General features: G+C 45.3%; 2 protein-coding genes across 2 annotated transcripts; both read left to right on the top strand.

Annotated features, from left to right (window-relative positions):
• Positions 1-38814: 38814 nt before the first annotated feature.
• On the top strand, positions 38815-43226 carry LOC123427363 (vacuolar-processing enzyme beta-isozyme 1-like). The gene is made up of 9 exons (XM_045111387.1): positions 38815-39459; positions 40121-40285; positions 40468-40624; positions 40749-40834; positions 40939-41138; positions 41712-41760; positions 41825-42031; positions 42472-42678; positions 42821-43226. The coding sequence occupies exons 1-9, from the start codon at positions 39217-39219 to the stop codon at positions 43001-43003; spliced, it is 1497 nt and encodes a 498-aa protein (XP_044967322.1). The 5' UTR covers positions 38815-39216; the 3' UTR covers positions 43004-43226.
• Positions 43227-44820: 1594 nt separating this feature from the next.
• LOC123427364 (vacuolar-processing enzyme beta-isozyme 1-like) lies at positions 44821-49386 on the top strand. Its single transcript, XM_045111388.1, has 8 exons — positions 44821-45088; positions 45200-45364; positions 47325-47481; positions 47568-47653; positions 47761-47960; positions 48061-48301; positions 48409-48615; positions 48725-49386. Exons 1-8 carry the CDS (start codon positions 44873-44875, stop codon positions 48905-48907), a joined length of 1455 nt encoding a protein of 484 aa, XP_044967323.1. The 5' UTR covers positions 44821-44872; the 3' UTR covers positions 48908-49386.
• The last annotated feature ends 22703 nt before the right edge of the window (positions 49387-72089 follow it).

The following is a 72089-nucleotide window of genomic DNA, read 5'->3' as shown; positions in this document are numbered from 1 at the left end:
CTACTCCAATCCTACTTGGAGTAGGATTCCACCTTCCCACTTGGAAACTCTTTCCACCTTGTGTTTTTTCCTTCTCAAACCTTATGGGCCTTAGTGGGAACTTATTCCAGCCCACTAGGGGCTGGTTTATCTCTTCCCATAGCCCATGAGACCCCTTGGGGCGTGACACCCCTCCCGATGGTCCCCGGCACCCCTCCCGGCACTCCCGGTACACTACCGATGAGCCCGAAACTTTTCCGGTAATGCACGAAAACCTTCCGGTAACCAAATGAGGTCATCCTATATATCAATCTTCGTTTCCGGACCATTCCGGAAACCCTCGTGACGTCCGTGATCTCATCCGGGACTCCGAACAACATTCGGTAACCAACCATATAACTCAAATACGCATAAAACAACGTCGAACCTTAAGTGTGCAGACCCTGCGGGTTCGAGAACTATGTAGACATGACCCGAGAGACTCCTCGGTAAATATCCAATAGCGGGACCTGGATGCCCATATTGGATCCTACATATTCTACGAAGATCTTATCGTTTGAACCTCAGTGCCAAGGATTCATATAATCCCGTATGTCATTCCCTGTGTCCTTCGGTATGTTACTTGCCCGAGATTCGATCGTTAGTATCCGCATACCTATTTCAATCTCGTTTACCGGCAAGTCTCTTTACTCGTTCCGTAATACAAGATCCCGCAACTTACATTAAGTTACAATGCTTGCAAGGCTTGTGTGTGATGTTGTATTACCGAGTGGGCCCCGAGATACCTCTCCGTCACACGGAGTGACAAATCCCAGTCTTGATCCACACTAACTCAACGAACACCTTCGGAGATACCTGTAGAGCATCTTTATAGTCACCCAGTTACGTTGCGACGTTTGATACACACAAAGTATTCCTCCGGTGTTAGTAAGTTATATGATCTCATGGTCATAGGAATAAATACTTGACACGCAGAAAACAGTAGCAACAAAATGACACGATCAACATGCTACGTCTATTAGTTTGGGTCTAGTCCATCACATGATTCTCCTAATGATGTGATCCCGTTATCAAGTGACAACACTTGCCTATGGCCAGGAAACCTTGACCATCTTTGATCAACGAGCTAGTCAACTACAGGCTTACTAGGGACAGTGTTTTGTCTATGTATCCACACAAGTATTGTGTTTCCAATCAATACAATTATAGCATGGATAATAAACGATTATCATGAACTAAGAAATATAATAATAACTAATTTATTATTGCCTCTAGGGCATATTTCCAACAGTCTCCCACTTGCACTAGAGTCAATAATCTAGTTCACATCACCATGCGATTCCAACGAATCCAACACCCATATAGTTATGGGGTCTGATCACGTCTTGCTCGTGAGAGAGGTTTTAGTCAACGGTTCTGAAACTTTCAGATCCGTGCGTTCTTTACAAATCTTTATGTCATCTTATAGATGCTGCTACTACGTGCTATTCGGAAATGCTCCAAATATCTACTCTACTATACGAATCCGTTACACTACTCATAGTTATTAGGATTAGTGTCAAAGCTTGCATTGACGTAACCCTTTACGACAAACTCTTTAACCACCTCCATAATCGAGAAAAATTCCTTAGTCCATTAGTTACTAAGGATAAATTTCGACCGCTGCTAGTGATTCAATCATGGATCACTCTCTATACCTCTCAACATACTTTGAGTCAAGGCACACATCAGGTGCGGTACACAGCATGGCATACTTTAGATTTCTACGGCTAAGGCATAGAAGACGACCTTCGTCTATTCTCTTTATTCTGCCGTGGTCGGTTTTTGAGTCTTACTCAAATTCACACCTCACAACGCAACCAAGAACTCCTTCTTTGCTGGTCTATTTTGAACTCTTTCAAAAACTTGTCAAGGCATGCATCTTGTTGAAACTTCTATTAAGCGCTTTCGATCTATCTCCATAGATCTTTGATGCTCAACGTTCAAGTAGCGTAATCCAGGTACTCCTTTGAAAACTTCTTTCAAATAACCTTGTATGCTTTACAGAAATTCTACATTACTTCTGATCCACAATATGTCAACCACATATACCTATCAGAAATTCTACAGTGCTCCCACTCACTTCTTTGGAAATACAAGTTTCTCATAAACCTTGTACATACCCAAAATCTTTGATCATCTCATCAAAGTGCTTATTCCAACTCCGAGATGCTTGCACCAGTCCATTGAAGGATCACTGGAGCTTGCATACTTGCTAGCATCTTTAGGATCGACAAAAACTTCTGGTTGTATCACATACAATGTTTGCTCAAGGAAACCGTCGAGGAAACAATGTTTTGACATCCTACGTGCAATATTTCATAAATAATGCATCAACAACTAACATAATTCTAACAGACCTTTAGCATCGCTACGAGTGAGAAAGTCTCATCATAGTCAACTGTTTGATCTTGTCGAAAACATCTTTGCGACAAGTCGAGCTTTTTCTTAATAGTGACTTATCACCATCATCGTCTGTTTTCCTTTAAAGATCCATCTTTACTCAATAGTCCTATGACCATCAAGTAATTCTTCCAAAGTCTACACTTTGTTTTCATACATGGATCCTCTCTCGGATTTCATGGCTTCCAGCCATTTGTCGGAATCTGGGCCCACCATCGCTTTCTCCATAACTCGTAGGTTCATTGTTGCTCAACAACATGACATCCAAGACAGGGTTACCGTACTACTCTCCAGCAGTACGCGACCTTGTCGACCTATGAGGTTTGTAGTAACTTGATTCGAAGCTCAATGATCACCATCATCATCTTCCACTTCAATTGGTGTAGGCGCCACAGGAACAACTTCCTGCGCCCTGCTACACACTGGTTGAAGTGATGGTTCAATAACCTCATCAAGTTCTACTACCCTCCCACTCAATTCTTTCGAGAGAAACCTTTCCTCGAGAAAGGATCCGTTTCTAGAAACAAACACTTTGCTTTCGGATCTGAGATAGGAGATGTACCCAACTGTTTTGGATACCCTATGAAGAAGCATTTATCCGCTTTGGGTTCGAGCTTATCAGACTGAAACTTTTTCACATAAGTGTCGAAACCCCAAACTTTCAGGAAACGACAGTTTAGATTTCTCTAAACCTCAGTCTATACTGTGTCATCTCAACGGAAATACGCGGTGCCCTATTTAAAGTGAGTGCGGTTGTCTCTAATGCAAAACCCATAAACGATAGTGGTAATTCGATAAGAGACATCATAGTATGCACCATACCAAATAGTGCGTGGCTATGACGTTCAGACACATCATCACACTATGATGTTCCAGGTGGCATGAACTGCGAAACAATTTCCACATTGTCTTAACTGCGTACCAAAAACCCGTAACTCAGATTTTCATTTCCATGATCATATCGTAGACAGTTTATCCTCTTGTTACGATGAACTTCACTCTGAAACGGAATTGAACTTTTCAACATTTCAGACTTGTGATTCATTAAGTAAATACTCCTGTATCTACTCAAATCGTCAGTGAAGTAAGAACATAATGATATCCACTGCGTGCCTCAGCACCCATTGGACTGCATACATCAAAATGTATCACTTCCAACAAGTTACTATCTTATTTCATCTCAATGAAAACAAGGCCTTGCTCATGTGGTATGATTTGCATGTCACTAGTGATTCGAAATCAGGTGAGTACAAAGATCCATCAGCATGGAGCCTCTTCATGCAATTTATACTAACATGACTCAAGCGGCAGTGCCACAAGTAAGTGGTACTATCATCATTAACTCGTATCTTTTGGCACCAATATCATGAACATGTGTAACACTACGATCGAGATTCAATAAACCATTGAAGGTGAATATTCAAGAAAATAGAGTAACCATTATTCTCCTTAAATGAATAATCGTATTGCAATAAACACGATACAATCATGTTCATGCTTAACGCAAGCACCAAATAACAATTATTTAGGTTTAACACCAATCCCGATGGTAGAGGGAGCGTGCGACGTTTGATCATATCAACCTTGGAAACACTTCCAACACGTATCGTCACCTCGCCTTTAGCTAGTCTCCGTTTATGCCGTAGCTTTCATTTCGTGTTACTAATCACTTAGCAACCGAACCGGTATCCAATACCCTCATGCTACTAGGAGTACTAGTAAAGTACACATCAACATCATGTATATCAAATACACTTCTTTCGACTTTTGCCAGCCTTCTTATCTACCAAGTATCTAGAGTTGCTCCGCCTCAGTGACTGTTCCCCTCATTACAGAAGCACTTAGTCTCGGGTTTGGGTTTAATCTTGGGTCTCTTCATTAGTGCAGCAACTGTTTTGCCGTTTCACGAAGTATCCCTTCTAGCCCTTGCCTCTCTTGAAACTTAGTGGTTTTACAAACCATCAACTATTGACGCTCCTTCTTGATTTCTACTTTCGCAGTGTCAAACATCACGAATCGCTCAAGGATCATTGTATCTATCCTTGATATGTTATAGTTCATCACGAAGCTCTCACAGCTTGGTGGCAGTGACTTTTGGAGAACCATCACTATGTCATCTGGAAGATTAACTCCCACTTGATTCAAGTGTTTGTCGTACTCAGACAATCTGAGCACACGCTCAACGATTGAGCTTTTCTCATTTACTTTGTGGACAAAGAATCTTGTTGGAGGTCTCGTACCTCTTAACAAGGGCACAAGCATGAAATCACAATTTCATCTCTTTAGAACATCACTTATGTTCCGTGACGTTTCAAAACGTCTTCGGCGCCTTGCTTCTGAGCCATTAAGTATTTTGCACTGAACTATCATGTAGTCATCAGAAACGTGTATGTCGGATGTTCACAGCATCCACAGACGACGCTCGAGGTGCAGCACACCAAGTGGTGCATTAAGGACATAAGCCTTCTGCGCAGCAACGAGGACAATCCTCTGCAAAGTTTGCTACTATCAACTTTCAACTAAATTTTCTCTAGGAACATATAAAAACAGTAGAGCTATAGCGCAAGCTACATCGTAATTCGCAAAGACCATTAGACTATGTTCATGACAATTAGTTCAATTAATCATATTACTTAAGAACTCCCACTCAAAAAGTACATCTCTCTAGTCATTTGAGTGGTACATGATCCAAATCCACTATCTCAAGTCCGATCATCACGTGAGTCGAGAATAGTTTCAGTGGTAAGCATCTCTATGCTAATCATATCAACTATACGATTCATGCTCGACCTTTCGGTCTCATGTGTTCCGAGGCCATGTCTGCACATGCTAGGCTCGTCAAGCTTAACCCGAGTGTTCTGCGTGTGCAACTGTTTTGCACCCGTTGTATGTGAACGTTGAGTCTATCACACCCGATCATCACGTGGTGTCTCGAAACGAAGAACTGTCGCAACGGTGCACAGTCGGGGAGAACACAATTTCGTCTTGAAATTTTAGTGAGAGATCACCTCATAATGCTACCGTCGTTCTAAGCAAAATAAGGTGCATAAAAGGATTAACATCACATGCAATTCATAAGTGACATGATATGGCCATCATCACGTGCTTCTTGATCTCCATCACCAAAGCACCGGCACGATCTTCTTGTCACCGGCGCCACACCATGATCATCCATCAACGTGTTGCCATCGGGGTTGTCGTGCTACTTATGCTATTACTACTAAAGCTACATCCTAGCAAAATAGTAAACGCATCTGCAAGCACAAACGTTAGTATAAAGACAACCCTATGGCTCCTGCCGGTTGCCGTACCATCGACGTGCAAGTCGATATTTCTATTACAACATGATCATCTCATACATCCAATATATCACATCACATCGTTGGCCATATCACATCACAATCATACCCTGCAAAAACAAGTTAGACGTCCTCTAATTTTGTTGTTGCATGTTTTACGTGGTGACCGAGGGTATCTAGTAGGATCGCATCTTACTTACGCAAACACCACAACGGAGATATATGAGTTGCTATTTAACCTCATCCAAGGACCTCCTCGGTCAAATCCGATTCAACTAAAGTTGGAGAAACAGTCACTTGCCAGTCATCTTTGAGCAAAGGGGGTTACTCGTAACGATGAAACCAGTCTCTCGTAAGCGTACGAGTAATGTCGGTCCAAGCCGCTTCAATCCAACAATACCGCGGAATCAAGAAAAGACTAAGGAGGGCAGCGAAACGCACATCACCGCCCACAAAAACTTTTGTGTTCTACTCGAGAAGACATCTACGCATGAACCTAGCTCATGATGCCACTGTTGGGTAACGTCGCATGGGAAACAAAAATTTTCCTACGCGCACGAAGACCTATCATGGTGATGTCCATCTACGAGAGGGGATGAGTGATCTACGTACCCTTGTAGATCGTACAGCAGAAGCGTTAGAGAACGCGGTTGATGTAGTGGAACGTCCTCACGTCCCTCGATCCGCCCCGCGAACAATCCCGCGATCAGTCCCACGATCTAGTACCGAACGGACGGCACCTCCGCGTTCAGCACACGTACAGCTCGACGATGATCTCGGCCTTCTTGATCCAGCAAGAGAGACGGAGAGGTAGAAGAGTTCTCCGGCAGCATGACGGCGCTCCGGAGGTTGGTGATGATCTTGTCTCAGCAGGGCTCCGCCCGAGCTCCGCAGAAACGCGATCTAGAGGAAAAACTATGGAGGTATGTGGTCGGGCAGCCGTGAGAAAGTCGTCTCAAATCAGCCCTAAAACCTCCGTATATATAGGTGGGAGGGAGGGGAGGAGGCAGCCTCAAAACCTAAAGGTTTGGCCGAAATTGGAGGTGGAGGAGTCCTACTCCAATCCTACTTGGAGTAGGATTCCACCTTCCCACTTGGAAACTCTTTCCACCTTGTGTTTTTTCCTTCTCAAACCTTATGGGCCTTAGTGGGAACTTATTCCAGCCCACTAGGGGCTGGTTTATCTCTTCCCATAGCCCATGAGACCCCTTGGGGCGTGACACCCCTCCCGATGGTCCCCGGCACCCCTCCCGGCACTCCCGGTACACTACCGATGAGCCCGAAACTTTTCCGGTAATGCACGAAAACCTTCCGGTAACCAAATGAGGTCATCCTATATATCAATCTTCGTTTCCGGACCATTCCGGAAACCCTCGTGACGTCCGTGATCTCATCCGGGACTCCGAACAACATTCGGTAACCAACCATATAACTCAAATACGCATAAAACAACGTCGAACCTTAAGTGTGCAGACCCTGCGGGTTCGAGAACTATGTAGACATGACCCGAGAGACTCCTCGGTCAATATCCAATAGCGGGACCTGGATGCCCATATTGGATCCTACATATTCTACGAAGATCTTATCGTTTGAACCTCAGTGCCAAGGATTCATATAATCCCGTATGTCATTCCCTTTGTCCTTCGGTATGTTACTTGCCCGAGATTCGATCGTTAGTATCCGCATACCTATTTCAATCTCGTTTACCGGCAAGTCTCTTTACTCGTTCCGTAATACAAGATCCCGCAACTTACATTAAGTTACAATGCTTGCAAGGCTTGTGTGTGATGTTGTATTACCGAGTGGGCCCCGAGATACCTCTCCGTCACACGGAGTGACAAATCCCAGTCTTGATCCACACTAACTCAACGAACACCTTCGGAGATACCTGTAGAGCATCTTTATAGTCACCCAGTTACGTTGCGACGTTTGATACACACAAAGTATTCCTCCGGTGTTAGTAAGTTATATGATCTCATGGTCATAGGAATAAATACTTGACACGCAGAAAACAGTAGCAACAAAATGACACGATCAACATGCTACGTCTATTAGTTTGGGTCTAGTCCATCACATGATTCTCCTAATGATGTGATCCCGTTATCAAGTGACAACACTTGCCTATGGCCAGGAAACCTTGACCATCTTTGATCAACGAGCTAGTCAACTAGAGGCTTACTAGGGACAGTGTTTTGTCTATGTATCCACACAAGTATTGTGTTTCCAATCAATACAATTATAGCATGGATAATAAACGATTATCATGAACTAAGAAATATAATAATAACTAATTTATTATTGCCTCTAGGGCATATTTCCAACAAAAACAGCCGTTGGGGTCACTTAAGTCTGATAGTGGTCGGACATCCGGCAGTTCTCGGATGTCCGGACGTCCACAAGGAGTCGGACGTCCGAGGGATGTGTATATATCTGGAACCACTGTGTAGTTGAACATGAACCAGACGTCCGGAGGAAGCCGGAAGTCCGAGTTATTCGACTCAAATATCTCTGGTGCAAGGTTCCGGATTTCCGAAGGAGGTCGGACGTCCGGCCCTCGGACGACAGGAGGAGGCCGGAAGTCCGAGTTATTTGACTCAACTTTCTCTGGTGCAAGGTTCCGGATTTCCGAAGGAGGTCGGACGTCCGGCCCTCGGACGACAGGAGGAGACCGGAAGTCTGAGTTATTTGACTCAACTTTCTCTGGTATAGGGTTCCGGATTTCCGAAGGAGGTCGGACGTCCGGCCCTCGGACGTCCGGAGGAAGCCGGCTGTCCGAGGCATTGGTTCTGTTTTGAGATAAAAGTAAAACAGTGGAGATGTGGTATGAGCGGAAAAGTAGAGATGTAGTATAAGCAAGTTCATCGCAAAACCTGTGATCCCCTCTTAATAGTGCGGGATCCCTATACTCAAGAATAGTAAATTTAAAGGATAGGCTACATCATCTTTTCTCAATCCCGAGCCTTCTTGACATATAAGTCCCGATCTTCTTAGACCACCTTGGCACATAATTCTCAATCTAATAAAAGTACTTGACATCCTGAGATACAATCAACAAATAAGATTAGTTTTCTATGTATGTGTTGTCATTAACACCAAAACTCAATTAAGGGCATGACTGCACTTTCAATCTCCCCCTTTTTGGTAGTTGATGACAACATATACATAGCTCTCAAAAGATTTAACATGCATTTTAGCTTTGGAGAGGTTTAGTACGGAGCTCCCCCTTAGTATGTGCATGGTAAAATATCGGAGCTCCCCTTTAATGTGTGTATCGAAAATATCATGTGACTTAGTAAAGATAATAGATCATCATATGAAGTAATGGAGCAAAACACAATAGCATACGATGATATCATAGTAATCCATAGTGCATCACAGTTGTTTATCCATTACATTACACAAACATGCAAATTGAGACTAAATCTCCAAAGACTAAAACTAGGATACATTACTCCCCCTTTGGCACCAAGTACCAAAAAGGGAGGCACCAACACATCAACCATGCTCAGAGATCATCAGCAGCATCATCATCATCATCCTCATCGTCAGGCAAGCCACTGCCACCAGCCTCGTCAAGAAAATCAGCCCACTCAGGACCAGATGGGAAGCCAAAGTCGGAAGGAGGAGCAGCAGGGAGGGCCTCATCGTCACTCACATCAAGAGCGCCCGAGTCTCTCAGACGAGCCTTGAGGGCATTCTTGGAGGAGACGAGGCGAGAAACCACATCGTGAGTTTGACCGCACTGGAAATAGAAGGCCTTCATCATAGCAGAATGTGCCTTGCCAATGAATTTGGCAAAGCGACCGAGAGGAGCTGAGCTGGATGAAGGGGTTGCTGACCGGGCAGCAGTGCGGCGAGTGGAGGTGGTGGATGGAGTTTTCTTGGGAGCATAGTTATCCGCCATGTGAGCGGGAATGACCCACTTGTGATGCGTGTGAGTGGTAGCAACAGTGAATTCAGCAACATGGTGAATAAAAGCCTGGATGAAGGGGGCATGAGGGAAGGCTCGCTTGTATTGAAGACTAGCGAGCCGAATCTCATGCCATAGAAAGTGAGGCACATTAATCTTGCGCTTGGGGAACTCGTGTAAATGTGACATGATGTCAATACAGTAGCCGCTGCAGGATCCCCTATCACCCATCTTGGGATAGATGGTGCGGATAAGACACTGAAAAATTATAAAGTAGGAAGAGCGCCAGATGGATACTTGGTTAAGATCCTTCATCCGTTCGTCTGCATCAAGTTAAGGAAGTGGTTTGAGGAGAAACCCACACGCCTCAATGGGCTTATGTGCATGGTTAGGATCATTCTTATGGATTTTGAAGCCGAAGTCGGGGAAACCGAGTGCGGCAACAAACTCATCATAAGAGGCTGTGAACTGAACATCAGAAGTCATCCAGCTAACAGTGTTGTTTGAGCCAAAGAAACATGTGGCATAAAATTGATGAATAGCAGCACCATTAAAATCGCACCGAAAAGCAAAGGGGGCACGAGCCCCGATGACTCAATGAGCTCAATGGCACCCGGGTATTTCGCCGGGTGCGTGCGAATATGCTCAAGATCAATATAGTGACGGACAGAGAGACCCTTAGGAACAATGACAGTAGTAAAGATGTCCGCTTGGACGTTTGTGCGGAAACGTGAGTCCATAGAGTCACGTACAACAGAAAATTGGTCAACATCACGGTGGAATGTGAAGTAGGAAGACTTAGGAACCGTGGTGAAGTCCTTGACTTCACGACCTAAGGTAGGAGGAGGTTCAAGAGAGATGCGACGAGCTTCACCTTTGGGCTGTTCAGGAGGAGGCGGTGGCATGTATGGGCGCCTGCGAGTCCCAGGCTTCGGCATAGTCTTCCAAACGGCGGGCTGTTCAGCACGTTCCTCAGCTGCAAGCTCATCCTCGAAGTCAGACCCATCAGACGAGGAGTGGAGCTGTTGAGGAGGACGTCGGGCGACCCGTTTGAAGGGACAACGTGGTCCATCGGAGTCATCCGACCCCGTGCGAGGAGGGACACGAGCGGATGAGCCAATAGAGTTCTTCCGGGCAGTGCGCTTAATCTTGGGCATGATGGAACAAGGCCTATAGAATTGGAAACCCAGTGGGGAACGGTCACGGTCAAACCACATGAACGAACACATGAATCTTGTGAGAAAGGGGAACCAATCGCGGATGAGACCAAGAGGATACCTGCAGATCGAGAGAGGAGAGGAAAGGGAGGATGGATCCCGCGGAGGAGATCAGCCAGATCGCGGGGCAGGGCCCCCGGTGGCGGCGCGGTCGAGCTCCTCTGGCGCTGGAGGCGGCGGCTGTGGTGGCGGCTGGGAGAAAAGGAGGCGCGTGGGGGCTAGGGCAAGGCCCAGCCCGCGCCCCTCTATTTATAGAGTTTCCGATGTGTCGGACGTCCGATGGGCGTCAGACGTCCGAGGGGCGTCAGACATCCGGAGTGTGTTTAGCCGTCGGACGACCGACATCTGCCGGACGTCCGGAGTGTGTTTAGCCATCGGACGTCCGAGGCTCGTCGGACGACCGAGAGAGAGGTAAGCAGAGGCAAATTCTGGAATTTGGATGATGAGGTGATTTGACATGGTTGATCACAAGGGACACCCAACACAGTTGCCTACAAGAATTATATATACTACTTGGGGAAAGTAGTTGATTTATGCATATTGTAGGGTGAAAACACAAAATTATGACGTGAGTCCTAGTGACTCCCCCTAAATGTATGCCGACATCAAGACAAGAACATAATGTGAGTGTGTGCATGTATACAGGATTTCAAGTTATGTTATCAAGCTCCAAGATACCAAGTTCACGCCTAAGTTGACAGAATCTTGCTACGTTAAGTGGCTTGGTGAAAATGTCAGCGAGCTGCATGTCGGTACCCACATGGGCAATATCAATGTCACCCTTTTGCACATGGTCTCTCAAGAAATGATACCTAATATCAATATGTTTTGTGCGAGGGTGATCAATGGGGTTCTCGGAGATTTTTATGGCACTTTCATTATCACAGAGAAGAGGCACATGTCGATACGTGATGCCATAATCCTTTAGGGTTTGCCTCATCCATAGCAGTTGGGTTGCACAGCTTGCGGCTGCAATATATTCGGCCTCGGCCGTGGAGAGAGAAACACAATTCTGCTTTTTCGAGGACTAGCTTACCAAGGAGCGTCCAAGAAACTGACATGCACCGGAAGTGGATTTCCGTCCCACTTTGTCACCGGCCCAATCCGCATCGGAGTACCCAATAAGATCGAACTTTGCATCCTTAGGGTACCATAGGCCTAACTTTGGGGGTGTGAACAAGGTATCTAAGAATATGCTTAACCGCCGTATGATGGCTTTCCCTAGGGTAAGCTTGAAATCTAGCACATATGCCTACACTTAACATGATGTCCGGTCTAGATGCGCAAAGATAAAGTAACGAACCAATCATAGAGCGGTAAGTAGATGGGTCAAAAGGAATACCGTTGGTGTCTTCATTTAGAACGACATCTGTGGCCATGGGTGTCTTCATTGGTTTAGCATTTGTCATATCAAATTTTTCAAGAATGTCCTTGAGGTACTTAGTTTGAGACAAGAAAATTCCTTCTTGAAATTGTTGTATTTGAAACCCAAGAAAGTACTTCAAGTCCGTGTTGAGTGACATCTCAAAGGTCTTGGTCATGGAGGCCACAGACTTCTTGCATAAATGGATGTTAGGAGAACCAAAAATGATGTCATCTATATAGATTTGGCATAAGATCAAATCACCATTTTCCCTCTTGGTAAAAAGAGTGGGATCGATCACCCCTACCACAAAGCCATCATCGAGTAAGAACTTCTTAAGATGATCGTACCAAGCATGAGGTGCTTGTTTGAGGCCATACAGAGCCTTGTGAAGTTTGTACACATGGTCTTTGTGGTGGGGGTCAACAAACCCAGGTGGTTGTGATACATATACCTCTTCTTGTAGAGGACCGTTAAGAAAAACACTTTTCACATCCATTTGATGCAAAGTAAAACCATTGAAAGCAGCATAGGCCAATAGAATGCGAATGGATTCAAGACGAGCAACAGGGGCGAAAGTCTCACCAAAGTCCAAACCTTCAACTTGGGAGTACCCCTGTGCTACTAACCTTGCCTTGTTGCGGAGGACAATCCCATTCTCATCTTCCTTGTTCTTGAAGATCCATTTAGTTCCAATGACACTGTGTTCCTCAGTTGGTCGTTCTACCAATGACCATACTTCGTTGAGTGTAAAACTGTTTAACTCTTCTTGCATAGCAAGGAGCTAGTCATTGTCACACAATGCATCCTGAACCCTGTGTGGCACAGTACTAGAGACAAACGAAAAGTGAGCACAAAAGTTTGTTAATTGTTTACGAGTCACTCTACCTTCCGACACGCCGGTGAGGATTTGATCAATATCAACACGACCGGCCACACGTGGCATGATGGAGGTCAGGGTTTCACGAGGTTCGACTTCGTTTCCATCATCAACGTCCTCAACATAAGGATCATTAACGTGCGGTGGAAGATATTCCTCCTCGCGTTGCACCTGTTGAGGTTCATCATCAACCATATCCATACTTTGGTCTAGCTCTTGAAGATCAACTTGTTCTTGAGTGTGATCAGGGTGAGAGACATGTTCTCCCACATGATCCTCAACAACTGGCATGATATGTGTGCTAGTATCTTGTGGAGGTACGGGCAGTGAACTGTCTTGAGGATGAGAAATACTCTCATCATCTTCATCATCATCATGGGGTCTTTGTTCCATGGGAAGAAGTGCACCTACACCCATGTTCAAGATATCTTGCGAGGAATCTTCTTCACCTGCATCACTAAGATCAACTTGCTCCCCATGGGAGCGGTTAAATTCATCAAACGTCACATCACAGGTTTCTATAACGCATCCAGTGGATTTGTTGTAGACTCTGTAGGCGTGAGAGTTTGATCCATAGCCAACAAAAATCCCTTCAATTGTTTTGGATTGAAATTTTCCTAACCGTTCCCGTTTGTTGAGGATGAAACACTTGCATCCAAATACACGAAAGTACTTAACATTGGGCTTGTTCCCGGTTAGGAGCTCATATGGAGTCTTCTCCAATATTGATCGAAGGAAGAGCCGGTTTGATGCATGACATGCTGTATTGACAGCCTCAGCCCAAAAACTATGTGGTGACTTGTATTCGTCTATCATTGTCACGCCCAAGATGCGACCATATCCTCAATTTGGCACGAGGCCTCGTCAGGGATAGAAGCGCATCTCGTCGTGTCGCAAGAATGGACATCGTTACAAGTACATGTACTGAAAAGAAGAGATATATAATAGAATTGGCTTACACTCACCACAAGCTACATCAGAGTCACATCAGTACATTACGTAAACATCAAGAGTAAGAGCAGGATCCGACTACGGACGAAGACAAACGACAACAGAAGAACGACGTCCATCCTTGCTATCTCAGGCTACCGGCCTGGAACCCATCCTAGATCGATGAAGAAGAAGAAGAAGAAGCAACTCCAAATGTACAATCAACGCGCTCCGTCGAGTAACCTTTACCTGGACCTGCAACTGGTGTTGTAGTAATCTGTGAGCCATAGGGGACTCAACAATCTCATTTCCAAAGGTATCAAGAGTAGCAAAGCTTAATGGGTGAGGCATGGTTAAGTGGTGAGGTTGCAGCAGCGGCTAAGCATATATTTGGTGGCTAAACTTAGGAGTACAGGAAATAAGAGGGGGAAGATCTACGCATAGCGGACGTGAACTACGGATGATCAAATGAATGATCCTGAACATCTACCTACGTCAGACATAACCCCACCGTGTTCTCGATCGGAGAAGGAACTCACGAAAGAGACAGTCACGGTTATGCACACAGTTGGCATATTTTAATTAAGTTAACTTCAAGTTATCTATAACAGTGTTAAACAAAGTTTCCATGTTGCCACATAACCGCGGGCACGGCTTTTCGAAAGATTTAACCCTGCAGGGGTGCTCCAACTAGTCCATCACAAATTACCACAAGCCGCATAGAAATCCTCGATCACGACACTCGCGATCTCGTCGGATTACTTAGTGGAAAACCTCAGCTCTGAGATTACCCAAAGCATCACCGGAATCCCGATGCACAAGATATCTCGTCAAAGGTAAAACTAATCCAGCAAGGCCGCCCGACGTGTCGACGATCCCGATAGGAGCCGCGTATCTCGTTCTCAGGACACGACGGATGGAACTAGCTACGGGTGCCAAACCTTGAGTTTCCCCGTGGTGGCCCCGCAGGCAGACCGTTTGGGACCAACACCATCAGCACTGGCCCCCCTGTTTATCTAAAATTACTCCTCGGGTTCATGACGCCCTATGCATTTCAGTGTTAACAGAATTATTATGTTGGGCAAATGTAGAACCAATGTTGGGCCTTGCCAGACCAGCTTTAATCTAAAACGAATTATCAAGGGGGTCCCCATAACAACCCCGATCGTGTTAGGAGCGCTCGTTTATGGAACATAACACCGGTAGCCGAAACTAAGGGGGCAAAGGTGGAACAAAACACCAGGCTAGAAAGGCCGAACCTTCCACCTTTTACCAAGTATATAGGTGCATTAAATTAAATAGCATTTAATATGGTGATAAGACAAGGAACCCATGTTATCACATGGAAACATCTGCACCTGCAACTAGCAACGCTAACAACATGGATAAGCAAGCGGTAACATAGCCAATCAGTGGTTTGCTAGGTTGAACAGGTTGAAGGTAATCATGGCATTGTTGAGAGGCTGATATTTAACATGTGGTAGGCAACGAGACATAAACGATAGAAGCGAAAGAACTAGGATGGCAATGATAGTAATGGTATCTAGGGAAATGGTCATCTTGCCTGAGATCCCGCTTGGAAGAAGAACATCTCCGAGAAGCAGGCGAACCAACGTAGTCGAACGGGTCCTCACATTCCGACACGCTTGCGGAACTCTATCGAGACGGAGCAAACCGGAAACAAACATCAACACAAATATTCACCACACGATGCACAACATGATGCATAACCTACAATGATGCGTGATCAGTTCAATGATGCAAGGGATGGCATGGCAATTCAGCCCACACAAACTCTACACATTAAGTGAAGCTCGATATGCAACGGGTTGCATATCGATGAAACTCCACGTTTAATTATTTAATTCACTCGCGATTATTTACTCGCCAATATTAAATTGTAGTTAACATGGCAAGGGTGAAGCGACGGTCCTACATGGCATCCTAGACGGTTAACACGCGGAGCATAGAACGGAGCTACGGCACAAGAGGCATGCAACACACGATATATGCCATGAATGCGTCATGCATGCAAGTTCATCATCACGGGCAAGGAGAGAAAGAAACACATGTCGCCACGGCGAGCGAGAGGGAACCATGGCGGCAAGACGGAAACGAAGCCACAACAACGTTCCTATCCCGATAACTCGTCGAGATATCGTGCCAACGAATAGGGCGCGCGTGCGGAAACGCTAAATAAAGATGGGGTGATCCCGCTACCGGGTTCCCATGTGTCGGGGCACAACATAAGAGGGACAACGTGCAGCGGGCAACATATAGGCGCAAACATACAATCGACTCATACATCACATTCGTTCGTTACACGACACGTCTCATCGGTATACCTTTGAAGCATGCGATTCGAAGCGGATCGGTTCGTAGCGGACGTCGTGGAAGTCGGCGAGCTGGCGAGCGGCGCAGGAGCTAGCGGCTGCGGGGAGGGGCGTTGGAGGCGGCTCGTGACGAGGGGGGGGACTGGCGGCGGGGCAGGAGACGCGGGCACGGGATGGCGAGAGGGGATCGGCGAGGGAACGACGCGGAGGAGGAGATGATGGCGCTCGGGGGGGGGGGAGAACGGGGATGGGTCGAGGGGACGAGGGGAGCGGTTCGCTAGGGCAGGGGGAGCTAGGCCTTGGCCTGCTCAGCTGGGCTCCCCCCTTATTGTTTTTTTTAAAAACCTTTTTAAATCAGACAATTTTAAACAAAGAAAGCTCTTAACAAAAATAAAATAAAATAAAGGCTTTTGACTCCTTTGAAAAAAATATTCCCAACTATAAGAAATAGTTGGGCATTTTTAAAAGAAATAAAATAAAACCTTTGAAGAATTAAAATTAAAACCCGTTTACTAAAGAATAAAAATCAAACCCCTTTTGAAGAATTAAATAAAACCTATTTATTTAAAGAATAGAATAAAAGCCCTTTAAAAGAGAAAAGAAAATGAGAGGGCTTTAAAGATAACACACAAGGAGAAACAAAATAAAAACCCAAGGGTTGCCCCCACATTTAATAAAAGGAGTTTTAAAAGAAGACGATTTTTAAAAGGGGTTAAAACGGAACTTTTGCACAACCCCAAAACAAAATCAAAGAGAAGAGAGGAGGGGTGTGGTTCGCGGTGCAAGAGGGTTTAGCGGTGGCTCTCACACACCCTCTCTCAACACTCCAACAAAACAACGCCACTCACAAGGCACTAACACCCAACAACACGGCAACAAGCAACACCGACAAAACAGAGTTGACATGATGCCATTGTAGTGCCCCAGATGTAAACCTTGCCATATTCGGAACCTATTGCATGTGGGTCCACCTTGTCAGAGATATGATGATATCATTTGTGCTATGAGTTCTTGTGATGTCCCTTGTATTTTTCCTTCCTTCCCATGCATGCATGCATAGCATATCATGGTATGCCTTGTCTTGTGTTGTGATTATATGATCTTAGCATTTCATGTGGTGTGGTGATCTGGTGGTTAGCTACTTTGTGATGTTGTGTATGTGTTGGGGTGCTCTATGACTTCATGTGATGCTAGTTCTATATGTAGTGGCCTTGTCATGTTTGCAAACCTCCCTCTCTCTTTTATTTCTCAAGCAACATTTACTTGTCCCATCCTTGATTCAAAAATGCCCATGTTTTAGAATGTTTTGTGGTGGATATGAAGGTGTGGAGTTGCTGTTTTAAAAGGGGGTTTTAAAAGGTGCAAAATAATTACAAAACAGCCCACACATTGCTGTTTTGTAAATATTCATTTGCCCCTAATATTCTTTTGCATTTTATTCAAATAGGTTAGATTTTTCCAAGCACAGGGGCAATTTTGTTGTGTTTTTATCCCGAGTAGTTTTCCTTGTGTTTTTCTTTCCTTCCCTGTTCTTTTCTGTAAATAGGAAGGCCAGGGAGTATGTGTCTCTCTTATTTGTCGCCACCCTGGGGGCTTGCTCCTACTTGGCTGGCCCACTTCCTTTCTCTCGCGTAGCAGGGCCCGTTCCCCCTCTCGTTCTTCCACCTGACGCCGTCTACACCCTCTCCCTCTGCTTCTTTCCGTCAGTGCCGAGAGAGAGCGGTAACGCTGTGCACAAACGTCGAGGTCCCCCCCATATAACGTGGTGTCCGTGCCTCCCCCCTCGGCCTAGGGTCCCTCTCCATCCCTCCTGCCGCCGCCACCTCTCTTCTCCCCATCTCCATCTCAACTTCTTCCTCCCTCCTCTGGTAAGTTCTGTAGATAGACCAGAGAAGGTGCCCGCGTCTACCCCGCCGTCATCGTCGTCTCCAACGCCGTCCGCCATGTCCAGGAGCTCAGGCCTCGACCCCGCGCTCCATTCCCATCATCGGTAGGGTCGGGAAGCGACCACACCGACGAGCTCGACCTCGTCAATGGCGCGCCCGCGGTGCTCCTTCCCCTGCTTCGGTTCTGCAGATCAGGGCGTCCTCGTCGCCTCCGGCCGGGCCCTCTTCTCCGATCGGCTTCTCCCTTCCTTCCAAGGTGAGGCTGCAACCTCCCCTTCCTTCTCCTCCTCGGCTCCGTCTAGAAGCACCGTGGTGCTTGCCGTGGTTCTCTGTCGTTGTAGATCGGTAGCAGGGGTGTGTTGTGGTGCAGAAGTTGGTAGATGTACGTGTATGTTGGGTGCTCGGTGAAGTAGTGGAACTAGAGGTGCAGGCAAAGTAGCAGGCGTGTAGCAACAGCAGGCGTCGGCCTCCCTGTCGCGCAGCAGCAACAGAGAAGTGCACCGTCGCCTCCCTATCGCCGGCGTGCGTGTGTGTGCAGAGTAGACTGAAGGCACGGGTTTTCTTGCTACAGTTCCCCTAGCTAGCAGACTTCGATTCGTAGCGCAGTGGTTGGAGTATCGTGGTTGTTCTCAAGAGGTGCAGGGTTCGACTCCCCTCGACGCACTCCCTTTTATTTTGTGTTTTTAGGCATAGTAACATCTGTAGCGCAACAGGAGGTTTAACCTGTTCTGTGCCCCTCCCTCTGTCAAAACGATGACAGTAGGAGAGTGGTAGCGTGTGTGTGGTAGAACCAGGAGGTGGTGGGTTTGATCCCAGGAGCCCTGTTGTTATTTTATTTTATTTCTTTCTTTTATTTTCTGTTTTCCCTTTATGTTGAATCTACCTGTTGTGCCTAATCCAATAGGTATTAAAGTGGCAGTTTATGTTTCTTTTTGCCTTCTATAGAATTATTGGCAGGAGGATGAAATGTGTGTGTGTGTGTTGTGCACACACTTGTATGGATGGAGTGTGTGTGTATGTGTTACATGATATGTGTTGGTATCCTTTTGTTTTGCTAGTGCATGTAGTTGCATGAGCTTGTATAGTCTTGTGCTTGCAAGCATAGTGGAGTGTACATGTGTGTGTGTGTGTACATACACATGAAGCTAGCCACATGTGTGTGTGTGAGTGTGGTGATGCCACCCTAGTAGGTGATGATATGTAGGTGGCTTGTGATCTTTGCTTGTGTGACTAGCTAGATGGCAGTAGGTATGTGCATGTGTGTGTGAGTGATGCACACACATGAGGTGTTGCTAGTGTAAGTGTGCAAGTGAGTGTAGCCTTACTTTCTTTTGCTTGATAGTTTCCCTTATGTTGTTCTTGGAGTCTTAAAGCTTATGATGAGTTTGTGGTGTGATGTGTAGGTGGTAGAACATCCCCATGTGCAAGTTGTGCACCTCCTCATGTTAATATGAGAGAGGGCATGATGATGGTGTGTGTGGGTGATCTAGTGGTAGAAGTGGTTTTGAAGTTGATGTGCATGACACAAACATGGGGTTCAAACCCCCATGTCACTTTGTCATTGTGCACATGAGCTCAACCATGTAGTAGTTGATATAGTGAAACTACATGAGATGATGCACTATTCACTAGGCATGGTTTGAAGTAGTTTCCTCTTCCTTAATTTGTGGTCACTTGTTCCAAGTAAGTGCCCACATATTATATATGATTTTGGGGTAGAATCTCCCAAGGAATCCAGTGGTGAATAACAACAGGGCTCTAACAAAGGGTAGAGCCCTGTTGTTATTTTATTTTATTTATTTCTTTTATTTTCTGTTTTCCCTTTATGTTGAATCTACCCTTTGTGCCTAATCCAAAAGGTATTAAAGTGGCAGTTTATGTTCCTTTTTGCCTGCTATAGAATTATTGGCAGGAGGATGAAATGTGTGTGTGTGTGTGTTGTGCACACACTTGTATGAATGGAGTGTGTGTGTATGTGTTACATGATATGTGTTGGTATCCTTTTGTTTTGCTAGTGCATGTAGTTGCATGAGCTTGTATAGTCTTGTGCTTGCAAGCATAGTGGAGTGTGCATGTGTGTGTGTGTGTTTACATACACATGAAGCTAGCCACATGTGTGTGTGTGTGAGTGTGGTGATGCCACCCTAGTAGGTGATGATATGTAGGTGGGTTGTGATCTTTGCTTGTGTGACTAGCTAGATGGCAGTAGGTATGTGCATGTGTGTGTGAGTGATGCACACACATGAGGTGTTGCTAGTGTAAGTGTGCAAGTGAGTGTAGCCTTACTTTCTTTTGCTTGATAGTTTCCGTTATGTTTTTCTTGGAGTCTTAGAGCTTATGATGAGTTTGTGGTGTGATGTGTAGGTGGTAGAACATCCCCATGTGCAAGTTGTGCACCTCCTCATGTTAATATGAGAGAGGGCATGATGATGGTGTGTGTGGGTGATCTAGTGGTAGAAGTGGTTTTGAAGTTGATGTGCATGACACAAACATGGGGTTCAAACCCCCATGTCACTTTGTCATTGTGCACATGAGCTCAACCATGTAGTAGTTGATATAGTGAAACTACATGAGATGATGCACTATTCACTAGGCATGGTTTGAAGTAGTTTCCTCTTCCTTAATTTGTGGTCACTTGTTCCAAGTAAGTGCCCACATATTATATATGATTTTGGGGTATAATCTCCCAAGGAATCCAGTGGTGAAGTTAGTTTTGCCATTAGGATACTTTCTGGAGTTGACATATTCAAATGTGTTGCAAGTTTGCTCTTTGTTTCCATGGAATAGGTTGAGCCCAAGGGCATGAGCTTTTGTGTGGTAGTAGTAGGGGTTTTGCTCTAAACCATAGTGATGTCATTTAATTCTTGGTGATACTTGTGTGCAAGTTATGCCTAGACAAAGTGGGCATGTGGCTGAAAAATTCCAGCTTAGTGAAATCTGGAATTTCACCAAGTCTGAGAATCTGGAAACATTTTCTTCTCCTGTAGATGAGGTTGTGCTGGTCATTGTGTTGTGATCTAGCCTTAGTTCAGTGCTAGGAATTTGGACCTGATATGTTTTTGAAGCTTCCTGTTAAATTTCATCCCAGTTGGAGTCCTGTAGGTTATGTTTTGGCTTCTGTCAAAAAGCTTCAGAACAAAGACAGAAAGTCAGGTGCAGGAATTTTCACTAAGTCCCTGAGATCTGATGGTTTTGGGAAAGTTTGCAGCCTTGTGTCTTTCTGTGTTTAATTCCTTTTGGTGTGATTCTTGCTTGTGCTTGCGGTATTCTTGGTTGGCTACAGCCACATATATTATTTGTCATATTTGGAAGGCTGTAGCTATGTTGCATGTAGGTCACAAAGTGCTAAGATGCAGATTATGGCAGATTATGTAGTTTTGTCATATTGATGACTGTGAGTGCTTAGTTGTTGTTGTGGTGTTCTTCCTTGCTCCAATCCATTCATGTTGGGTTGTTATATGTCTTGGCAACCTGGGAATACCAGATTTGTGCCATTTGAGTGTGTGGTGTAGATTTTGACACGTAGGGCTTCATATCTTGTTTCGTTGATTCCCGTTGATCCGTAGCTCCGATTGTATTGTTCTTTATATGGTTTTGCATCATTTTCTCAATACGCATCTGATCATGTCATTCTCATGCATGTCAAAATATCTTAGGGTACAGTTCTGTCCAGAAACTTGTAGTAGCTTCTCTTGCTTGTGCTAGTGATAGAAATAGTGATGCATGCTCATTTTCCATCTCATGCATCATGCGCTTGTTGCATCTTGAGGTGATGTTGTTCATTGGATGTTATTATTATGTTGGGTAGCACCGGGATCGGAGAACGTGTACGTGGATTCGGGAGAGTACGTGCAGGACGAACAAGAACCATTCCAAGCTGAGGATATCACAGGCAAGATGATATGACCTTGATTCCATCTCTAGACTTGTTATGCTAGTTTGCGATTCCATGTCATATTGCTCGCTGCCTACCACTGAATTAAATCGCCTCCTGATATGCCATGAACCCATACACTGATCCTTCTCCTAGCAAACTTGAATGGCTACGTAGGCTTTGCTCAGCTACTAACTAATGTTAGCGTTGCTAGATGCAGGTGCTTTGACTCATGTGGTAACATGAGCTTGATATCATTATCTTAAATTCTGTTATTTAATTAATGCACCTATATACTTGGTAAATGACGGAAGGCCTAGCCTTTTGCCGGGTGCTTTGTTCCGTTATTGCCGCCATAGTTACCGGCTACCGGTGTTTGATTCCATATTGATCGCTCCTAACACGTTCGGGGTTGTTATGGGGACCCCCTTGATAAATCGCGTAGCGCTAAGGCTTGTCCGACAGGACCCAACATTGGTGTTAATTTGCTAATCACTTAATAATAAACTGCATAGGGAATAGCTACCCCGAGGATTTTAATCAACAACTCGGGCCAGTGCTCCTCATGAGTGTTGGTCCAACCCTAAGCAGCTTATTACGCTCCCCGGGGCAACTCGGGGTGTTTTGGCGTGGTAACCATCGCTCATCCGACGTGTCCTGAGACTGAGATACGCGGCTCTTATCAGGGTCGTCGACACGTCGGGAGGTCCTGCTAGTCTCGCCTTACCTTAGCGGTATATCTTGCGTATAGGAATCGCAGTGAAGCTTTGGTTTCCCCCAGAGTTGAGGTTTTCCTCTAAGGAATCCGACGAGATCACGAGATTCGTGATAGAGGATTACTTTGCGGCCCGTGTACGTTTGTGATGGACTAGTTGGAGCACCCCTGCAGGGTTTAATCTTTCGGAAAGCCGTGCCCGCAGTTATGTGGCAACTTGGAATATTTTGTTAACATCCGGTATTAGATAACTCAAACATAAGCTAATAAAATTGCCAACTGTGTGCGTAACTGTGACTGTCCCCCCGAGGATCTCTCTTCGATCGAGAACACGGTGGGGTTATGAATGCCGTAGGTAGGTGTTCAGGATCACTTAGTGATCAAGTAATCACGTCCGCTAGAATAGACCACCTTCATAAAAGATTTACATAACTTAGCCACTGAATCAAGCTTAGGCTGCTGCAACCTTAAACACTTCACCTTACCCTACCTAATAACTTGACTAGTTCTGGCACCAAGGTCTTAGATTGCTGAGTCCCCGTGGCTCACGGATTCCTCCAAAATCCCAACAGGTTCAGGTACCCCAGAGACAGATGATCACGACGACACTCAGCTGGCGTGGCAGTACGACGAGGAGACAGACCGCCTTTACGTGAACTATCCAGAAGATTGAGGCGTGGTCGTGATCGTGGGCCTGCAGGCAGGGTAGCATAGCATTTCTATGTTTTGTAGTCCGTAGTGGAACTACCTTGGTTGTATGTGTGTTGTACTCTGAGATATTTATGAGAAGGCAATTGAATCCCTAATTGTCTATCTTTATTATTATGTATGTGCTGTGTTACCCGTTTGCGAGACGCTTAGATGCACTCCTTTCCAATTCGGGGCCTCGATCCCCAGATCGGAAAGGACTGCATCTTGGTCGTTACAGCCATGATGCGCAAGATGAATGCAACAAACAAAATATCACACGACGGAAATGGAAATAACAGGGGAATCTTCTGGGGCGTCGGCATCGGGCTGTCACAACTCTCCTACACTACAAGAGGATCTCGCCCCGAGATCCAAGAATGAAAGGGGGGAGAGGATGAGAAAGCACAAGAGGTAAAACTAGTCGCTTCTTTGACAAACGAGTGACACCAACAATCCTTGAAGGTTGGAAAGAGATGAAGACTGACATGAGAAAGAAGCAAGAATTCACGGAAAATTTCGACAGCACTTCGGTAGGAAAATGGGACAAAAAAATTCGATAAGAAGAGATAATTAGACAATATTCATAACAAACAACTAAATAGAACAAGGGAACACCATGATCTTGGTAGAACACATAATAGACCCAAAAGAGCAACAACACAATGCCTCTGGAACAATAGAATAGGAACTAGCTCATACGGAAGAAGAGAATGAAGAGAGAATGACAACTACTAACTCCAATGAACTTGGCAAGCATACTTGCAAGAAGAATTGTACGGAGTTGTTGGATAAACAACAACGAAAAGAACACGATAGTAGTGGGCTTATGGAAACCTTTCAAACTAATGAAGTGACAACCAGCCACTAACAGAAACAAGGATTGATTGGGAGAAACAAGATATGAGCAATTTCTTACACCAAGAGGATACATTGAGAACTTGAATTAATGACAAGCACCATGATAGCAACAATCCATAGGAAAAGCTTTAGGTGAAATCCAAGCCAATATAACTCAAAGAAGAAATCATGGGTTGAAAATATCTCATGATCATAGAATTGGTGGGTTTAATTATCTCATACTTGAAAGGAAAAACTCTTCAAAACTCCTACACTAACAAGAATGCTATAATACCACCTCAAAGAATAAAGGAAGAATAATTGCGCATATAAATGCAAGAGAAAGGATACTTGAGGTTCTCCAACAAGAATCTTGAAGAAGACTTGAGAATGAATTGAAACCTTGATGAACCACCATGAAGGACCACCGTATACAAATGAATGATGCAAAGATATGAAGGTAGAAAGAATAAGATTATGAGCTTGCCAAGATTTAGATGAAGCCTCACAGAGAGATACCTAAAAGAACTTGGAACTCCGGAAAAGAAAGATAAGCACTTGAGAAAAGAATTGAAACAATGAGCCACTCCGGACGAAGAATTCAGATTACTATGAACAAGAATAAGAATTATGGTATGCTTATCCTTCATCAAATTTAATTGATGACAAGCAACGGATTTAGCATACCACTTAATCTTCTAGAAATGATTTAGGAGAGATAAGAACCACCTGAAGCATAAATGAAGGAAGCACCGGTAAGAATTCCAATTGAATGGAAAAACCAAGAATTAATGGAGATACAAGAGAATGAAGAGATCATTATCCACCTGAGAGGAAAAATTTAAACAAGACACCAGAATAATTGAGAGACGAACGAAGAGACAACAATTGAGAAGAATTGAGGATGAAAGCTGAAAGCTGAGAACAAAGAATCTTCTGAAATGATGGCCTTCGGAGGATCGAGAATGAAACAACTCAGAAATGCACCGGATAGCAAGAAAGGGATTACTCATGATTGAAAACAACTGAAGATGATAACACAAAGCTAAAATGATGAATATCCAAGAGGATGGACCAAGATTTGAGAGAAACACTCCTTCGGTCTTGAAAGAAGAGAATGACGAGAAGAACACCACCAAGAATTACTGAGACACTCCGGAATAAAGAAGAATGAAAGGTTTAGCCAAATATGAGAATTAATTCCAGTTGATCTTTGAGAAGGGATATGACTGATGAAATTCATACTTACGTCATAGCTGAACAGAATTAATGATCTCCGGAAAGATTACAAGAGCTATATAAGATCCTGGGAAAAACCTGTGGGTTATGGGCCCACTTAAAGAAACCACCGTTGAAAAGATTTCTAGAAAGATTGATATAGCACCGGTACAAATGAAGACTAGATGAGGTTCGCACCTCGAAATAATTAAAAGGATTGGAAACAAGAGCCTCTGAGAAAACTTCAGCACTCCGGATGGAATAGAGAGAAATGACAATAAGAAGACCGATGAGAATTTCCAACATGGGAAAAATTACAAGGATGAATAGGATACAATCAACACGGATAATTAAATTAAATTCACCGGAAAAGATGACAGAATGAATAAAGATGAACACGAAGCTCCTGATAAACTTCACAATGAATCACCGGATACGAGAGAAAAGAAAAGATAACGGAAGCAAAAAAGAAAACTCTGGATGAAGATTGAATCAGAGGAGAAAAGGGTGGGAGGGTGGGGAAAAACAAAGACAACTTGGGACAGATGAGATAAACTCCGGAATAAAATGAGAGAATGATCTTACGAATCTGGAGAGGATAGATTTCACTTGAAGAGAAGCACACTGGTTGAAAAGAATTGACACCACAACTCCGGTTGACAGAAATTGAAAAGACAAGTTGATTGAACAAAAGAATTTGCATTCTCACATGAACATGAGAACACTGCTTAGAAAAGATCTGAAATCACCACTTGACATCGAAGCAACGCGAATTACCATATTCCAACAAAACAAAGGAAGCGGCTTATGAAACAAGCCAGAACAAACTCATGAGAATGATTTCGTCCGATATTTTCGTGGACAGGATTGCACGGGCTCGAACCTTAAAGTAGCCATCAAGTGCAAGGCAGTGCACCCGACATACGAAGCGTCCCCGAGTCGTAGCAAGCTACAAGGACTCTTTAAGACACAACGTGTACCGCTGTAAGTCGACCGTCAACAAACGAATCCACTAGATATCGAACCCCAACCTAACATCATGCATTTCTTGGAAGATTGTCCTATAAGTAACTACTTGAATACCCACCTAAGAATTCCCGAAATTTCTGGTCATGCAATCTGGTACACGGATACAAGGAGTAATATCACACAACTCCTATACTAACCCGTCACCTGTATCACATCCGTCAACACACAACCAGAATCTCGGACCTTCATCTACAACAGACCCTCGTGATCACAACGATACAAAGTATGGCAGTACTCCCGAACAATCTGCACCAGTACTCGGGACATCGGGGTTATCTCGCCACTACTAGTATTGAAGAAATTACGAACATCCTTCGTTCTGAGATACTAAGAAATCTGAATGATAACGATGTGCTCAAGAATCCCCTGGAGCTCAACTCCCCTGAAACTCAAAGCAGATAGGAGGCACCAAGACAGAACTCTGTCACATCGGCATCATATAGATTCCAAAAATATCCGCGTGATCCTAAAAAAAATTTGAGTGAGAAAAGGAGTAGAATTAAATAATTACGTCAAGATTCCTCACCAGAGCATAGAAGAGGAGAAAAAAGAATCCTACTCTCCGATATATAATTAGACTCAAAGCAGTTTTTCACTAGACTCGACTCGGCCAAGTTCGATCAATCAAGGGGGCTCCTAGGTCGGTACTGCTCTGATACCAACTTGTCGCGCCCAAGATGCGACCCTATCCTCAATTTGGCACGGGGCCTCGTCAGGGATAGAAGCGCATCTCGTCGTGTCGCAAGAATGGATATCGTTACAAGTACATGTACTGAAAAGAAGAGATATATAATAGAATTGGCTTACACTCGCCACAAGCTACATCAGAGTCACATCAGTACATTAAATAAACATCAAGAGTAAGAGCAGGATCCGACTACGGACGAAAACAAACAACAAAAGAAGAACGACGTCCATCCTCGCAATCCCAGGCTGCCGGCCTGGAACCCATCCTAGATCGATGATGAAGAAGAAGAAGCAACTCCAAATGTACAATCAACGCGCTTGCGTCGAGTAACCTTTACCTGGACCTGCAACTGGTGTTGTAGTAATCTGTGAGCCACAGGGGACTCAGCAATCTCATTTCCAAAGGTATCAAGACTAGCACAGCTTAATGGGTGAGGCATGGTTAAGTGGTGAGGTTGCAGCAGCGGCTAAGCATATATTTGGTGGCTAAACTTACGAGTACATGAAATAACAGGGGGAAGATCTACGCATAGCGGACGTGAACTACGGATGATCAAATGAATGATCCTGAACATCTACCTACGTCAGACATAACCCCACCGTGTTCTCGATCGGAGAAGGAACTCACGAAAGAGACAGTCACGGTTACGCACATAGTTGGCATATTTTAATTAAGTTAACTTCAAGTTATCTATAACCAGTGTTAAACAAAGTTTTCATGTTGCAACATAACCGCGGGCACGGCTTTCCGAAAGATTTAACCCTGCAGGGGTGCTCCAACTAGTCCATCACAAATTACCACAAGCCGCATAGAAATCCTCGATCAGGATTCCTTAGTGGAAAACCTCAACTGTGAGATTACCCAAAGCATCACCGGAATCCCGATGCACAAGATATCTCGTCAAAGGTAAAACTAATCCAGCAAGGCCGCCCGACGTGTGGACGATCCCGATAGGAGCCGCGTATCTCGTTCTCAGGACACGACGGATGGAACTAGCTACGGGTGCCAAACCTCGAGTTTCCCCGTGGTGGCCCCGCAGGCTGACAGTTTGGGACCAACACCATCAGCATTGGCCCCCCTGTTTATGTAAAATTACTCCTCGGGTTCATGATGCCCTATGCATTTCAGTGTTAACAGAATTATTATGTTGGGCAAATGTAGAACCAATGTTGGGCCTTGCCAGACCAGCTTTAATCTAAAACGAATTATCAAGGGGGTCCCCATAACAACCCCGATCGTGTTAGGAGCGCTCGTTTATGGAACATAACACCGGTAGGCGAAACTAAGGAGGCAAAGGTGGAACAAAACACCAGGCTAGAAAGGCCGAGCCTTCCACCTTTTACCAAGTATATAGGTGCATTAAATTAAATAGCATTTAATATGGTGATAAGACAAGGAACCCATGTTATCACATGGAAACATCTGCACCTGCAACTAGCAACGCTAACAACATGGATAAGCAAGCGGTAACATAGCCAATCAGTGGTTTGCTAGGTCGAACAGGTTGAAGGTAATCATGGCATTGTTGAGAGGCTGATATTTAACATGTGGTAGGCAACGAGACATAAACGATAGAAGCGAAAGAACTAGCATGGCAATGATAGTAATGGTATCTGGGGAAATGGTCATCTTGCCTGAGATCCCGCTCGGAAGAAGAACATCTCCGAGAAGCAGGCGAACCAACGTAGTCGAACGGGTCCTCACATTCCGACACGCTTGCGGAACTCTATCGAGACGGAGCAAACCGGAAACAAACATCAACACAAATATTCACCACACGATGCACAACATGATGCATAACCTACAATGATGCGTGATCAGTTCAATGATGCAAGGGATGGCATGGCAATTCACCTCACACAAACTCTACACATTAAGTGAAGCTCGATATGCAACGGGTTGCATATCGACAAAACTCCACGTTTAATTATTTAATTCACTCGCGACTATTTACTCGCCAATATTAAATTGTAGTTAACATGGCAAGGGTGAAGCGACGGTCCTACATGGCATCCTAGACGGTTAACACGCGGAGCATAGAACGGAGCTACGGCACAAGAGGCATGCAACACACGATATATGCCATGAATGCGTCATGTATGCAAGTTCATCATCACGGGCAAGGAGAGAAAGAAACACATGTCGCCACGGCGAGCGAGAGGGAACCATGGCGGCAAGACGGAAACGAAGCCATGGCAACGTTCCTATCCCGATAACTCGTCGAGATATCGTGCCAACGAATAGGGCGCGCGTGCGGAAACGCTAAATAAAGATGGGGTGATCCCGCTATCGGGTTCCCATGTGTCGGGGCACAACATAAGAGGGACAACGTGCAACGGGCAACATATAGGCACAAACATACAATCAACTCATACATCACATTCGTTCATTACACGACACGTCTCATCGGTATACCTTTGAAGCGTGCGATTCGAAGCAGATCGGTTCGTAGCGGACGTCGTGGAAGTCGTGGAAGTAGTTGTCATCGTGGTACACGGTCTCGTCGACGGTAGTCGTTCGCTCGGCGTTGTGGTTCACGGTCTTCACATCGGTAGTCGATCACGTCTCCGTCGATGTTCGAGGTTCGTCGAGGATGTCGTGGTTCCCGACGAACTTTTCGGTGACTCGCGGCGGGCGGGGATGGTGCACGCGGCGAAGACAAACAGCAGCACAAGCAACAAACAGCTAGCAAGCAGCAGCAAAATCTACCTAGCAACAACTAGCATCAACAAGCAACCTACATCTACTAGCAAAGCGGCACTAGCACTAGCAAGCACGGCAGCAGTGGCTACCACCTAGCAGGCAAGCAAGCAACAGCATACAGCAAAATTACCAGCATCCTAGCAACTACATGCATCGAATCAGGCTTGCTGCAGCAACTAGCCACCTTCATCACGGTGCACAACAACAGCAACATAAGCCAGCAACTTCAGGCAGCAGCTGGCTGGCAGTAGCGACAGCAACAAAACGGCGACAACCACATCAACTGTGGGTAGCGGCAGCAGCATGCATGAGGAGGCCGGGGCCTGGAGGGACTTGGCATGGGGCTGGTGCGGGAAGGCGAGCTCGGTCCGGCGACCAGGAGGCCGGCGAGGCGGAGCTCGGCGCGCACGGGCGCTGTTGGCAGCGGGCAGCTCCTGAGGAGGAACGACGAGGTGGAGTAGCAGGGCAACCGGTGGCCAGGCGATCATGGCGGCAGGGAGACGAGCGAGCCGGACGGCGGCGCTGCAGGGCGAGCCTACGACGAGCACGACAGCCTGGAGGCTAGCGGCGCGGGGCAGGAACTAGCACGGCGATGCGGCGAAAGGAGAGGACGGCTCGGGCGGCGACCAAGGGCGAGCACGGGGCGACCATGGCGAGGGCGAGGGCGAGCCGGCGAGCGGCGCAGGAGCTAGCGGCTGCGGGGAGGGGCGTTGGAGGCGGCTCGTGACGAGGGGGGGGGGACTGGCGGCGGGGCAGGAGACGCGGGCACGAGATGGCGAGAGGGGATCGGCGAGGGAACGACGCGGAGGAGGAGATGATGGCGCTCGGGGGGGGGGGGGGGGAGAACGGGGATGGATCGAGGGGACGAGGGGAGCGGTTCGCTAGGGCAGGGGGAGCTAGGCCTTGGCCTGCTCAGCTGGGCTCCCCCCTTATTGTTTTTTTTAAAAACCTTTTTAAATCACAATTTTAAACAAAGAAAGCTCTTAACAAAAATAAAATAAAATAAAGGCTTTTGACTCCTTTGAAAAAAATATTCCCAACTATAAGAAATAGTTGGGCATTTTTAAAAGAAATAAAATAAAACCTTTGAAGAATTAAAATTAAAACCCGTTTAATAAAGAATAAAAATCAAACCCCTTTTGAAGAATTAAATAAAACCTATTTATTTAAAGAATAAAATAAAAGCCCTTTAAAAGAGAAAAGAAAATGAGAGGGTTTTAAAGATAACACACAAGGAGAAACAAAATACAAACCCAAGGGTTGCCCCCACATTTAATAAAAGGAGTTTTAAAAGAAGACGGTTTTTAAAAGGGGTTAAAACGGAACTTTTACACAACCCCAAAACAAAATCAAAGTTAAGAGAGGAGGGGAGTGGTTCGCGGTGCAACAGGGTTTAGCGGCGGCCCTCACACACCCTCTCTCAACACTCCAACAAAACAACGCCACTCACAAGGCACTAACACCCAACAACACGGCAACAAGCAACACCGACAAAACAGAGTTGACATGATGCCATGATGCGCAAGATGAATGCAACAAACAAAATATCACACGACGGAAACGGAAATAACATGGGAATCTTCTGGGGCGTCGGCATCGGGCTGTCACAATCATGGACCTTGCCATTTCCACAAGTGTTCGGTTTTTCCTCTCTGCTACACCATTTTGCTGAGGGGTGTAAGGTGCGGAGTACTGATGTTCAATTCCCTCATCACTAAGAAATTCTTCTAGGGTGTAATTCTTGAACTCGGAGCCATTATCACTTCTTATTGCCTTGATGTCCTTGTCAAACTTCCGCTGGACTTGTTTGGCAAAATCAATGAAGGTGATCTTCGTCTCGTCCTTGGACTTGAGAAAGAATACCCATGTGTATCTTGAGTAATCATCAACAATGACTAGGCCATACTTTTTCCCACCAAGACTTGCCCATGAAGGAGACCCAAACAGATCCACATGAAGGAGCTCTAACGGCCTTGAAGTGGATACAATATTTCTTGGGTGGGTGTTTTGATTGATGTTGCTTCCCAGCTATGCATGCACTGCACACACGATCTTTCTTAAAAGATACATTGGTTAGTCCAAGGATGTGATTGTTGTTTAAGAGATTTTGAAGATTTCTCATGCCGACATGGGCGAGCCGGCGATGCCACAACCATCCCATGTCAGCCTTGGCCATCAGACAAGTTGTATGGAAGGTGCTCTCTTTCGAGAAATCAACCGTGTAAAGGTTGCCATCCAACTCTCCAACAAAGGCCACTTCGAGAGTGTCTCTCTTAAAGACTTTCACATCCGTTAGTCCGAATAGTGTGTCATAACCAACGGAAGCCAATTGGCGAACTGAAAGTAAATGATATTGAAGAGATTGGACAAGCATGACATTTGCAAAGAGACATGTCATTAGTGATTGCCACATTGCACAACCCAATTACCTGCCCTTTCGACCCTCCACCGAATACAATGCTCATGTATGGTCGAATGGCTTGCATGAAGTCATAGAGCAAGTTACTATCTCCGGTCATATGATTGGTGCATCCACTATCGATCACCCATTTGACTCCTCCGGAGAAAACAACCTGTAACGAATTAAGACTTGGTTTGAGGTGCCCGTTTCGTCATGGGGCCTCTCACATTAGTTACAAGAGTCTTAGGGACCCAAATAGCATAAAACCGGAATGCATTACGGGGACCAACGAATTTAGCATAAACCTCTCCTTCCTTTGATTTGCGAAGCACATAGGATGGAGGCATGAATTCCGTTGTCTTGTTGAGAGTGGGCAAACCCCTAGTGGCCAACCCACTCACAACCTTACCTTTCTCCTTGCGTCCCTCTCGTACAAATATTTCTTTAAGCGGGGTGGTGCACTTGAGAGGAGATACACTTTCTTGGCGGTGCTTGGATTGAACCCAAGCCCTTCCTTGGCAAAGACTTCATTGTGTTGACTTAAGATCTCATTGAGAGTCTTTTGTCCTTGTGCACATGTCATGAGACCTCTATCTAGCTGTGCCTTTAGCGAACAGTTTTCCTCAAGGATAGATGCCAGTTCACTACTAGAGTTAGGAGTGCAGGTATCAACATTAATAATAGGTGGGGAGTAAGCCTTAGCTAGAGTGTCAAGCTAAGTAACCTTGAGTGCCTCAAAGCTCTTTGTAAGAACAATGAGTTTCTCTTCCTTGTCCTTGAGAGACAAGGATAGGCGCTCACAGTCCTTAGAAAGAGAAGCATGCGAATTCACAAGTCGTTTTTTATCATTTAATAACTCTTTGCACACAGATTCAACCTTTTTCAAGGAGGCAAGATCGTTAGCATGTTTATCAAGGTTTTCACCAACTTTTGAGCATAATGCATCATTTTGTGCTTCCTCATACATGACTTTCTGCCCAAGGATTTCATTTCTTTCCTTCTCCTCAGTGATGAGGGTTTCGAGTTCCTTGATGGTATTGGTGTGCTTACTCACCATTTCCATAAGTATGCGAAACATAGTGAGCTTCTTTCCTTTAAGAGAGCACATAAATTTGTTTATTTTGGCAAACATAGGATGATCTAAGTCATTGTCCTCATAGTGATCTTCAGCATCAAGGTACTCATCAGATGAGGTAGAAGCTAGACTGAAAGAGTTTAACCGTGGAGTTACCTTAACCTTATCATGGGAGCTTTGGTCTTCCTCATCTTCTATGGCAGTCTTTGTCATCAAACACTTGTGGGCGTTGCCCCTGTAGTCTTTCATATAGTTGTAGTGAACAACATCACCACTTTTGTTGACTAGCCTCAAGGTGTTTTGTGTATCCTGAGCTACTCCGGCAACCCCACCAACGTCTTCTGGATCTGATTCTTCTTGTGCAACCATTGCTCTTCCATCTATTCTCTTGAGCTTGGAGTTCATAGGGTTTGGCAATTTGTTCTTTACAAAGGTCTTCGAAAACCTTGGTTTATCTTCTCTCTTCTCATAAGGGCAGTCATTGGAGAAGTGGTTGGTTTCCTCACAGTTATAACATTTCCTTACTTTCTTCTTTGGGAATCTTCCCTTGAATTTTCCTGCACTGAACTTCTTTACAAAGAGAGCAATGTCCTCATAAGATGGGCTTTCATCAGAGTCAACATCATCACCATCTTCGCAGTCATCATCACCCTCTTCTTCTTCACTTTCTTCTTCGTCACATTCATGCTTGGCTTTCAAAGCAAGATTGATCTTTGATGTTGAAGTGCCATGCATGGCAAGGTGCTTTGTTGCATTTGCCTTTGACTCTTCAAATAATTGGAAAGTGGATATGATGTCATCTGGAGTCATTTCTTTGAACCCATGGTGCTGCCTCATGTCCCATACCATTTGATGGTGGTACGGAGCAAGAGCATCAAGTAACTTGTCCACGAGAAATCTCTTGGTCAGGTTGAAACCATCTTGCGTCTTGTCACAGTCACAGGATTCAATGTCTGCGGCGAGAGTCATGAGCCGTTCTAGCAGTTGCTTGGGAGATTCACCCTTTTCCATACAGAAATTCTGCAATTGCCCCTTGGCAATTTCATATTGAGCAAGCCGAAGAGTGGAGGTACCGGTCTTGGTCCTTATAATGCTATCCCACAGTTCCTTGGCGCTTGTGATGTGAATGTAAGGTCTCTGTTGCTTGTCATTCATTCCTTTTCTTATGCACATGATCGCAGTGTCGTTGAGATGCTTGTCATAAGTTTCTCTGGGAGTGAGGCACCTTGGATCTACAGGATTGTAGCCATGCTCGAGGATGTCCAACATCTCATCATTGGCGTACCTAAGATGATCCTGCATACCAACTCTCCACAAAGCAAAATTGGAATTGTCATCAAGCAAAGGAGGATTTCCTCCAGGATTGTACTTAGGTTTCTCAACTTGAGATCTAGCATAGAGCCATGGAACACTGGTTTGGTTATTGCCTGGAGGTTGTTGGCCAAATGAAGGACCATGCACATTTTGCCTTGAGGCCCTCGGGGACGTGGCTGTCCTCGTGGTTAATGATGCCAGTCTTATTTGGACCAAGGCCTCAAGAGAAGCATCATGCTCCTCTTTTTGCTTGGCAAGGGCCCGTTCCAGGTCCTCAGAGGTGAAGGACCTGACTTCCGTGGAAGTCCCGTCCCTCTCCACTGGAGCTACAGTAATGGGAGTCCCGTCCATCTCGCTCTAGGGCGGTTAAGCCACAAGAATAGAGCACGAGGCTCTGATACCAATTGAAAAGGATCGAGATGGACCTAGAGGGGGGGGGGGGTGAATAGGTACAGTTCCAAATTTTAATAGTTACTTAGCAATTTTAGGCAAAGGTGCGGAATATAAGCGTGAGCCTAATAATTGCAATGACAAGGAGTAAGCTATTTAGAGTAAAGTAAGGCAACCGGTAAACAATAATCAAATGCAAGTGCGTAATAAGGATTAACACAAGTAGAGAGTTAGGGTTAGGGATAACCGAAACTCCAAGAGAGACGAGGATGTATCCCGGTGTTCACTTCCTTGGAGGGAATCTACGTCACCGTTAGAGGGGCGGATGTTACCACGAAGGCACACCAACGCCACGAAGGCTCACCCTATTCTCCCTTTGAGACAACTCCACGAAGGCGTTTCTCAACCACTAGTGGTAAGCCTTGAGGTGGCTTCCAAACCTTCACAAACTTTCCGGGGGTAATCACAATGGTTTGATTCCTCTCCGAAGACTCCTACCGCCTAGGAGTCTCCAACCTCCAAGAGTAACAAGATCACGGGAATTGCTCAAAACTTGCTCAAATCACAAATCACTTTGGTGGAGAGGAGGAGAAGGAGACAATCTATCTTTTGATTGGAACAACACTCAAAGGGGCTCACAAATGCTCTTGGGATCTAATATTGGGTGTAGGCAAGAGTGAGTGAGGAGAAAGGTGTTCTTGTAAGTGTTCTAGCTGTGTTGAACACCCTCTCACGAAGTGGGAGGGGGGTATATATAGTGGGGAGAGTAAAACAGCCGTTAGGGTCACTTAAGTCTGACAGTGGTCGGACATCCGACAGTTCTCGGATGTCCGGACGTCCACAAGGAGTCGGACGTCCGACAGGGGTCGGTCGTCCGAGGGATGTGTATATATCTGGAACCACTGTGTAGTTGAACATGAACCAAACGTCCGGAGGAAGCCGGAAGTCCGAGTTATTCGACTCAAATATCTCTGGTGCAAGGTTCCGGATTTCCGAAGGAGGTCGGACGTCCGGCCCTCGGACGACAGGAGGAGGCCGGAAGTCCGAGTTATTTGACTCAACTTTCTCTCGTGCAAGGTTCCGGATTTCTGAAGGAGGTCGGACGTCCGGCCCTCGGACGACAGGAGGAGGCCGGAAGTCCGAGTTATTTGACTCAACTTTCTCTGGTATAGGGTTCCGGATTTCCGAAGGAGGTCGGACGTCCGGCCCTCGGACGTCCGAGGCATTGGTTCTGTTTTGAGATAAAAGTAAAACAGTGGAGATGTGGTATGAGCGGAAAAGTAGAGATGTAGTATGAGCAAGTTCATCGCAAAACCTGTGATCCCCTCTTAATAGTGCGGGATCCCTATACTCAAGAATAGTAAATTTAAAGGATAGGCTACATCATCTTTTCTCAATCCCGAGCTTTCTTGACATATAAGTCCCGATCTTCTCAGACCACCTTGGCACATAATTCTCAATCTAATAAAAGTACTTGCCATCCTGAGATACACTCAACAAATAAGATTAGTTTCCTATGTATGTGTTGTCATTAACACCAAAAATCGATTAAGGGCATGACTGCACTTTCACCGGGTTAGTAGCGGCAATAGCTCCCAACAACCTAGGTAATCGATTGTATGCTTGCTCCCAATCACCATACAACATCTTGAATGCGGATTGCTTCGCTTTCCATGCCTTCACGTATTTCACCTTGTAGTGAAAGAGGGCTTTCACAACATCTTGTATGCTTTTTTATGCTCATTGTAGGAAGAGATGAGATGGAGTTGGCAACCTTGTAAGCGATGAACTCGGAGGTGAGTTGTCTATGGTTTTGGGACGAAAGCTTGCCATCAACCCTCTTGCCTCGGCACAGGTGAGGCATACAACTCACTGTCTTCCATCCGGGCCCTCCTTTCCATGGTCTTGCACGGACAATCCATGGACATCCTGAATCCTCACATGCAACCGTGTAACACAGCTTCATGTTCGAATGAACAACTTTGTGTGGACGATAATGCGTAACTGAATATTCATCCAACCACATCTTCAGTTCCAGAAATGTTTCGAACTTTGACCCCGACAAAATAATATTCTTTCCATGTTTGTCCCGGTGAGAAGTTGGCCTAACTCCAAACAATATGCTTTCGCCTCCGTGAACCACGGCTTCATCCGTAAGACTAAGATCCTCGGACAATGGTGTTCGGTGATCCCGCCCTAATACCTTCGTGAAAGCTTCAGCCTCCTTTGCCGTGAACCCTTCCTCATCAACTTCTTCATCAGGACTGTCATCATCCTACTCTGATGCATAGCCACGTGAGTACGGAATTGAATGGTCCATTGTCTCTTGCAAATTATATTTGTCCAAACCACCAATGTTGTTGTCATGGAGAACAAGATCATAATTCTCATCATCATCATGCTCATTATTCTCATCTATAAATGGTTCATGTTGGATCTTTGAATTCCGGGTCAATATTGTCCTCGATTGTTGGGTAAAAAGAGGTTTAATGTTGGCCTCTTCGTTGATCCGTTGAGGACTAGCATCAACAATCGGAGAGGCAACCCGGTTCAAATCCAAGTGCAAGTTATGATCATTTTTTATGACAAATAACTCTAGAGCCTTGTCTAGTGATTCGGCCACCGTATCTTTGTATGCAAGCCAGCGTTGCTCGGAGTTGGCACACATGGTCTTCCAACGAATGTGCATTCCAAATCTCACATTATGCCTACCATCAAACTCAACAACATCACTTGGGTCCATCCAATTCAAATCTTTCGGACTTATTCCAACAACTCGGCATAGCTAGGACAACAACCAAACACCATGTCAAGCTCATCCAGGTCCGGATCAATATTGCCTTTTAAAAAGGCATCCTTGTCCACATGATGAACATAAACACATGTTCTTCCTATCCCTAAACAACACAACATACAATATTTTGTATAAGCAATCATCCAAATACTACAAAATCTGCATAATCAAAAGAAAACGTAATCCTAACATCCAAACAACCCTAATCCTAACCCCATACATACCCCTTATCCTAACACACAAACAAGTGCAACAATATCAAACACATCCCAAATTTCATGAAGAACTAGGGTTTGCTCACATTTGCAAAAAAGTGAGCAAATGAGTTTTTTTATGGGAGGGAGGGGTTCGAGGAGATTACCTTACGGGAGGGATAGGGGACGAAATGACCGGACCAAACCTTCAGATCTCCTTGATTTGGAGAGAGATTTAAGGAAGGGGGAGAGGGGGACTCGAAGGATCTGTTCTGGTGATGGAGGTGAATGTGGAGGGGGATGGGGGAGGGCCGGCCCATGGTTGGATAAATGGCAGTGTGGCGCCTAAGCGCTCGACGCCACACAATTGTAAGTGCAACACATGCGGCTAAGGCGCCACACTCGTGGGGGTGGGTTGGGGTCGGACACCAGCATGGTCGGGGGTGTGGCGCCTACGGTTAAGGCGTCACACAGTTCGGTACCTATCTTTTGCCCATGTTTGCCCTCCCATTTGATCAATAGATCAAATTTTTGCGCCAATAGATCAAATTTGTGGATTTTGCCCATGTTTGCCCTCCCATCACTTTAGTAGACACAGTTCGGTAGCTATCTTTTGCTAAGAAAAGGAAAAACTGCCCGTTTGCCCGAGAAGAAACAATAGCGTGGGAAGCTCTACACCCCCTTCCTCCTACCAGTCCGCTAACCCAATCCACGACGCTAACCGCCACCGCGGCCGCCGGGTGCGACGCCGTGCTCGGTCACGGCCGAAATCGGGTAGGAAACCACGGCGCCCTTTCAGCGAGCCCAGGCGTGCATCTCGAAGCCAAAAAACGGGAAATCCGCCCACGCCACGCAAATCCGACGGACCACGGGGGCGCTACCGCGGGAGCGAACTGCCGCCTCGTCGGCGTCGGCGTCACGTTTCGCGGGGCGACGACCCGCTCACCTCGCGCACCACGTGTCCGCGGCATGCGGCTATAAGGCGCGGGCCCAGTCGCCGCCGGCACGACCACGCCTTACTCTCTGCTTTCTCTGTCTCTCTCTAGCACGCGCACATGAACTCGAGGGTGGCGATGCGTGCGTGGTGGGTTTGTGGATTCCTCCCGCTGCTGGCGGTGGCCGCGGATCGGGCGAAGGCGAGCTGGGAGCCGCTGATTCGGCTGCCGACCGACAAGGGTGCTGCTGCCCCTGCCCCTGCCCCTGCCCCTGCCTCTGCCGCGCCGGTGGCGGAGGAAGGGGTGACCAAGTGGGCCGTGCTCGTTGCCGGCTCCTCCGGCTACGGGAACTACCGGCACCAGGTGAGACTCCCTCGGTGGCCTCGGATGCGAGTAGCGGTGTTATCGTCTAGGGCGACTGCGAACTGAAATGTTGGTACAACTTTTGGTCAACTTTCCCTTTCCTGTGGGAGGTTCCACGCCATTCTTTGCTCTCTTCTTTTACCAAGTACTCTCTCTGTCCATAAATATATGATGTTCGAAGTTTTTTCTGAATCAGATGTGCTCCCTCCTTCTATAGTCTAGTGAAATTATGGAACTCAGGGAGTATATAGACAAGTTTTACTGTGTTTGTTCACTCATTTCAGTCCATATAGTCCATTCCATACTGAAATATCCAAAACATCTTATATTTATGAACGGAGGAAGTATATACTAGGACTAGTTACTTGCTCTGTTGGAAAGCCCCAGCCACTAGCTCAGCCCACTACAATAGAGATTAGTAGTTTAAGTACTCTGATCAGATGTTTCCGTGCTTCTTGTCTAAGTGCATACATTTGATTGGAACATAAATTTAGTCCGGCTGAGCGCCATTAGCCAATAAATTTATTTTTGTATGTTATGATGGTCATAATAACTCAATGCCGCTCGTTTATCAGTAGTTTGTCGAAGTACTACCACTGAACAATTCTTTGAGTTCTTTGCTCAACGATTGTTTGTGGTGTTGTTGATGCACGACGTACAGGCCGATGTGTGTCATGCCTACCAGATCCTGAGGCAGGGGGGCCTCAAGGAGGAGAACATTGTGGTGTTTATGTTCGATGATATCGCCAAAAACCACCTCAATCCAAGGCCTGGAGTCATCATCAACCATCCTAAAGGCGAAGATGTTTACGCCGGTGTTCCCAAGGTATCATTACCTGGCTGTGTTCCCTTTAATTCAGACAAGAACTCTAATTTCACACCTTCAAGTAGATTGCACTTTTTAATAGGAGATGGATTGCTAGCTTCAGTGTTGTTTTTTGATGTACAAAGGCGTACTATTGTGTACTTGTGTTCCTACAAGACTGACCAACTTAATCTGCATTACAGGACTACACTGGTGGCCAGGTCACCGCTAAAAACTTCTTTGCAGTTCTATTGGGGAACAAAACCGCGGTTACTGGAGGGAGTGGGAAGGTGATAAACAGCAAACCAAAGGACCACATCTTCATCTATTACGCGGATCATGGGGGTCCTGGTGTTCTTGGTGCATACTCCCACATGAACGTTGTTTAACTTTAATGGAAAGGGGACTAGCCCGGTACAATAATTAACATTGTTGTTTAGCTGATTTGTTTTGTATAAATTAGCTAACCGTAGAAAGTTTGTAGGTATGCCTAACACCCCGTATCTTTATGCCGGCGACTTCATCAGAGTGTTGCGAGAAAAGCATGCTTCCAAAAGCTATTCGAAAATGGTATGTATCCTTTCTTCTCATTTTCCCTTGAGATGAAATGTATATTTTTAATCTGATACAGTATACTTGCAGTCTTGTCCCTAATTAGAATTGCAATTTGGCAGATTATATATGTTGAAGCATGTGAAAGTGGCAGTATATTTGAGGGTTTATTGCCAGAAGATCTTAATATTTATGTTACAACGGCATCGAATGCCGTCGAAAATAGTTGGGGAGCATACTGCCCTGGGATGAAATCATCACCTCCTACTGAATATGATACCTGTATAGGAGACATCTACAGTGTTTCTTGGATGGAAGACAGGTACACGTCAACTGTAAAATATTATGCTTGACACCTGATCTGTTTTCTAACATCTCATAAACCTGCATGATTTTAAAATTTGTCTAAAGGTATGTCTACAGGGCTTTATATATTTTTTAATTAGCTGTATGATATGCGTTAGCAATACTTGGTATGGTTATGTTTGGATTATTGCTCAATGCTCATGTTGAGACCTGTTTTTTCATTGTTAACCCTAAAAGTTTGTATCTGTAATCTGATATTCAGAGCCAGGGCAAATAAATTCTTACTTCATCACTCACTACAAGACACACTTAAGTATTCTTTGATGGTCAATAATGTCTCATCACACTAGAAGGCACCACATAAGTGTGTGTTGTTGCGATCATTGGCTACCTGACTAACACATAAACAATTCATAACTCGCACTGCACCCGTAAACGGTAGTAACAAAGATGCACGAATACATAAAGAAGATGACTTAATAGGCTTGGCCGCTCGGGAAGTAGTATCAGCTGCTAGAGCATTTTTGTTGTATCAGTTATTTATAACCATGGCGCTTGCGTTTCTGAACTGTCCGATCCTACTTTGCAGTGAAACTCACAATCTAAAGAAGGAAACACTCAAGCAGCAGTACGAGGTGGTAAGTCTCGAGTACACTTTCTTCATAGTGGTTAGTGGCATCTAGTCACTGTTTTCTTGGGCAGGTTAAATCGAGAACATCAAAATCAAAGGAATTCGATAAGGGTTCTCATGTCATGGAGTATGGTGATAAGACATTCAAGGATGAGAAGCTTTTCCATTATCAAGGTTTCAATCCTGCAAATTCCAACGTTGCAAACAGGCTGCTTTTGCCCGACCTGGAGGGTGCAATCAATCAACGAGATGCTGACATTCTTTTCATGTGGAAGAGGGTAAATTCCAGTTGTTTCTTCAGTCCAGTTAGCCTCAATCATTTCCCATCTAGTTCATCTTCTCTGTTATTAGCTATTACCTTATTTGCTAATTCATCCTTAGCATAAATACGTTTGCTTCAGAGTAACTTTAACATTGTCCAATCAGAGTAACACCTATGTGGAGTCTTTGGTCGGGTTTAACTAGAAGCCTCAAAAGAGATGATAGGATTGTAACCTTAGGCTTCTAAATACAAATGCAGCTTCATGGTGCTGAGAAGATATGGCAACAATACTCTCAAACTATAGCATACAATTTGAAAGGGCTTGAGCTCATACACTCACTTTCAGCTTAAGCTCATGTCCTCTCATGACAGGCCCAAGTTTTGTGCCTCAATTTTTATAGCCAGTGTTTTGTTTTGCCAACTTTATCTGCTAATAATGTATCTTATCACTCCCAGTATGAGAAGTTAAATGGGGGGTCGGAAGAGAAGCTGGGGGTTCTCAGGGAGATCAAAGAAACTGTGGCACACAGGAAGCACCTCGACAGCAGTATTGATTTCATCGGGAAGCTTGTCTTTGGATTTGAAAACGGGCCTTCAGTGCTTGAGGCTGCTAGAAGCTCTGGTCAACCATTAGTCGACGATTGGGATTGTCTAAAGAGGATGGTGAGTGTAACAGTTTCTTACTACTTAAATTCCATAAATATGCAACACATGGAGGTTCTGCTGTTGCTCGGCTTTACCATTTGCACTACCTCGCTCTTTCTGTTTCCGGTTGAACTTACCGTGTACTGATGCCAACTGTCAGGTGCGAGTTTTCGAATCCCAATGTGGATCACTTACTCAGTATGGCATGAAACACATGAGAGCATTTGCAAACATATGCAACAATGGCGTCTCTGAGGCCCAAATGAGGGAGGCAAGCATCAGTGCTTGCGGCGGTTATAACTTGGCCAAGTGGAGCCCACTGGATCTAGGGCACAGTGCCTGATCCGCTGCACTGCAGTACATGGGAACAAATAGAAAATGCTCCAGAGGTTCCTAGACCTCATATGGTGTACATACATGCACTAATTTACAAGAAACCACCCAACAATGCGCCCCGTGTGGCGTTGGGTTAATCAGTAGTTTGTGGTCGTGCCTTTGTAAGTTTCACTGCAATCAATTGAAAGGCAAATACTCCTAATTAACAAAAGTGTGTGTGTTTTCCTTTAGCTCCAGTGGTTCTAGCTTGGACACTTGCAGCATCACTTACAATTTGGCTGCAACCTTTGCTTGAGCAGCTGTGACTTCATCCACCTCTTACTCTTTCTCTTGAGAATCCACAATGTTTGGTGGCCTCTTCCTATGAGCTCTTGGCTTGGGAGGTGGCTTAGAAGTTAAGACCTCCCCTTTCCTTGTTGGTGCTTTTTCAACAACTGGATTCTTACTTACTACTCCCTCCGTTCCTATATATAAGTCTTTTTAGAGATTTCACTGTAGACTACATAAGAAACAAAATAAATGAATCTACACTCTAAAATATCTCTATATACATTCGTGTGCAGTTCGTAGTGAAATCTCTAGAAAGACTTTTATTTAGGAACGGAGGGAGTATGTGGAACACTTGGAGCGTAGGTCAACCTTTTTGGTAGGTCTTAATTTTAATTTTCTTTCTAATTTTTCTTCTACTTGGAAAAGGTTGTTTAAACTATCCAAGATTAAATATAAGGTGTGTGTAGATTTTTTAGAATTTTTCAAATTTTGCTGGAAACTTTTTTTGGCCCAATTTGGATTTTTTTCTTCTAGTTTTATTTTCTATGGGCCAGATTATCGAGACTTTCCATGTAAAATTGACCCAAAATGGCTCTGGGTTTGAATTTTTCGTTCTAACTTTTCTTGTACTTCAAAAAAGTCGTCCAAACTATCGAAGATTGAATATAAGGTGGGTGTGGATTTTTGAGAAGTTTTACAATTTTTTCTTGATTTTTTTTTGGCTCAGTCTTGACCCAAATGGCTCTGAATATGGATTTTCGTTCAAGTTTATGTTTTCTACTAGGCCAGATTGACAAAAAAGTGTACAACTTCTTATTTTTATTTTTTGAAAAAAAATCTGGAAAATTTCAATTTTTGGGAAGAAATTGACCCAAAGTGGCTCTAAATTTATTTCTTGGTTCCACTTGGAAAAAGTTTGGAAGACCACCTCAACAGGCACTGCCCCGTAGCTATATCAAGAAGCAGTACCGTGGGAAGACCACCTGCTACAAATTTGGAGCCTCGCCGAGCAAGGCGTAGGCGTCCGAGCCTCTCCTTTCCCCTTCCGTTGTGCCATGGATGCAGCTGGGAGTCTGCGTAAACCACGAAGCGCTGTCGCCGGCTAATTCATGGTGCTAACCTCCATCGCCGGTGCCGAGTGCGTCATCGTGAGTTGAGTTGATCACGCTTCTCTGTCCTCCTCCTTCCAAGTTCCATCATTTGCAGAAGCTGCACAGCGAAGAAACAATAGCGTACGAGAGGGTCTACACTCTACACTCTACACCCCTCTTCCATCTTCCTTTCCTCTTATCATTGTCCGATAATTCATGACGCTAACCGCCACCGCCGGCGCCGAGTGCGACCTGCGACGTCGTGCTTGGTCGCCGCCCAAATCACGGCACTTAGCAAGTTTTGGCGGGCATTTTGAAGCCAAAGATGGATAATTGTGCAGGCCACGCAAGTCCCACTACGGATACTGAGGTGCCTGCGCCACGCTACGATCACACTTCAATCCCTGGCTCCCTGCACGCCGCCGCGGCTATAAAATGAGGCGTTACCCCCCACCGGAACGATCACACCTCACTACTCTCTGCCTTCTCTTCCTCTAGCACTCTAGCACACGCACATGAACTCGAGGGTGGCGATGGCTGCGTGGTGGCTTTGTGGGTTCCTCCCACTCCTGGCGGTGGCCGCGGCCGCCGGGGAGCCGCTGATCTGGCTGCCGGCGGAGAATGGGCATGCCCCTGCCCCTGCGCCTGGCCCGTCAGCGCCGGCTGAAGAGGTGACGAAGTGGGCCGTGCTCGTCGCCGGCTCCTCCGGCTACGAGAACTATCGGCACCAGGTGAGACTCCTCAATGCAGCTCGTACTATATGAAAATTTTGGTAACGTTAACGTGTGCTTTGCTCAACGATTGTTTGTTGCGGTGCTGTTGATGCACGGCACGAAGTACAGGCCGATGTGTGCCACGCGTACCAGATCCTGAAGAAGGGAGGCCTCAAGGATGAGAACATTGTGGTGTTCATGTACGATGATATCGCCAACAGCCCTGACAACCCAAGGCCTGGAATCGTCATCAACCATCCCAAAGGCAAAGATGTTTACCATGGTGTTCCCAAGGTACGTATTAATTATTGGGTTTGCCTACGTCTCAGTCGACTGAGATTTGGCAAAGTCTCAGTCGGCTGACGTGTCATGCATGTCGCCCTTCGCTCTGTTTCGCTGAATCAGTAATAGTAGAAAGTAATATCGTTAGTTCGTAATTTCTTCATGTTGGGCTGGATCGGTAGTTTCTTTTTTTTTTTCTTGCTATAAGGCCTCATCAAGCCCTTCGCTCATGGGCTAGCACAATCAGCTTCTTTTTATTTGGCAGATCAATTTTACAACCTTCACTTTCGATCCATTTTCCTGCTTTCCTCATTTTTTTTATTTCTTCTTACATTTAAAAATTATTTTGTACTATTAATATAAAATGAAAATTGACAAAAAATATCATACATGCACCAGTTGCATCCATGTTGTACCCTTTGCTGTTGATGGTAGGTTGCGACACATGTAGTTGCAACTCTAGTGTTGGACATGCAATTTCTCCCCCTCCAGTTGCACTCCGAGTGTACCCTTGCACTTGTAGGCGGGTTGCAACACATGATGTTGCAACTCTAGTGGTGGGCATGCAGTTGGCTCCCTCACCGTCCAGTTGCAGTCACATTATACCCCTTGTAGTTGAAGGTGAGTTGTGACATGTGCAGTTGCAACTCTAGTGATGGATATGCAACTAGACCCCTCACCCTCGAGTTGCAGTCGCGTTGTGTCCCTTGCAGTTGCAGGTGGGTTATGACATATGTAGTTGCAACTCTAGTGGTGGACATGCAACTGACCCCTCTCCCTCTAGTTGCAGTCGTGTTGTACCCATTGAGTTGCAAGTGGGTTGCGACATGTGTGGTTGCAACTCCAGTGGTGGACATGCAACTGGCCGACGTCCCTCCTCCTCTAGTTGCTTCCGCGTTTTACCCTTTACGGTTGCAGGCAGGTTGTGATGCGTGCAGTTGCAATTCTAGTGGTGGACATGCAATTGGTCGACATCCCCCTCCAGTTGCACGCGGATTGCAATGCGTGCAGTTGCAACTCTTGTCGTGAGCACCTAGTCAACACCCCCTCCAATTGCAATCGCATTGTATCCCTTGCGATTGCAGGCGAGTTGCGACACATGCATTTGCATCTCCGATGGTGGACATGCAACTAGGCAACATCCATCCCCTCTAGTTGCAGTCACGTTGTACCCCTTGTAGTTGCAGGCATATTACGACATATGCAATTACAACTCTAGTGGTGGACATGCAAATAGACAAGCATGCCTCCCACCTCAAGTTACAGTCACGTTGTACTCCTTGTAGTTAGAGACAAACTATGACACATGTAACTATATGTTGCTTTATGGACACTCACACAACTCACGTTACTACAATGAAAAGGACCTTCAAAAAAACATACAATGAAAGCTAGTGCAATATAAATATATATGTGAATAATAAAAAAGAAAAAAGAACAAATTATTTAAAAATTTAAAATAGAAAATAAAAGAAGAAACAACATATAACTAAATAAATAAATGAGGAAAACACAAAATACACGAAGAAGAGAGGAAAAAGGGGGGAATCAAACATATACAAAAGGACTAGATGAAAAATGAAAATCAGACAGAAAAAATGGCAGACCAACAAACAAATAAAAAACACAGACATACAATGAAACAGGCTCCAGCCACTGAGCAGCCCACAACGGCAAGCAAGAAAAAAGAAGACAAAACAAAGCAGCCCAAATAGGATCTCGTCATACAGTGGATGTTCACAAAACACCATCAGTGCATGTCGTAAAGTAGCAAAAGAAAATCTAATAGTACGCCGGTCGACTGAGACTTCACTAAAACTCAGTCGACTGAGTTTTAGCGCTTCCGTTAATTATTACCTTACTGGCTGAGCTGTGTTCCCCTTAATTCAAATATATAAGAGATGGATTGGGAGCTTCAAATAGAGTTTGTATTCCTATAGAAGACTGATGATCAGCTTAACATGCATTGCAGGACTACACCGGTGACCAGGTCACTGCTAAGAACTTCTACTCGGTTCTCTTGGGGAACAAAACTGCGGTTACCGGAGGGAGTAGGAAGGTGGTGAACAGCAAACCAAATGATCACATCTTCATCTACTACACGGATCATGGGGCTGCTGGTTTACTTTGTACATGCATAATCCCACATAAACGGCCTTGTAGTTCAGCTGATTTGCTTTGTACTATAACTAAGCTAACCTTATCAAGCTTGTAGGTATGCCCAACCCACCAGATGTTTATGCTGACGACTTCATCAAAGTGTTACGGCAAAAGCATGCTTCCAAAAGCTATTCGAAAATGGCAAGTATCCTTTCTTTTCTTTTTCGCTTAAAATTATTATTTTTGATCTGAAACAGTATGTATGCTTTGAGTCCCATCTCTAAGAGAATTACTACAATAATTGGCAGATCATATATGTTGAAGCGTGTGAAAGTGGCAGCATCTTTGAGGGTTTGATGCCACAAGATCATAATATTTATGTTACAACGGCAGCAAATGCGCAAGAAAATAGCTGGGCAGCATACTGCCCTACTATGGAAATTCCACCTCCTCCTGAATATGATACCTGTTTAGGTGATGCATACAGTGTTTCTTGGATGGAAGACAGGTAATGAGCATCATCTGTATATGTACAACTTCGTGTCAGTTATCTACAACCGTGATGCTTGCTTGCTATTCTAAACCATTTGATCCTACTTAATTTGCAGTGAAACTCAAGATCTAAAGAAGGAAAGCATCAAGCAGCAGTACGAGGTGGTTAAAGAGAGAACGGCACCCCTCTCTCATGTCATGGAGTATGGTGACAAGACATTCAAGGAGGACATGCTTTTCCTCTTTCAAGGTTTCGATCCTGCAAAGTCAAGCATCAGAAACAGGCCGCTGCCTATGCCCAGCCTCAAGGGTGCAATCAATCAACGAGATGCCGATATTCTCTTCATGTGGAGGAAGGTAACAGAAATCCCGGTTATTTCTTGTCTAGTTTATCTTCACTGTTACTAAATTTCATGTGTTTGATTTGCCAACTGTGTCTTGATAATGTATCTTGTTGCTTTCAGTATGAGAAGTTAAATGGGGGGTCGGAAGAGAAGCAGAGGGCTCTCAGGGAGATCAAAGAAACTGTGCTACACAGGAAGCATCTGGACAGCAGTATCGATTTCATCGGGAAGCTTGTCTTTGGAATGGACAAGGGGCCTTCGATGCTCGAGGCTGCTAGAGGCTCTGGCCAGCCACTGGTAGACGATTGGGATTGTCTGAAGAGGATGGTGAGTGTAACAGTTTCTTACTCAAACCCCATTAACACATGCAACACCCTGCTGCACTCTTTCTGTTTCTGGTTGAACTTACTCTGCTAAACTTGATGCCAACTGTCAGGTTCGAGTGTTCGAGTCCCAGTGCGGATCACTCACTCAGTACGGCATGAGGCACATGAGGGCGTTCGCAAACATCTGCAACAATGGCGTCTCCGAGGCCGAGATGAAGGAGGCGAGCATCAGCGCTTGCGACGGCTACGACATGGGGAAGTGGAACCCTCTGGTTCTAGGGCACAGCGCCTGATCCGCTGCACTGCAGTACATGGGAGCAGTACCAAATGCTCCAGAGGCTCCTAGCTAGGCCTCATATATGGTGTACATACATACACTGGTATAGATACCTCTACAAGAAAGCACCCAACAATGACGCCCCATGTGTATTGGGTTAATCAGTAGCTTATGATCGTGGTCGTGCCTTTGTAAACTAAGTTTGACTGCAATCAATTGAAAGGCAATGATTTTTATGTAGCAAGAGCATGTGAATGTCTATGCATGAGTCATCTTTTCTTTTGTGAGAAGAGTGTTGTGATAATGGTTGACAGCGCCTTCTGATAGTTGCAACCCACTACCTATATTTTCTTCTCATGCAACCATGCCATATTATCAAGTCATGTATTTAGTTATAAATATTTATTTTTACTCATGTAACCATGCCACATCATCAAGTTATGCATGTGGTCATAAGTAATAATGTGTGCACTAATCTACATATTGTTTCACTAATTTTTGTTATGGACATAAGCGGTATATACTTTAGAGCAAATATATGTAGATCATGTTACACTTTTTTACATATCTTTTGTCAAATGCTTCATATGAGTTATTGCTCTTAAAATATAAAACAAGAGCAATCTTAATATTTTTTAGCAATAGTTTTTGCTTTTCAACACCTCTTTATACATCTGTTTATCATGTTTCCCGCAGCAACGTGCGGGGCATCATCTAGTACTAATGAATAGATGGGCCATTATTAGTACCAAAATTGCTAAATTGTTGACCCATGGAGGAACATGACAATGACCAACCACACCCCCTCCCTCTCCCGCTCCCATGTCGCTCCCGCGCGGGCGGCCCGGGAGAAACCCTAGCCGTCGGCGGTTCCTCCCAACCACATCCTCCTTCTACTCCCGCCGCCGCCGGAGGGCGTCGATGGGCAAAGCCCGTGCGACACTGGAGGCGACGGTGACGGTTGTTCCTCCTCCCGGCTGGGCGTGGAGGCACGAGGCACGATCTGACGACGGGGACTCACGTCCGTATGGAGGCGTGCGCCGGTAGGGTGGTGTTCAGCAGCGACATGTGAGGCGCGGAGGCATGGGTGGCTGGTCGCCCGGGGATCCGCCACCGCTCTGTCCATGGGAGCTCCTGCGCCAGATCTGGCTCCCTTGGTGTGGCAGCTTCCTCGACCATCGGTCCCATGGCTGCGTTCGGGATATGGCGGCTTGATATGACGGTCTCGCGAGGCTTGCGCACACGACCTACGTCAGGGATTTCGAGGCGCCCCCGCGGAGCGTTAGCACGAGCCGCTCCGGGGGCTGCGTGGGAAGGACGACCAAGGCGGTGCGGAGCGGCAGCCTGGCCAGGCAAGGGAGAGTACTAAGGAGCGCTAGGGGGCTATCCCCCTCCCGAGGCCTCGTGGCCTGATGAAAAGGGACCGTCGGAGCGCAACGCCGTTGGGCCCCCCGACGGGGACTAAGGGTGCGTTTGGTTGCAGGGATATCCCTTCTATGCGAGGGATGCACCTGTTTGGATCCGAGGCGAGGGAGGACACGGGCAACCAGATGCCAAGAATATTCCCTCAAAACAGGGATGTGGTCAACCGCCCAAAACGGGGGGGGGGGGGGGGTTGCGGCATCCACACCGTGCGCTGTGTTCATTGGCCGGCGCTCCTCTCCTTCCTCCGCGCTGCCGGCCGCTCCTCTCCTTCCTCCGCATCGCCGGTCGCTCCTCTCCGCCCTCCATGCCTCCGGCCCCTCCTCTCCTTCCTCCGCGCCGCCGGTCGCTCCTCTCCTTCCGCGCCGCCGGCTGCTCCTCTGCTTCCTCCGCGCCGCCGGCCGCTCCTCTGCTTCCTCCGCGCCGTCGGCCGCTCCTCCCCTTCCTCCGCGCCGTCGGCCGCTCCTCTCCTTGCTCCACGCCGCCGGACGCTCCTCTCCTACCTCCGCGCCGCCGGCTGCTCCTCTCCTACCTCCGCGTCGTCGTTCGCTACTATCCTTCCTCCATGCCGCGGCCCCTCCTCTTGCTCTGTCACCAGCCGGTCGCCTTCTTCCTTCGCACTGCCGAGGTCGCACCCTTATCCTTCATTTATATCCCTGAAACCAAACAGAACATGGGATAACACCACCCTTTCAACCAAACAAAAAATGGCTATCCCTAAGCAGGTGGTTGGGGATGCCCTCAACCACCCTAGCATGTCCCTGCAACCAAACGCACCCTAAGAAAACGTGTGAGGGACGGCGGAAGGCTTCGTGATGGGAGCAAGGATGCGCCAAGCATGACAGTTGAACATCGTTGAAACAGAGGTATATTACATGACATCTAATGCCCCCGCACGGGGCCGAGTGATTTTGAATGCAACGGGAAAAGGGAAGCCTAGGCGAATGAGGCTCTATCTTTGTCGTGGCACCCGGAGGCCCCGGCGCTCGGGCTGCCGCTTCCTTCACGGGGCTCCTCTCGGATGAACAACTCCACCAGGGACTCCACGTGCTCGCGCACCTCGTCCTTGAGGAGGCCCCGGAGGTCCTCGGGCACCAGCTCTACCATGCGGGGGAGATCGAACGCGGCATCACGGCGACGCAGGTTCGAGAAGACACGTGTCAGTGCATCACCTAGAAGGTCGCACGCGCTGGACTTGATGTCGTCGTCCATCTTGGAGACGCCCGACTCCAGCGTCTCCACCACCTTGAGGAAGAAGTCGAGGTAGCCCCCGTCGCCACGCACGCGAGGCAGCGACGAGGCTTCCGTGACAAAGAAACACAACATGCCATTCGCGCGAAGGGCGAGCTCGAGGAACTGCTTGGCACGTTGCGCCTCCATCATCCACGCATGTGACACGTCGTCCTTGGCCGCCTGCACATCGTCGACAGCTTCTTCAACTTGGGTGTGGAGCGCGGCCAGCTCCTCCTTGACGCCCTCCTCGCCCGTGAGGGCGGCCAGGAGTGCGGCCTGAGCATCCTGCAGCTAGGCTTTGAGCACGCCCGTCTCCGACTGAAGTGCTTTGCACCTCAGCCGCAGGTGGTCCTCCTGCCGGGAAGGTCCGCTGCGGTTCGGATCCACATCGCGCCCGGTGCCCCGTGGGGCACGCTTGGCGAGTTGGGTTGCGCGCTCCGAGGGCCCGGCCGTCACTCAAGCGGGGGCCACGGGTCGCACGGGCGGGCTGAGGAGGAGGCCTCCTCGGAAGGTGGAGTGTGAGAGGACGCCCCCAGCGGGCCTATGCGGCACCTCTAGGGTGCATACGCCCTGAAAGGTCCAGCGATCAGGATTCATGAGGCCAAGCAAGACACACGAGAAGAAGCAACATCAACAGTGTACTTACTCCACTAGTAGAAAACATGTCTTTCGTTTGACCCTTTAGTCCCGGTTTGACTCTGAACCGGGACTAGTGTGACCATTAGTCCCGGTTCCAGCGGCTAGGAGCGGTCGGTGGGCATGGGAATCATTAGTCCCAGTTCAATTTGTACCTGTAGTCCCGGTTTGTGATACAAACCGGGACTAAAGTGTTGGTGGCAGTCTAGTGTCAGGCTGGGGCCCCCACTAGCCCCTTTAGTCTCGGTTTGTGTCACTATAGGTAGACCTTTAGCCCCGGTTTGTGATACAAACCAGGACTAAAGATTTTCCTATATAAACCCCTTCGTCCAGCCCGAGCACATTGCTCTCCTTTCTCCATTCCCCTCTCTGTTCTCCCCCTTGGCTCGAGCTCAACCTCCATTTTTTGCCAAGATTTGTCAAGGCTTGAGGCACCCCATCTCTCCAAGTGTTCACAAAGGTTAGAAACTTTGTCCTTTCATCTCTAATTGCTAGATCGGCTCGTGCAATGCTCTATAAGTATAGTGATTTGTGGATTTTAGTTTGGGAGTAATTATGAGGTAGTTTATTTGATTTATATGCAATTTGAGCTCAAATTAACTTGCTAGTTTGCATATGTGTAGGTGTGGTTTACTTAGTGTCGTCCCCGTCCTAAGCACCGTCGATCGCCCGCACCACCCCATCACCGTCGGCACCGCCTTGGTGAGCCCCTTGTTCTTATCCTTTTTACAAAAAAAGATCTTATTTGTATGATTTAGATAGTTACTTGTATAATTTTATTACTTGTATGCTTGTTTGTTATACATAGTGCCATGGTTTTGATACCTGTGCCCATCGACCCTCGTCCGGTTTACGATTCACATGTGGTATATTCTCTTTTTTAACTATTTGTTGCATTTCGTGTTTATGAAAAATATGCCCATGAAGTTGACATAGATATTTTTATCTAGGAGGTAGTTGAACCGGAAATTCCAACAGACCCTATTGTCGAGAAGTTAAATTTAGTTGAAAAAGAAAACAAGGATTTGAAAGGAAAATTGAAAAGAGTTGAAGAAGAGGAGATGATATTGGAGTTGTACGTTGCCGATGTCGTCGATGATCACAAGATCAAGATGGATGCAATGCGCTTGAAGATTAGAAGGATTAGAAAATATGCCCTTAATAAAGAGGCTTGGTATCACTATCTTGTTGGATCAATTGTTACCTTAGTTGCGATCTTGGTCGCATTTGTTTTTTTTGCATTTAAATGCTTTAGCTAGAAACTATTCTATGTTGTTTTATGAGAATAAGTGTGTATGAACCATATGTGTGGACTTGTATTAATTTAGTATTTTCGATCTTGTTTAATGAAGATGAACCGGCAATGGATGTACGATGACCGACGCTCTCCCCAGTTCATTAATTTCTTGCAGAGTTTTGTGCGTACGGCTGAGGCAAACCAGTGGATGGTTTTATGTGTTGTCCATGTGTTGCCTGTAAGAATGACAAAACTTACTCTAAGTCAAGAGTCATTCACGTCCACCTGTTTACGTCCGGTTTCATGCCCGACTATAACTGTTGGACCAAGCACGGAGAAAGAGGGGTTCTAATGGAAGAGAATGAAGAATATGATGATGACGGCTATCCTTCGTTCCCTGAGTATGATGATACTACAATGGGGGAAGAAGCTGAAGTAGAGGCACCAGATGAGCCCGCTGATGATCTTGGTCGGGCCATTGCTGATGCAAAGAGAAACTGCACAAGTGAAAAGGAGAAGTTGAAGTTGCAGCGCTTGTTAGAGGATCACAAGAAATTGTTGTATCCAAATTGCGAAGATGACAAGAAGAAGCTGGGTACCACACTGGAATTGCTGCAATGGAAGGCAGAGAATGGTATATGTGGCAAGGATTTTGAAAATTTGCTTAAATTGTTAAAGAAGATGCTTCCAAAGGACAACGAATTGGCTGACAGTACGTTCGAAGCAAAGAAGACTATCTACCCACTAGGGTTAGAGGTACAGTAGATACATGCATGCGCTAATGACTGCATCCTGTACCGCGGTGAGGAGTACGAGAATTTGAATGCATGCCCGGTACGCGGTGCCGAGCGCTATAAGATCGGCCACGATGACCCTGGTGAGGATGTTGATGTCCAGCGCCCCAGGGAGAGGATTCCTGCCAAGGTGATTTGGTATGCTCCTATAATACCATGGCTAAAACGTTTGTTCTAAAACAAAGAGCATGACAAGTTGATGCGATGGCACAAAGACGAGCGTAAGAAAGACGGGAAGTTGAGAGTACCCGCAGATGGGTCGAAGTGGAGGAAAATCGAGAGAGAGTGACCGGACTTTGCAGATGACCCAAGGAACTGTTGGTTTGATTTAAGTGCAGATAGCATTAATCCTTTTGGGGAACAGAGCAGCAATCATAGCACCTGGCCTGTGACTCTATGTATCTATAACCTTCCTCCTTGGTTGTGCATGAAGCGGAACTTCATTATGATGCCAGTGCTCATCCAAGGCCCCAAGCAACCCGGCAACGACATTGATGTGTACCTGAGGCCATTAGTTAAAGATCTTTTACAGCTATGGGATATCAAAGGTGTACGTGTGTGGGATGAGCACAAACAGCAGGAATTTGACCTACGAGTGTTGTTGTTTGTAACCATCAATGATTGGCCTCCTCTTAGTAACCTTTCAGGATAGACAAACAAGGGATACCACGCATGCACACACTGTTTAGACAATACCGAAAGTATATACTTTGATAAATGTAAGAAGAATGTGTACCTAGGACATCGTCGATTTCTTCCGATCAAGCATCTCTTAAGAAAAGAAGGCAAGCATTTCAAAGGTGAGGCAGATCACTGGAAGAAGTCTGACCACTGTACTGGCGATCATATAGTTCATATGGTCAAGGATTTAAAAGTAATTTTTGGAAAGGGTCCTCGCGGACAATCGGTTCCGAATGATGTTGACGGACACGCACCCATGTGGAAGAAGAAATCTATATTTTGAGACCTACCTTATTGGAAAGTCCTAGAGGTCCGCTCTTTAATAGACGTGTTGCATGTGACGAAGAATATTTGTGTGAACCTTCTAGGCTTCTTGGGCGTGTATGGGAAGACAAAATATACACCGGAGGCATGGGAGGACCAGCAACGTATGCACGAAAAAGATGGCATGCATCCAAAGCAGTATGAAGGTCCTGCAAGCTACGCTCTTACCAAAGAAGAGAAGGAAATCTTCTTTAATGCCTGCTCAGTATGAAGGTCCCGTCTGGCTATTCGTCGAATATAAAGAAAACAATAAATATGGCAGAGAAAAAATTCCAGAACCTAAAGTCTCACGACCACCACGTGATTATGAAGCAATTGCTTCCGGTTGCATTGAGGGGGCTTCTACCGGAAAATGTCCGATCATCCATTGTGAAGCTATGTGCATTCCTCAATGCAATCTCTCATAAAGTAATCGATCCAGAAATCCTACCAAGGTTACAGAATGATTTGCTGCAATTTATTGTCAGTTTTGAGTTGGTGTTCCTACCATCCTTCTTCAATATCATGACACACATCCTAGTTCACCTAGTTGAAGAGATTGTCATTCTGGGCCCTGTATTTCGACACAATATGTCCCCCTTCGAGAGGTTCATGGGAGTCTTAAAGAAATATGTTCACAATCGTGCTAGGCCAGAAGGAAACATCTCCAAGGGCCATGAAACAGAGGAGGTCATTGAGTTTTGTGTTGACTTTATTCCTGATACTAAGTCGATTGGTCTTCCTGAATTGAGGCATGAGGGAAGACTAGGTGGAAAAGGCACGCTAGGAAAGGATTCGGTAATATGTAAGGACGGGCATTCTTGGGCGGAAGCACACTACACAGTTCTACAAAATTCCACCATGGTGGCTCCGTATATTGAGGAACATATGGATATTGTACGCTCCAAGAACCCGGAGTAGTCTGATCCCTGGATCAAACGCATACACATGTCATCATTTGTTGGTTGGTTGCAAACACGTCTCATGCATGACCCTGAAGTTGGAGATGACTTGTACTTGCTGGCCAATTCACCATCTTCAACTATATCGACTTTCAAAGGGTACAAGATAAATGGGAATACATTTTACACGATCGCCCAAGATAAAAAGAGCATCAACCAAAACAGTGGTGTCCGCTTTGATGCAGCAAACACTAACAATAGGCGAAAAGACACATATTATGGTTACATAGAGGAGATATGGGAACTTGACTATGGAAACAATTTGAAGGTTCCTTTGTTTTGGTGCAAATGGGTTAATCTGAAAGGAGGCGGGGTAAAGGAAGACCCGCGGTACGGAATGACAATAGTGGATCTCAACAATCTTGGATACACAGATGAACCATTCGTCCTAGCCAATGATGTGGCGTGGGTTTTCTATGTGAATGACATGTCTACCAAGCCGAGAAAAACAAAAGGTAAGGAAGCGAATACATCATACGATTAGCCAAAGCGCCACATAGTTATTTCAAGGAAAAGAAACATCGTGGGAGTGGAGGACAAGACATGCATGCCACAAGAAACATCGTGGGAGTGGAGGAAAAGAAACATCGTGGGAGTGAAGACTGACCCAAGCATCCTACTAAATGATGAAGATTGACCATGGTTACGGTGCAAAGGGACACACGCGAAGAAAATTTTTATACCCCAACATCCGAATCTCGGATGTGACCGGCTTTCACTCTCATCAGTTTCTTCTTAGTGAGTTTCCGGGTACATATGTGTGTGTTTTGGCATTTGAATCGCGAAGAAACATTATTTAGCTAACTGGGCTATCCCTTTCGAAGTATTAGGGTTCCGTACGAATACTCATCTCTTACAAAGGCATTTCATTTTTTAATCTTATTTCAACTCGAGACTTTTTGTGCCCTCAATATGCATCATTCAAAGCCACCTCATAAATTTTCAACCCTTTCTCACCTCATTCGCTATTTTCCATGCATTAAATGATTTATTTGAGCTAAATGACCACTAAATTGAAAAGCGCTACAAATGAACTTTGAAAAGGTTGAAACTTGGCATGGTATCATCATTTCACCCACATGGCATGTGCGAAAAAGGTGGGAGGGTTACGGAAAAAACAGGATGCACTTCGTGTACAAACTGGACTATCTCTTCCGAAGTATCATGGTTCCGGACGAATACTCATCTCTTACAAAGGCATTTCATTTTTTAAATATTATTTCAACTCCAGACTTTTTGTGCCCTCAATATGCATCATTCAAAGCCACCTCATAATTTTTCAACCCTTTCTCACCTCATTTGCTATTTTCTATGCATTAAATTATTTATTTGAGCTAAATGACCATTAAATTGAAAAATGCTACAAATGAACTCTAAAAAGGATGAAACTTGGCATGGCATCATTATTTCACCCACATGGCATATGTTAAAAAGTTGGGAGGGTAACGGCAAAAACAGGATGCACTTCGTGTACAAACTGGACTATCTCTTCGGAAGTATCACGGTTCTAGACAAACACTCATCTCTTACAAAGGCATTTCATTTTTTAAATATTATTTCAACTCTAGACTTTTTGTGCCCTCAATATGCATCATTCAAAGCCACCTCATAAATTTTCAACCCTTTCTCACCTCATTTGTTATTTTCCATGCATTGAATGATTTATTTGAGCTAAAGGACCCATAAATTGAAAACCGCTACAAATGAACTCTGAAAAGGCTGAAACTTGGCATGGTATCATAATTTCACCCACATGGCATGTGTTAAATAGTTGGGAGGGTTACGGCAAAAACAGGATGCACTTCGTGTACAAACTGGACTATCTCTTTCGAAGTATCATGGTTCCGGACGAATACTCATATCTTACAAAGGCATTTCATTTTTTTTAATAACCTAAAAATTACCAAATTTAATATAATTATAAAACATACTAGTATTAAACATCATAAAAAAAGAATGACTAAAAAATCTATTTTTAAAGTAAAGTTATTCACAAACTAGTGATTCACATAAATTTCAAAAAAATCAAATTTAAACTATGTAAATTTGAAAATTACTAGCACTAATAAAAATTTTGTTGTTTTTTTGAACTAAACCAAAAAGATTTATTCAAAAACTATAAATAGTCTAACATTTATTTCAAATTTAAAAACAGAAACTATCATGTTTAGAAAAACAAAAAACAATAAAAAGAGAAAATTGACCTTTAGTCCCGGTTGGAGCCACCAACCGGGACTAAAGGTCCCTTCCCGCGCAGAATTTGGGCACCCAAAAATAGACCTTTAGTCCCGGATGGTGGCTACAGCCGGGACTAAAGGTCCGTGTGATACGTCCATTTTGCATCATGCTTTTATGTTGATATTTATCGCTTTATGGGCTGTTATTACACTTCACGGTACAATACTTATGCCTTTTCTCTCTTATTTTATAAGGTTTACATGAAGAGGGAGAATGCCGGTAGCTGGAATTTTGGTCTGAAAAGGGAGCAAGTTTGAGATACCTATTTGTTGGGGAACGTCGCAAGGGAAACAAAAATTTTCCTACGCGCACGAAGACCTATCATGGTGATGTCCATCTACGAGAGGGGATGAGTGATCTACGTACCCTTGTAGATCGTACAGCAGAAGCGATGTGAGATCGCGGTTGATGTAGTGGAACGTCCTCACGTCCCTCGATCCGCCCCGTGAACAATCCCGCGATCAGTCCCACGATCTAGTACCGAACGGACGGCACCTCCGCGTTCAGCACACGTACAGCTCGACGATGATCTCGGCCTTCTTGATCCAGCAAGAGAGACGGAGAGGTAGAAGAGTTCTCCGGCAGCGTGACGGCGCTCCGGAGGTTGGTGATGATCTTGTCTCAGCAGGGCTCCGCCCGAGCTCCGCAGAAACACGATCTAGAGGGAAAACTATGGAGGTATGTGGTCGGGCAGCCGTGAGAAAGTCGTCTCAAATCTGCCCTAAAAGCTCCATATATATAGGAGGAGGGAGGGGGACCTTGCCTTGGAGTCCAAGGGACTCCAAGGGGGTCGGCCGAGCCAGGGGGGAGGACTCTCCCCCCCCAAACCGAGTCCTACTTGGTTTGGTGGGAGGGAGTCCTTCCCCTTTCCCACTTCCTCTTTTTTTTTCTTTCTTCCTTTGATTTTTGTTCCTTGGCACATAGGATTTAGTGGGCTGTCCCACCAGCCCACTAAGGGCTGGTGTGACCCCCACAAATACCTATGGGCTTCCCCGGAGTGGGTTGCCCCCCTCCGGTGAACCCCCGGAACCCATTCGTCATTCCCGGTACATTCCCGGTAACTCCGAAAACCTTCCGGTAATCAAATGAGGTCATCCTATATATCAATCTTCGTTTCCGGACCATTCCGGAAACCCTCGTGACGTCCGTGATCTCATCCGGGACTCCGAACAACATTCGGTAACCAACCATATAACTCAAATACGCATAAAACAACGTCGAACCTTAAGTGTGCAGACCCTGCGGGTTCGAGAACTATGTAGACATGACCCGAGAGACTCCTCGGTCAATATCCAATAGCGGGACCTGGATGCCCATATTGGATCCTACATATTCTACGAAGATCTTATCGTTTGAACCTCAGTGCCAAGGATTCGTATAATCCCGTATGTCATTCCCTTTGTCCTTCGGTATGTTACTTGCCCGAGATTCGATCGTCAGTATCCGCATACCTATTTCAATCTCGTTTACCGGCAAGTCTCTTTACTCGTTCCGTAATACAAGATCCCGCAACTTACACTAAGTTGCATTGCTTGCAAGGCTTGTGTGTGATGTTGTATTACCGAGTGGGCCCCGAGATACCTCTCCGTCACACGGAGTGACAAATCCCAGTCTTGATCCATACTAACTCAACTAACACCTTCGGAGATACCTGTAGAGCATCTTTATAGTCACCCAGTTACGTTGCGACGTTTGATACACACAAAGCATTCCTCCGGTGTTAGTGAGTTATATGATCTCATGGTCATAGGAATAAATACTTGACACGCAGAAAACAGTAGCAACAAAATGACACGATCAACATGCTACGTCTATTAGTTTGGGTCTAGTCCATCACGTGATTCTCCCAATGACGTGATCCAGTTATCAAGCAACAACACCTTGTTCATAATCAGAAGACACTGACTATCATTGATCAACTGGCTAGCCAACTAGAGGCATGCTAGGGACGGTGTTTTGTCTATGTATCCACACATGTAAATGAGTCTTCATTCAATACAATTATAGCATGGATAATAAACTATTATCTTGATACAGGAATTATAATAATAACTATACATTTATTATTGCCTCTAGGGCATAATTCCAACAGTCTCCCACTTGCACTAGAGTCAATAATCTAGCCCTCACATCACCATGTGAATTACATTGTAATAAATCTAACACCCATACAGTTCTGGTGTCGATCATGTTTTGGCCGTGGAAGAGGTTTAGTCAGCGGGTCTGCTACATTCAGATCCGTGTGCACTTTGCATATATTTACGTCCTCCTCCTCGACGTAGTCGCGGATGAGGTTGAAGCGTCGTTTGATGTGTCTGGTCTTCTTGTGAAACCTTGGTTCCTTTGCTAAGGCAATGGCACCAGTGTTGTCACAGAACAAGGTTATTGGATCCAGTGCACTTGGCACCACTCCAAGATCCGTCATGAACTGCTTCATCCAGACACCCTCCTTAGCCGCCTCCGAGGCAGCCATGTACTCCGCTTCACATGTAGAATCTGCTACGACGCTTTGCTTGGAACTGCACTAGCTTACTGCACCCCCATTAAGAATAAATACGTATCCGGTTTGCGACTTAGAGTCGTCCGGATCTGTGTCAAAGCTTGCATCGACGTAACCTTTTACGGCGAGCTCTTCGTCACCTCCATACACGAGAAACATCTCCTTAGTCCTTTTCAGGTACTTCAGGATATTCTTGACCGCCGTCCAGTGATCCACTCCTGGATTACTCTGGAACCTACCTGCCATACTTATGGCCAGGCTAACATCCGGTCTAGTGCACAGCATCGCATACATGATAGAGCCTATGGCTGAAGCATAGGGGACGGAGCGCATATGCTCTCTATCCTCATCAGTTGCTGGGCACTGAGTCTTACTCAATCTCGTACCTTGTAACACTGGCAAGAACCCTTTCTTGGACTGTTCCATTTTGAACCTCTTCAAAACTTTATCAAGGTATGTGCTTTGTGAAAGTCCTATCAGGCGTTTTGATCTATCCCTATAGATCTTAATGCCTAGAATGTAAGCAGCTTCTCCTAGGTCCTTCATAGAGAAACTTTTATTCAAGTAACCTTTTATGCTCTCCAAAAGCTCTACGTTGTTTCCAATCAGTAATATGTCATCCACATATAATATTAGAAACGCCACAGAGCTCCCACTCACTTTCTTGTAAATACAAGATTCTCCAACCACTTGTATAAACCCAAATGCTTTGATCACCTCATCAAAGCGTTTGTTCCAACTCCGAGATGCTTGCACCAGTCCATAAATGGATTGCTGGAGCTTGCACACCTTGTCAGCATTTTTAGGATCGACAAAACCTTCGGGTTGCATCATATACAACTCTTCCTTAAGGAAACCGTTAAGGAACGCCGTTTTGACATCCATCTGCCAAATTTCATAATCGAAAAATGCAGCTATTGCTAACATGATTCTGACGGACTTAAGCATCGCTACGGGAGAGAAAGTCTCATCGTAGTCAATTCCTGGAACTTGTGAAAAACCCTTTGCCACAAGTCGAGCTTTATAAACGGTCACATTACCGTCAGCGTCCGTCTTCTTCTTAAAGATCCATTTGTTCTGAATAGCCTTGCGGCCCTCAGGCAGTATCTCAAAGTCCACACTTTGTTTTCATACATGGATCCTATCTCGGATTTCATGGCTTCTAGCCATTTGTTGGAATCTGGGCCCACCATTGCTTCTTCATAATTTGCAGGTTCATTGTTGTCTAACAACATGATTGTCAAGACGGGATTACCGTACCACTCTGGAGCAGCGCGTGATCTCGTCGACCTGCGTGGTTCAATAGAAACTTGAACTGGAGTTTCATGATCATCATCATTAACTTCCTCCTCAACCGGTGTCGCAATCACAGGAGTTTCCCCTTGTCCTGCGCCACCATCCAGAGGGATGAGAGGTTCGACAACCTCGTCAAGTTCTATCTTCCTCCCACTCAATTCCCTCGAGAGAAACTCCTTCTCGAGAAAAGTTCCGTTCTTAGCAACAAACACTTTGCCCTCGGATTTGAGATAGAAGGTGTACCCAACTGTCTCTTTTGGGTAACCTATGAAGACGCACTTTTCCGCTTTGGGTTCCAGCTTTTCAGGCTGAAGCTTTTTGACATAAGCATCACATCCCCAAACTTTAAGAAACGACAACTTTGGTCTTTTGCCATACCACAGTTCGTATGGTGTCGTCTCAACGGATTTTGATGGTGCCCTATTTAAAGTGAATGCAGCTGTTTCTAATGCATAACCCCAAAACGATAATGGCAAATCAGTAAGAGACATCATAGATCGCACCATTTCTAACAAAGTACGATTACGACGTTCGGACACACCATTACGCTGTGGTGTTCCAGGCGGTGTTAACTGTGAAACAATTCCACATTGTCTTAAGTGAGTACCAAACTCGAAACTCAGATACTCACCCCCACGATCAGACCGTAGGAACTTGATCTTCTTGTTACGATGATTTTCCACTTCACTCTGAAATTGTTTGAACTTTTCAAATGTTTCAGACTTGTGCTTCATCAAGTAGACATAACCATATCTACTTAAATCGTCAGTGAAGGTGAGAAAATAACGATATCCGCCGCGTGCCTCCACGCTCATCGGACCACACACATCGGTATGTATGATTTCCAACAAGTCACTTGCACGCTCCATTGTTCCGGAGAACGGAGTTTTAGTCATCTTGCCCATGAGGCATGGTTCGCATGTGTCAAGTGAATCAAAGTCAAGTGACTCCAAAAGTCCATCAGCATGGAGTTTCTTCATGCGCTTTACACCAATATGACCTAAGCGGCAGTGCCACAAAAATATGGCGCTATCATTGTTTACTCTAACTCTTTTGGTCTCAATGTTATGTATATGTGTATCGCTATCGAGATTCAATATGAACAATCCTCTCACATTCGGTGCATGACCATAAAAGATGTTACTCATAGAAATAGAACAACCATTATTCTCAGACTTAAAAGAGTAACCGTCTCGCAATAAACAAGATCCAGATATAATGTTCATGCTCAACGCAGGCACTAAATAACAATGATTTAAGTTCATCACTAATCCCGATGGTAGTTGAAGTGATACGGTGCCGACGGTGATTGCATCAACCTTGGAACCGTTTCCTACGCGCATCGTCACTTCGTCTTTCGCCAGCCTTCGTCTATTCGCAGTTCCTGTTTCGAGTTGCAAATGTGAGCAACAGAACCGGTATCGAATACCCAGGCACTACTACGAGAGCCGGTTAAGTACACATCAATAACATGTATATCAAATATACCTGATTTTTCTTTGCCCGCCTTCTTATCTGCCAGATACTTGGGGCAATTGCGCTTCCAGTGACCCATACCCTTGCAATAGAAGCACTCTGTTTCAGGCTTAGGTCCAGCCTTGGGTTTCTTCGGCGGATTGGCAACAGGCTTGCCGCTCTTCTTCGAATTGCCCTTCTTGCCTTTGCCGTTTCTCTTGAAACTAGTGGTCTTGCTCACCATCAACACTTGATGCTCTTTACGGAGTTCAGACTCTGCGACTTTCAGCATCGCAAACAACTCGCCGGGAGACTTGTTCATCCCTTGCATGTTGTAGTTCAACACAAAGCCTTTATAGCTTGGCGGCAGTGATTGGAGGATTCTGTCAGTGATAGCTTCTTGCGGGAGTTCAATCCCTAGTTCAGCTAGACGGTTTGAGTACCCAGACATCTTGAGCACATGTTCACTGACAGACGAGCTTTCCTCCATCTTGCAAGCATAGAATTTATCGGAGGTCTCATACCTCTCGATCCGGGCGTTCTTCTGAAAGATAAACTTCAACTCCTGGAACATCTCAAATGCTCCATGACGCTCAAAGCGACGTTGAAGTCCCGGCTCTAAGCCATACAAGACTGCACATTGAACTATTGAGTAGTCCTCCTTACGCGCTAACCAAGCGTTCTTAACATCCTGATCAGCCGTAGCGGGTGGTTCATCTCCTAGCGCAGCATTAAGGACATAATCCTTCTTTCCAGCTTGTAAGATTAGCCTAAGATTATGAGCCCAGTCTACAAAGTTGCTTCCATCATCTTTCAACTTAGCTTTCTCTAGGAACGTATTAAAATTGAGGATGACACTTGCGTGAGGCATGATCTACAACACAAATATATTCAAAGTGGACTTAGACTATGTTCAAGATAATTAGAGTTCAACTTAATCAAATTATATGCTAAAACTCCCACTCAAAAAGTACATCTCTCTAGTCATTTGAGTGGTTCATGATCCACTTACACTATCCCAAGTCCGATCATCACGTGAGTCGAGAGTAGTTTCAGTGATAAGCATCCCTATGCTAATCATATCAACTATATGATTCATGATCGACCTTTCGGTCTCATGTGTTCCGAGGCCATGTCTGCACATGCTAGGCTCGTCAAGCTTAACCCGAGTGTTCCGCGTGCGCAACTGTTTTGCACCCGTTGTATGTGAACGTTGAGTCTATCACACCCGATCATCACGTGGTGTCTCGAAACGACGAACTGTAGCAACGGTGCACAGTCGGGGAGAACACAATTTCGTCTTGAAATTTTAGTGAGAGATCACCTCATAATGCTACCGTCGTTCTAAGCAAAATAAGGTGCATAAAAGGATTAACATCACATGCAATTCATAAGTGACATGATATGGCCATCATCACGTGCTTCTTGATCTCCATCACCAAAGCACCGGCACGATCTTCTTGTCACCGGCGCCACACCATGATCTCCATCATCATGATCTCCATCAACGTGTCGCCATCGGGGTTGTCGTGCTACTTATGCTATCACTACTAAAAATACATCCTAGCAAAATAGTAAACGCATCTGCAAGCACATATGTTAGTATAAAGACAACCCTATGGCTCCTGCCGGTTGCCGTACCATCGACATGCAAGTCGATATTTCTATTACAACATGATCATCTCATACATCCAATATATCACATCACATTGTTTGGCCATATCACATCACATTCATACCCTGCAAAAACAAGTTAGACGTCCTCTAATTTTGTTGTTGCATGTTTTACGTGGTGACCAAGGGTATCTAGTAGGATCGCATCTTACTTACGCAAACACCACAACGGAGATATATGAGTTGCTATTTAACCTCATCCAAGGACCTCCTCGGTCAAATCCGATTCAACTAAAGTTGGAGAAACCGTCACTTGCCAGTCATCTTTGAGCAAAGGGGGTTACTCGTAACGATGAAACCAGTCTCTCGTAAGCGTACGAGTAATGTCGGTCCAAGCCGCTTCAATCCAACAATACCGCGGAATCAAGAAAAGACTAAGGAGGGCAGCAAAACGCACATCACCGCCCACAAAGCCTTTTGTGTTCTACTCGAGAAGACATCTACGCATGAACCTAGCTCATGATGCCACTGTTGGGGAACGTCGCAAGGGAAACAAAAATTTTCCTACGCGCACGAAGACCTATCATGGTGATGTCCATCTACGAGAGGGGATGAGTGATCTACGTACCCTTGTAGATCGTACAGCAGAAGCGATGTGAGATCGCGGTTGATGTAGTGGAACGTCCTCACGTCCCTCGATCCGCCCCGCGAACAATCCCGCGATCAGTCCCACGATCTAGTACCGAACGGACGGCACCTCCGCGTTCAGCACACGTACAGCTCGACGATGATCTCGGCCTTCTTGATCCAGCAAGAGAGACGGAGAGGTAGAAGAGTTCTCCGGCAGCGTGACGACGCTCCGGAGGTTGGTGATGATCTTGTCTCAGCAGGGCTCCGCCCGAGCTCCGCAGAAACACGATCTAGAGGGAAAACTATGGAGGTATGTGGTCGGGCAGCCGTGAGAAAGTCGTCTCAAATCTGCCCTAAAAGCTCCATATATATAGGAGGAGGGAGGGGGACCTTGCCTTGGAGTCCAAGGGACTCCAAGGGGGTCGGCCGAGCCAGGGGGGAGGACTCTCCCCCCCCAAACCGAGTCCTACTTGGTTTGGTGGGAGGGAGTCCTTCCCCTTTCCCACTTCCTCTTTTTTTTTCTTTCTTCCTTTGATTTTTGTTCCTTGGCGCATAGGATTTAGTGGGCTGTCCCACCAGCCCACTAAGGGCTGGTGTGACCCCCACAAATACCTATGGGCTTCCCCGGAGTGGGTTGCCCCCCTCCGGTGAACCCCCGGAACCCATTCGTCATTCCCGGTACATTCCCGGTAACTCCGAAAACCTTCCGGTAATCAAATGAGGTCATCCTATATATCAATCTTCGTTTCCGGACCATTCCGGAAACCCTCGTGACGTCTGTGATCTCATCCGGGACTCCGAACAACATTCGGTAACCAACCATATAACTCAAATACGCATAAAACAACGTCGAACCTTAAGTGTGCAGACCCTGCGGGTTCGAGAACTATGTAGACATGACCCGAGAGACTCCTCGGTCAATATCCAATAGCGGGACCTGGATGCCCATATTGGATCCTACATATTCTACGAAGATCTTTATCGTTTGAACCTCAGTGCCAAGGATTCGTATAATCCCGTATGTCATTCCCTTTGTCCTTCGGTATGTTACTTGCCCGAGATTCGATCGTCAGTATCCGCATACCTATTTCAATCTCGTTTACCGGCAAGTCTCTTTACTCGTTCCGTAATACAAGATCCCGCAACTTACACTAAGTTGCATTGCTTGCAAGGCTTGTGTGTGATGTTGTATTACCGAGTGGGCCCCGAGATACCTCTCCGTCACACGGAGTGACAAATCCCAGTCTTGATCCATACTAACTCAACTAACACCTTCGGAGATACCTGTAGAGCATCTTTATAGTCACCCAGTTACGTTGCGACGTTTGATACACACAAAGCATTCCTCCGGTGTTAGTGAGTTATATGATCTCATGGTCATAGGAATAAATACTTGACACGCAGAAAACAGTAGCAACAAAATGACACGATCAACATGCTACGTCTATTAGTTTGGGTCTAGTCCATCACGTGATTCTCCCAATGACGTGATCCAGTTATCAAGCAACAACACCTTGTTCATAATCAGAAGACACTGACTATCATTGATCAACTGGCTAGCCAACTAGAGGCATGCTAGGGATGGTGTTTTGTCTATGTATCCACACATGTAAATGAGTCTTCATTCAATACAATTATAGCATGGATAATAAACTATTATCTTGATAAAGGAATTATAATAATAACTATACATTTATTATTGCCTCTAGGGCATAATTCCAACACTATTCTGCGCAACTCCAAAATCTGTGAAAATCAACGAGGAATTATTTTGGATTTTATAAAAAATACTGGGCAGAAGAAGTACGAGAAGAGAGCCACCAGGAGGCCACAAGCCTGCCAGGCGCGGCCTACCCTCCTGGTCGCGACCAGGTGGCCTGTGGGCCCCCTGCTGCCCCTCCGGTCCCATCTTTTGCTATAAGGAGGGTTTCGTCCCAGAAAAAAAAAATCAAGGATAGGCTTTCGGGAGGAATCGCCGCCCCCACGAGGCGGAAGTTGAGGAGAACCAATTTAGAGCTCCTGCACGGCCGTCGTGCCGGGGAAACTTCCCTCCCGGAGGGGGAAATCATCGCCATCGTCATCACCAACACTCCTCTCATCGGAGGGGACTCATCACCATGAACATCTGCTTCAGCACCATCTCATTTCCAAACCCTAGTTCATCTCTTGTAACCAATCTCCGTCTCACGACTCCGATTAGTACTTGTAAGGTTGCTAGTAGTGTTAATTACTCTTTGTAGTTGATGCTAGTTGGATTACTCGGTGGAAGATCATATGTTCAGATCCTTAATGCTATTCATTACCTCTCTGGTCATGAACATAATTATGCTTTGTGAGTTGTCACTTTTGTTCCCGAGGACATGGGATAAGTCTTGCTATAAGTAGTCATGTGAATTTGGTATTCGTTCGATATTTCGATGCTATGTATGTTGTCTTTCCTCTAGTGGTGTTATGTGAACGTCGACTACATGACACTTCACCATTATTTGGGCCTAGAGGAAGGCATTGGGAAGTAATAAGTAGATGATGGGTTGCTAGAGTGACACAAGCTTAAACCCTAGTTTATGCGTTGCTTCTTAAGGGGCTGATTTGGATCCACTAGTTTAATGCTATGGTTAGAATTTGTCTTAATTCTTCTTTCGTAGTTGCGGATGCTTGCGAGAGGGGTTAATCATAAGTGGGATGTTTGTCCAAGTAAGGACAGCACCCAAGCACCGGTCCACCCACATACCAAAATATCAAAGTAGCGAACGCGAATCATATGAACATGATGAAAACTAGCTTGACAGAAATTCCCTGTGTCCTCGGGAGCGCTTTACCTTACATAAGAGTTCGTCCAGGCTTGTCCCTTGCTAGAAAAGGGATTGGGCCATCTTGCTGCACCTTTGTTACTATTGTTACTTGCTACTCGCTACGAATTATCTTATCACACAACTATCTGTTATCGATAATTTCAGTGCCTGCAGAGAATACCTTGCTGAAAACCACTTGTCATTTCCTTCTGCTCCTCGTTGGGTTCGACACTCTTACTTATCGAAAGGACTACGATAGCTCCCCTACACTTGTGGGTCATCAAGACTCTTTTCTGGCGCCATTGCCGGGGAGTGAAGCGCCTTTGGTAAGTGGAATTTGGTAAGGAAACATTTATATAGTGTGCTGAAATTTATTGTCACTTGTCACTATGGAAACTAATCCTTTCAGGAGCTTGTTAGGGGTATCTTCACCTCGAACGGAAGCACAAGGAGTTGCTCCTCAACCTACCGCACCTACTGAAAATATTTTTTATGAAGTTCCTTCGGGTATGCTAGAGAAACTGTTGGCTAATCCTTTTACACGAGATGGAACATCACATCCCAACATGCATCTAATCTATGTAGATGAAGTTTGTGGTTTATTTAAGCTTGCAGGTTTGCCCGAGAATGAGGTCAAGAAGAAGGTCTTTCCCTTATATTTGAGGGATAAAGCATTGACATGGTATAGGCTATGTGATGATACTGGATCATGGAACTACAACCGATTGAAATTGGAATTTCATCAAAAGTTTTATCCTATGCATTTGGTACATCGTGATCGGAATTATATCTATAAGTTTTGGCCTCGTGATAGACAAAGTATTGCTCAAGCTTGGGGGAGGCTTAATTCAATGTTATATTCATGCCCCAACCATGAGCTCTCGAGAGAAATAATTATTCAGAATTTCTATGCTCGGCTTTCTCATGATAATCGCACCATGCTTGACACTTGTTGTACCGGTTCATTTATGAAGAGAGACATTGACTTCAAATGGAATTTATTGGAATGAATTAAACGCAACTCTGAAGATTGGGAGTTTGATGAAGGTAAGGAGTCAAGTATGAATCTCAAGTTCGATTGCGTTAAATCCTTCGTTGAAACAAATACTTTTTGTGATTTTAGCACTAAACATGGACTTGACTGTGAGATAGTAGCTTCGTTATGTGAATCATTTGCTGCTCATATTAATCTCCCTAAAGAGAAGTGGTTTAAGTATCATCCTCCCATAGAAGTCAATGTAGTTAAACCCAATCTAGTTGAAGAGAAAGTCATTCCTTATAATGATCCTATTGTTCCTAGTGCTTACATTGAGAAACCACCTTTCCCTGTTAGAATAAAGGATCATGCTAAAGCTTCAACTGTGATACGTAGGGGCTACATTAAAACACCTACACCCCCTGAGCAAATTAAAGTTGAACCTAGAATTACTATTATCAAAGACCTCCTGTCCGACAATGTTGATGGGCATGATATTCACTTCTGTGAAGATGCTGCTAGAATTGCTAAACCTCATGCTAGAGACAAACATAGGCCTGTTGTAGGCACGCCTGTTGTTTCTGTTAAGATAGGAGGTCATTGTTATCATGGTTTATGTGACGTGGGTGCTAGTGTTAGTGCAATACCTCAATCTTTATATGATGAAATTAAAGACGAGATTGCACCTGTCGAGATGGGACCTATTGATGTCACTATTCAGCTTGCCAATAGAGATACTATCTGCCCTTTGGGAATTGTTAGAGATGCTGAAGTCTTGTGTGGTAAAACCAAGTATCCTGCTGATTTTCTCGTTCTCGCTACCACACAAGATAGCTTTTGTCCCATCATATTTGGCAGACCCTTCCTTAATACTGTCAATGCTGACATTGACTATGAGAAGCAAACTGTCACTGTTGGCTTTGAAGGTGTGTCACATGAATTCAATTTCTCCAAGTTTGGTAGACAACCTGATGAAAAAGAATCGTCTAGTACGAATGAAATTATTGCGCTAGCCTCTATTGTTGTGTCTCCTACTGATCCTTTTGAGCAATACTTGCTTGAGCATGAAAATGATATGCATATGGATGAAAGGAATGAGATAGATAAAGTTATCTTTGAACAACATCCTATCCTTAAGAATAATTTGCCTGCTGAACTACTTGGAGATCCACCCCCACCAAAGGGTGATCCTGTGTTTGAGCTTAAACAGTTACATGATACTCTTAAATATGCTTATCTTGATGAAAAAGAGATATATCCTGTTATTATTAGTGCTAGCCTTTCAGAGCATGAAGAAAAGAAATTATTGAAAACTCTGAGGAAGCACCGTGGTGCTATTGGATATACTCTTGATGATCTTAAGGGCATTAGTCCCACTCTATGCGAGCATAAAATTAAAACCGATCCTGATTCCAAACGAGTTGCTGATCATCAACGGAGATTAAATCCTAAGATGAAAGAGGTAGTAAGAAAAGAATTACTAAAGCTCCTGGAAGCAGGTATTATCTATCATGTTGCTCACAGTGATTGGGTGAGTCCGGTGCATTGCGTCCCTAAGAAGGGAGGTATTACCTTTGTACCTAATGATAAAGATGAATTGATCCCACAGAGGATTGTTACTGGCTATAGGATGGTAATTGATTTTAGGAAATTGAATAAACCACTAGGAAAGATCATTACCCTTTGCCTTTTATCGACCAAATGCTAGAAATATTGTCTAAACACACACACTTCTGCTTTCTAGATGGTTATTCTGGTTTCACCCAAAAACCAGTTGCACGATCTGATCAGGAGAAAACCACTTTTACCTGCCCTTTTGGTACCTTTGCTTATAGATGTATGCCTTTTGGCTTATGTAATGCACCTACTACCTTTCAAAGATGCATGATGGCTATATTCTTTGACTTTTGTGAAAAGATTGTTGAGGTTTTCATGGATGACTTCTCCATTTACGGGTCTTCTTTTGATGATTGCCTCAGCAACCTTGATCGAGTTTTGCAGAGATGTAAAGATACCAACCTTGTCTTGAATTGGGAGAAGTGCCACTTTATGGTTATTGAAGCCATCGTCTTAGGACATAAAATTTCTGAAAGAGGTATTGAAGTTGATAAGGCTAAAGTTGACGCGATCGAGAAAATGCCATGCCCTACAGACATCAAAGGTATAAGAAGTTTCCTTGGTCATGCTGGTTTCTATGGAAGGTTCATTAAAGACTTCTCTAAGATTTCTAGGCCTCTTACCAATCTCTTGCAAAAGGATATTCCTTTTGTTTTTGACGATGATTGTGAGGAAGCATTTGAAATACTTAAGAATGCCTTGATAACTGCACCTATTGTTCAACCACCTGATTGGAACCTACCTTTTGAAATTATGTGTGATGCTAGTGATTATGCTGTTGGTGTTGTTCTAGGACAAAGAGTTGATAAGAA

The sequence above is a fragment of the Hordeum vulgare genome, chromosome 2H (genome assembly GCF_904849725.1).
Source record: "Hordeum vulgare subsp. vulgare chromosome 2H, MorexV3_pseudomolecules_assembly, whole genome shotgun sequence".
Lineage (NCBI taxonomy): Eukaryota > Viridiplantae > Streptophyta > Magnoliopsida > Poales > Poaceae > Hordeum > Hordeum vulgare.
The sequence above is the reverse complement of the archived record's forward strand: the minus strand, read 5'-3'. Positions and strand labels throughout refer to the sequence as shown.

Bases quoted from the DNA above. Each gene is read 5' to 3' on its own strand.
- LOC123427364 (XM_045111388.1), top strand. From the start codon at position 44,873: ATGAACTCGAGGGTGGCGATGGCTGCGTGGTGGCTTTGTGGGTTCCTC. The intron at 45,089-45,199 runs GTGAGACTCCTC...CACGAAGTACAG, and splicing joins ACGAGAACTATCGGCACCAG to GCCGATGTGTGCCACGCGTA. The intron at 47,482-47,567 runs GTACATGCATAA...TCAAGCTTGTAG, and splicing joins TGGGGCTGCTGGTTTACTTT to GTATGCCCAACCCACCAGAT.
- LOC123427363 (XM_045111387.1), top strand. From the start codon at position 39,217: ATGAACTCGAGGGTGGCGATGCGTGCGTGGTGGGTTTGTGGATTCCTC. The intron at 41,139-41,711 runs GTACACGTCAAC...CCTACTTTGCAG, and splicing joins GTTTCTTGGATGGAAGACAG to TGAAACTCACAATCTAAAGA. The intron at 42,032-42,471 runs GTAAATTCCAGT...TATCACTCCCAG, and splicing joins TTCTTTTCATGTGGAAGAGG to TATGAGAAGTTAAATGGGGG.